This window comes from Dipodomys ordii, unplaced genomic scaffold, assembly GCF_000151885.1.
Source record: "Dipodomys ordii isolate 6190 unplaced genomic scaffold, Dord_2.0 Scaffold116, whole genome shotgun sequence".
NCBI lineage: Eukaryota > Metazoa > Chordata > Mammalia > Rodentia > Heteromyidae > Dipodomys > Dipodomys ordii.
In genome coordinates this window covers 3,087,522-3,159,610 of record NW_012267332.1, presented here as the reverse complement: position 1 = coordinate 3,159,610, position 72,089 = coordinate 3,087,522, and the positions used below count along the sequence as shown (strand labels likewise).

At 39.2% G+C, this 72,089-nt stretch overlaps 1 protein-coding gene across 1 annotated transcript; it reads left to right on the top strand.

Annotated features, from left to right (window-relative positions):
* Positions 1–36,210: 36,210 nt before the first annotated feature.
* Positions 36,211–62,348, top strand: Uprt (uracil phosphoribosyltransferase (FUR1) homolog (S. cerevisiae)). Its single transcript, XM_013028913.1, has 7 exons — positions 36,211–36,752; positions 49,700–49,742; positions 52,757–52,826; positions 53,925–53,987; positions 56,826–56,987; positions 57,636–57,734; positions 62,224–62,348. Exons 1-7 carry the CDS (start codon positions 36,361–36,363, stop codon positions 62,328–62,330), a joined length of 936 nt encoding a protein of 311 aa, XP_012884367.1. The 5' UTR covers positions 36,211–36,360; the 3' UTR covers positions 62,331–62,348.
* The last annotated feature ends 9,741 nt before the right edge of the window (positions 62,349–72,089 follow it).

The window sequence follows — 72,089 nt, the reverse complement described above, 5'->3', positions numbered from 1 at the left end:
ATCTAAATCCTTAACCTTCACAGACCAAGTAAAATGTCACTTATGATGGTTAATCTTGATGGTCAACTTGATTGGACTGAGAAGTGCTTAAATCAGTAAACGCAGCATAGAGTGTGTCTGTGATGGCATTTCCAGGGACAATTAGATGATGAGTGCTCTAATCTCATCAATGGATGAATCCATATATGGACCCATAATATCGTGGCATTATTGATAGGTGGCAAAAAGTAGAAGATAGGGCCTTTGAAGAAAGAAGGTCATTGGGGACATAGCTTGTGGACTATATGTTGCTTTAGTCTCTTCCTGTCTCTTCTTTCTGCTTCCTAGCCTCCATGATACAAACTGCTATGCTCTAACACATTCGCTGCACCATGATGGGCTAATTCCTTTGAAATTGGGAGCCCCCCCCCAAAAATAATTCCCCTCCTTTGTTTTGTTGTATACTTTGGTCACAACAATACCAAGGTTATAAATACAATCAGCTTTCCTTATCTTACCAGAAAGTAATTAGTAGTAGTAGAAACTACTACTACTAATAATAAAAATGACTGCTCCCACAGGGTGCTGGTGGCTCATATCTATAATCCTAGCCTCTTAGGAGGCTGAGATTTGGATCAAGGTTCAATATCAGCCTAGGCAGGAAAGTCTGTGAGACTTTTATCTCTAATTAACCACCAAAAAAGCCAGATGTGGAGCTGTGGCTCAAGTGGTAGGGCACTAGCCTTAAGCACAAAAAGCTCAGCACCTAGGCCCTGAGTTCAAGCCCTAGGACCAACACAAAACAAACCCTACTGCTCCCACTGAAGACTACTTCAGCTCCTTTCATAGCAACTGTTTTAGATTATATTGCATCAAAATGATTTGTGTTCATAGCAATGAATTTAGAAGATAGAGTGTTGTGTTGATTGTGATGTCCTTGAAAGTATCACAGTGCCTGCAATATTGAAGACACTCTTGGATAGGATGAAATTGAATTTAGTGACTGGCAATTGACTAGGCTTCATCCTTCCTTGCCTTCTCACAATTACAGGACCCGGAATACAGTTTGGTTATAAGCAAACTTGGATGTCAAAGAGCTCTTCATTAGCCAAATGTATTTTCTTGGTCACTGGCCTAGAGTCAAGTTAGGAAGCCAATTCCCAGACCCAAATATCTCCTTACTTTTAAGGATTCTAGCCTAAGTGTAAGCAAAAGGAAATATCACCAATCTTGTCAGAATAAGGACAAAGAAGTGATGAATTTATCAAATAGCTAAAGTATGGAGAGGGACTATCTGTTGAAATCTCACCACCCAGCAGTACATTACCCTGGGCAGCCAGCACCTACTGTTACCTACTTACTAATATTATGTTGTTTTGCTTTTCTTACAAAGGCTCTTGGGTTAACTTATGGACTGTATAAAAAGAATCAGAAGATCCACCACAAGTTGTAGGATTATTATTGAGTCAAGTGTTAGGAAACATGAGTTCAAATAATGATCCTGCTACTAACTTGCTATGGAATATTGGGTAAGTAACTTCCTCCTTTTGGGTTTAGTTTATTGAATCTGTAAAGAGATGAAAATTCCTTCCTGCTGTGGCATTGTGTAGGGTGTGAGTATGAACATGATCTGGGCATGATCAGTAAATTCTTATGTGAACGAGGAAAACTACGAAAACATGATTCAGTGCTTGAGCTTGTAGAATAGGATCTCTAAGTATTGTGTAAATGTAGACAGAAGAAGGCAAGGAGAAAGAGAGAGAAAGAGGAAGATATTCCCACCTAGAACATCATTTTTATGTTTGCCTTCAAGTGTTGGAATAAATTTTCAGATAGTCCCTATTTGGGACTCATATATGAGTAGTTACTACTTATTTCATGTGTGTGTGTGTGTGTGTGTGTGTGTGTGTGTGTGTGTGTGTGTGTATGTGTGTGTGTGTGTGTGTGTTGGTACTGGGGCTTGAGTTCAGTGCTTTGTGTTCTCACTCAGTTTTCTTGCTCACAGCTGGTACTCTATTACTTGAGCCACACTTCCAGTTTGGCATTTTTCTGGCTATTTGGAGACGTAATCTTGTTTATTTTTCTGCCAGGGCTGGCTTTAAACCTTGGTCTTCCAGGTATCAAGCTCAGGTGTGAGCTTTTCTCACCTAGCTTTTTATTACTTATTTTTGTGATTTTTCTAAATTCAATTTCCTCCTTGATCAGTGAGAAGGGCAAAATAAAAAGAAAGGAAGACAATCTAAGAATAAAACTCAACTATTGATTACAAAACACTTGCTCCTTCCAATGCCATGCCCCTCCCAACCAGAATGCCTCCCAAAACATTCTCATCATACCATCAGCCATGTGTGTTTTCAGGGTTTTGGAGTTAAGGAACCAAACAATTCATCAGACACAAACCTTTCATTCAGTGAGTTTATTCCAAATGCTTGGTACCTTAACTATTATTCCTAAACTTTATCTTAAGCTCTGAGAATCCTGAAGAATTGTATAGATTGGCTGGAATCTGTCCTCAGCCACTGGAGGCTTCTCATAATGATTTTATATGGGAACTTCTCCTTATGCCAGTCCCCATCATCAAAACTAGTAATATGAGGACCTCAATATGAAGAGTCTGCTAGCAAGATGAAAGTAATAATATTACACAAGATAATCGTGTGAGTGTCATCCCATTTACCTTTAATATTTTCCATGGGCTAGAGGCAATTCACAGGTCAGGATCATGGTCAATGGAAGGCAAATGAACTTTAGGAAGCAGAGATCATAGAGCAACTTTATAACTCATTTGTCACAAGCACTATGTAGCTGTGAAAGGGAATGAAGAAGATAGTAACTGACTTGGCGTGATTTAAGTGAAGAAAGCAATATATAAAAGGCATCTCTAGCTACAGTATATGATCCTTTATGAAAGAAAAGGAAATGTTAGAACATCAGTATATATGTATGTGTTTGTGAAAAAGAAATATAGGAATGATAGAAAAGAAGCTAAAGGGATTTGTTTTCTACATGAAAGGAATGATCAGAATGGGGAAACAGGCATAAATAGAAAATAATAAAGGAGAAGTGAGTCTTGTCTGAGGATGTCTTTTAGCATCATATTTGATTCTTTGTAACAGAGTGATATTCTACATACTTCCAAAAATAGATAATTAAAATCAGCTATAGTAGGAGTGAGGGTAGGGAACCCAAATGGAATAAACTGTAATAACGACTTTACAGTACTGTGTGAAAATGCACAACATACCTAAGCAGGTCTGCAACAAAGGGATTCATGTTAGTGTTACCAGTTGAGTGTGTCTCCCAGAAAAAAGAAAGAAACTTCGAAGCACTTACAGTCAGTATCTTTGAATGTAACTTTACTTGGAAATAAGAGTAATCAAATTACAATAAGGCATTAAGTTGGCCCAGATCCAATATGACTCATATTCTTATGAAAAAGGGAAAGTTGGATAAAGATGGACTGTATCACCAGGTAGATGAGGTGAAGAGCAAGAGACCACTGGAGAATGCTGTGTGAATTTGAAGGCAGATATTATACTGATATGTCTCTAAACTAAAGATTGCCAGTAAACTACCAGAAGCTAGGAGAGAAGCAGGACACAGATTCCAGTTCCCAGTCTCAGACAGGATCATCTTTGCCAAGTTGATTTTTTTGGTCCTTTGTTATAGAAGCTGTAGGAAATCAATGTCATACAAATCATTCAGTAAACAAGGTTTGGATGAGATAGTGCAAGGTTAAAATAAATAGGCTTATACAGAAACAAAGGGCTTCACTTTGTAAATTTGTTTCTCACAGAAATGAAGGCAATTGATTCTGGAAATTATGTCATGTGTAGGATTTAAAATATATACAAATAAATTGCAAATAATACTAGCCAGGTTTCCAAATCCAAAAAAAGATGTTACGAATATAGAAGGAAGGTTAGAGAGGCAAGTGTGAACTCATGTTTTGTGTGTGTGTGTGTGTGTGTGTGTGTGTGCGCGCGAGCACTTGTGTGCATGCACATGCACATGTGCTGGTATTGGGGCTTGAAGTCAGGAAGTAGGTGCTATCCCTTAGCATTTTCTGTTCAGACTGAGGCTCTGCCACTTGGGCCACAGTTCCACTTTGATTTTTGCTGGTTATTTGGGAATAAGAGTCTTGCCTGTAATCCTAGCTACTCAGGAGGCTGAGATCTGAGCATCACGGTTCAAAGCCAGCCCAGTCAGGCAGGAAAGTCCGTGAGACTCATCTCCAATAAACCACCAGAAAACTGGAAGTGGCGCTGTGGCTCAAGTGGTAGAGCACTAGCCTTGAGCTGAAGAGCTGAGGGACAGTGACCAGGCCGAGATTAAACCCCACAACTGACCCCCTCAAAAAAACAACAAAAAACCTCTCACCAATTTTCCTGACTGGCTTTGAATCATGATCCTCCAATCTCAGCTTTTTGAGTAGCTAGGATGACAGGGGTCAGCTACCAGTGAGTGCCTGGTTTGTTGTGAACACATTTTGAAGGTGGACTAAGGAAAAGAGAGGGAACAAGAAAGTGGGGGGGGGAGGGAAGAAGGACTAGAATAGATTTGTGTGTCAATATATTTCCTGAATGAAAGGGCCTAGGAAATTCTAGTAACAACAAGCATGACTAGAGCAGAAATCTTGGCTTCTAAATATGAACAACCAATGCAGTTTGGAGCCTTGAATTAGCTACTGGAACAGAAAAGGGACAGTCAGGGAACTCCTGGTAAAAGTAGAATAACAGTCAAAAAAGGAAGCAGGCTACTTAGTGTAGTAGTTGATCCTAGAATTGAAGAAGGAAAAGCCTGACACAATTTGTTCTGTTCTGCTTTTGTCAGAACTGGGGCTTGAACTCATGGCTTCATGCTCTCACACAGCTTTTTTGATAGTGCTTATCGCTCTACTCCTTGAGCCATGCCTCCATTTCTGGCTTTTTTACTGCTCAGTTGGAGATAAGAGTCTTGGGAATTTATCTACCCAAACCTTTTATCTTAATTTATTTAGCTTAGAACCTTAATCCTCAGGTCTCAGCCTCCTGAATAGCTAGGATTACAAGTGTGAGCCCCCAGCACCTAGCTTTCTGACCCACTCTGTGTGCCAGAAATAATGTCATATTTAAAACAGGATGAAGGCATATTGAAAGGACAATGGACCAACTTGAAGTTCTTATGAACTACATTAACATAATTTTTGCAACAAAATAAATAATTGTGTAGAATTATAACCAAAACTATAGTGAATATACATAAATCTATGGTGATATAGATAAATAATTGAATAATGAATAAACAAATGAATGGGAGGAAGAAAGAGCACTTCATTACTGAAGTATTCCAACTAATATAAGTAGAAGGAATGAAAGAAATAGAAAAAAACACAAGAAAACACCACAGTAAACACTGTTGTACACAATATTCATTCATGCCCGTTAAACTTTATGGGTGAAAGTTTGAGGGGAGGTAGGTTATTTGCATAATTTCAAGATCTCTGCTTCGGTATGCCTATTCATTCAAAGGGCACATTCACTTTTCAACAGAGAAATTCATTAGATACCACCATTACCAAGAAGGTTAATATCTCTAAAAATAAAAGATGTTAACTTCATGTGGCTAAGATATGACATGCTGCACATTATTCCTGTGGTCTCTTACCAAAAATCTAATCAAGAAAAATTACACATATACTCCAATTGAGAGACATTGTACAAAGTCCAAAATGTCAAGATAATAGACATAAAAGGCTGAAGAACTGTCACAGACTGAAGTAGATGGAGGACTTTTAATAACTATGCAACCAAGACCTTGAATTAAAAATAGTGCAATGGGAAATGGACATTCAAAGATAAACTGGTGGAATTGGAACAACATTAGTAATAAATTTAATACTATCAAATGAATTATTTATATCTATATATCTATATTTATATCTGTGTGTATGTATGTGTGTGTATGTGTGCGTTGGTAATGGGGCTTGACCTCAGGACCTGGGAATTGTCTTTTGGCTTTTATGCTCAAGGCTAAATCTCTACCACTTGAGACACAGCTCCACTTCTAGCTTTTTGCTGGTTAATTCGAAAGTACCACAAACTTTTCTGCCACCGCTATCTTCAGATCTCAGCCTCCTGAGTAGCTAGGATTATGGGTGTGAGTCACTGGCACCTGGCTTTATATCGATCATCATATAAATTATTAACATCAGAAGAACCCAGTGAAAGATGTATAGAAAGTCCTTGTAATTTTTAAAAGCTTCTTCAATTTTTGTAAGCTTTATAGAACTCTCAAATTATTTCCAAATAGCAAGTTTAAAAAAATCTTTTCAGGAAATTTTCCCATTACTTAGCAGTCGTACTGAGTGGGAACAGTGTCAGAAGGAGAATGGATTATGTATAATAATTCCTTCATATAAATTACTTCACTTTACCCTCCCAACATTGCTGTGAAACAGGATAAGGATATTACTCACAAGGTACAACAGGGGAAAGAAGTCAAGGAGAGGCTATTGACTTAAGAAATCATTAAAGTCTTCTTCATCTAGCATGGTAAGTTACAACCACTATTCCTTTGTGTTGGGATGAATGCAGAGACCAACTATCCAAAGATTGAAAACACAATAGAAGTAAAATAAAGTCACAGAGATATGTGGCAGAGCAGTGGTCTGAAGAGCTAAAATGCCAATTAAAAGTCTATATTTCTGGTCAGAGAAAATGGAGAAAGGAGCCAGGCAGAGTGGTGCACTCCTGTATTCCCAATTACTCAGGAGGCAGAGGTAGAAGGATCATGAGTTGGAAGCCAGTGAGAGAGACCCTATTTCAGAGACCCAGACCATAAGGGCTTGGGACATGGCTCAACTGGTAGAGCACTTGCCTAGCATGCAGGAGGTCCTGAGTTCAACCCCAGTACAAGAAAAAAGACAATGGAAATGGGAAAAGAGCCCTGTGGATCAGAAAGAGTTGTGTAGGGTATCATTAGGGGGGAAACGAAAACAAGAAAGAGGGGACCTTTAATCCTGTATAAACCCAAGCAGCCATTTTAAGCCAGGAACCTAGTATCAGACAAGCCCTTGAGTAACATAAAATTAAACACTAGGAAATACTTTGAAAACTGAGCTGAGATTAAGACCATGCTCAAAGAATGAGAGAGAAAGCTTTTGATACAATCCCAATTTGATTGTCTGTTAAAAAAAAACAAGAAGAAAATAACATTGTTCAGAAGATTATGGTAGATCAGAACACCTGCAACACACAATATTCAAAAAGTTGAAGATACAGCAGGCACAGAGTTTCATGACTGTAGTCTCAGGTACTTGGTACGTGAAGATAAGAGGACTGTAATTCAAGGCTAACCCAGGAAAAAAAGTTATTGAGACATTATTTCAAAGAACAAACCAAATGTGGTAGCTCATGCCTGTAATTTCAGCTGCGCAGGAAGCAAAGTTGAGAGGATTTGTAGTTCAAGGTTGGCCCTGGGAAAAAGCATGAGACCCTATCTGAAAAATAAAGCAAAAAAGGGATAAGGGTGAGGCTCAAGAAGCTCTGAGTTCAACCCCTATTACTGCAAAAGAAGTAAGATTGAGGATATAATCTGAGAGAATTCAACATAAAAAGAAACAGAAAAATATGACCAAGTTTCAACAGAGAAGATAACCTAATACATGCTATTCCTGAGATGATCAAAATGTTGGAATTATCAGACTTATAAAGCAAATGTTTTTAACTATGTTCCATGAACTAAAACTAAAGTACATTTTCTACAAATGGAAAATAGATGTTCTCAGTAGAGAAAGAGAAATGACAAAATGAGAACAAAACGTGAATTTTAGAGTGTAAAACACAATATCTGCAAAAAGCTTCTGGAGTATATGGGCTCATTAGCAGAATAGAGATGAGAAAAGAAAGAGCTGATGAACTTCAAGTTAGATCAAAAGAAATTACCCAAGTTGAATAAAAAAGAATAAGTTTGAAAAAATAGTTTTATGGAACTGAAGTCAATATAAGAAGGTTCTAAATTTCATGTCAATGTGTCTCTGAAATGAGGAGTAAGAGAGAAAAGAGTATGAGGAAATAATGGCTGAACAATTCCCACATTTAATGAATCAACTAACTTTACAGATTCAAGAAGCTCAGTGCATTCCAAAAAAGACCAACTCAGAAGAAACCCCCTCTAGACACATCATAATCAAACTAGTGAAAATCACATTTGGTGTTGTGTGACACAGCAGTGTGAATATAATTAACAATGGTGCATAATACACCTCTAACAGAAGAGAGGATTTTGACTACTTACCGTCAAGAAATGGTAAAAGTAAAGCTTGCCTGTCATTACAAATTACGTGGGAAGCTGAATTTGGGAGGATTGCAGTTTGACCTTGAGAGCCACATAATTCTCTCCTAGAGACACCCTATTGACTCCTGTTTAGCACACACCAGGCAGTACCTTCCTTTGGTGTCCCTCCTACTGGGCAGAAGCTCTGCTGATGTCTATTTTCTTTAAAAAAATAGTTTAATATATATATATATATATAATCATTGTAAAGATACTGTACAGAGGGGTTACAGTTACATGAGTAAGGTAATGAGTACATTTCCTTTGGAACATTGTTACCCCTCCTTTGTTTTTCCCTTACCATGCCTTCCTCCCCACCTCCCCAACTACTACTCACCCAAGTTATAAAATATATACATATATTTTTTCTTTATCCATTCATCTACTGAGGGGCATCTGGGTTGGTTCCATATCTTAGCTATGGTGAATAATGCTGCAATAAACATAGTTGTGCTGGTAGCTTTAGTATGGCCTTGTTTGTCATCATTTGGTTAAATGCCCAGAAGTGGGATTGCTGGGTCATAGGGGAGCTCTATGTGCAGTCTTTTGAGGAACCTCCATACTGCTTTCCAAAGTGGCTGAACAAGTTTACACTCCCTCCAACAATGCAGTAGGGTTCCCTTCTGGCCACATCCCCTCCAACATCTGTTGTTATCAGAGTTCTTGATTATAGCCATTCTAACTGGGGTGAGGTGGAATCTCAATGTTGTTTTGATTTACATTTCTTTTATGGCCAGAGAAGTTGAACATTTCTTCATGTGTCTATTGGCCATTCTTATTTCCTCTTCAGAAAAGTCTCTCTTTAAGTCTTTACCCACTTATTAATGGGGCAGTTGTTTCTTTGAGGATTTGCTTTTGGAGGATTTAATTTTTGAATTCTAAGTATATTTTAGATATGAGGCCCTTGTCTATTGTGTGGCCAGTGAAGATCTTCTCCTAATCCATGGGCTTTCTTTTTTTTTTTTTTTGTCGGTCGTGGGGCTTGAACTCTGGGCCTGGGCGCTGTCCCTCAGCTCTTCAGCTCAAGGAGAGCGCTCTACCACTTGAGCTACAATGCCACTTCCAGTTTTCTGGTGGTTTATTGGAGATAGGAGTCTCACGGTCTCTCCTGCCCGGGCTGGCTTTGAACCGCGATCCTCAGATCTCAGCCTCCTGAGTAGCTAGGATTACAGGCGTGAGCCACCAGCGCCCGGCTGTTTCTGGGTTTTTAATAAGAAAATTTTGTCCTGTGCCAAGGAGCCCTAGAGTTTTTCTCCTATTCCTTCCTGCAATGTTTTCAGATTGTCTGCTTTTACTTCGAGGTCTGTGATCCATTTGGAGTTGATTCTGGTGAGGGTGATATATAAGGATCTAGCTTTAGTTTTCTAAAGGTGTTTAACCTTTTTTTTTTTTTGTCGGTTGTGGTGCTTGAACTCTGGGCCTGGGCACTGTCCCTCAGCTCTTTAGCTAAAGGCAAGGACTCTACCACTTGAGCCACATTGCCACCTCTGGGTTTTCTGGTGGTTTATTAGATAAGAGTCTCACGGAGTTTCCTGCCTGGGTTGGCTTTGAACCGTGATCCTCAGATCTCAGCCTCTTGAGTAGCTAGGATTACAGGCATGAGCCACAAGTGCCCAGCACCATCTACTAAAGGGGCTGTTTTTCTTCCATTTTATTTTATTTTATTGTAGAGCCACACGTTCACTTCTGGCTTTTTGGTGCTTAATTGGAGATCAGAATCCCATGGACTTTCCTAGCTGGGCTAACTTCTAACCAAGAGCCTCAGATCTCAGCCTCCTGAGTAGCCAGGGTTAAAGATGTGAGCCACTGATGCCTTGCTTCATGCTATCCATCTTAATTGAGGAAGACAATGTTCTTTTGTTTAGCTACAGAAACAGGTAGATGATGATAAATGGGTTTCATTAACTTTCTAATAAATTTTAGCTTTATATTACAAAACTCACTCCAAATTTAGACTAATAAATAAATATGAAGAGCAAGATATATCCTTTGGCATTCAAGACATGATCTTTCTCATTTATACAATAAAATCTTTTAATGAGCATGACTTCACTACTATTAGAATATTTCAGTATCTTATTGGGTGAAAAATAATACTTTATTTTATTAGTTGTAGGGAACGAGTAATTGTTGATTTCTTTTTCATTTTAATTTCATTTTAATTAAAATTTTATTGTAAAGGTGATGTACAGAGGTGTTACAGTTACATAAGTCAGGTAATGAGTATATTTCCTTTCGAACAGTGTCACCCTCTCCCTCATTCTCTCCCATTTCTTTACCTTGTAGTTTTGGTAAATATTTACAAGATTTAGGTGAAAAAAAATCTGTATCAGACACATCTGAAAAAGTGTAAATGATTCTTTTTTTTGCATATATCTATGCCAGTATCAGGGCTGGTACTCTTGCTTGGCTCACTTGCCCTGCTTGTGTTCCACCACTTGAGCCATGTTTCCAGTCCAGCTCTTCGTTGGTTATTTTGAAGATAGAGTGTTGTGGAGTTTTCTCCCTGGGTTGGCTTTGACTTGTGATCCTCTCATCTCAGACTCCTGAGTAGCTAGGAATAGATATGAGCCACCACCATCAGGCCCACATTAAGTGATTCTATTCATGAGGAGACATTTTAGGAATGATACATCCACAGTAAGTCAAGATGATTAAGCAATTCTGACCCATGAAGGCATGAATATATTTACCCCTTTCTTTGTACATGTACATGTGCCACGTAGTACAATTAGCCTTGAAGATAACATGTCAACCAAATACATGGTCTTTGGCCCTGGAGGAGCACAAGTCTGTCTAAGCAATGTCTCAGAAATGTCTTATTGATAGTGCCCTGTCCAAAATGAATTTTAGGAAATTTGGCAAGTCATGTTGGCCAATTTCCTTTATGTTTTATGACATCATGGTGGTCCATGTAATTCTTTTGGCATGCCATCAGCATTAGGATGATTAGATACAATAGTGATCGGGGAGGAGAGGAGAACTAACATATATTTTCTATTCTCAATCAGTGAGGAATTGCACTCATTATTTTACATGTGAATTTTGTTTAATGCTTATAATAAACCTGTGAGATAGAGAAAATTAATGGTTTTCAACATTCATATGAAGTAAAGGAGCCTCACAGAAATTGTTTTGGTTACACAATTTGGAAGACTTAGAGAAATCAAATCCCACTCTACAGAGCTCATTTATTTCTGCTACCTTGGTAATGGAAATATGAATCATGACATTAGAAGCCAAGTGGCCTTGGAGCAAATTGGAATACATTGCAAATAGTTCAGCAATGAGACAAATGTTGGGAGGGGATAGACAGACTGAGAATACTCCCTTGGCAGCTAAGATGATCTGAACAGAATTCTAATCACGTATTTCAATTTTTCCCTTGAAAACCTGCAGGATTGATTTCCCCCCAAAGAACTTTTTCTTTTATTGTTTTTCTCTACTGTTTTTTCCTGCTTTCACTATTTTTTTCTCTTTCCATCTACTTATTGATTTATATTCTCTCTTTTTCTATTTCTTTTAAAATTAGTAACAGACAATTGATTGGAGTCTTTTCTTTATTCCTAAAATAATGATTTAGGGCTATCAATTTTCCTCTCAGCTCTGCTTTAGTTGTATCTGACAATTTTTAATATGTTCTAATTTTCATTTTCATTCTGCTCTTTGTATTTTTGTATATATTTTATTATAAAAATACTGTACAGAGGTGTTACAGTTACATGAGTAAGGTAATGAGCACATTTCCTATCGAGCATTGTTACCTCCTCCTTTGTTTTTCTCCTATCATCCCTTCCCTCCCCACCTCCCAATTTCTCCCTCCCCCCCTCTGAAGTTGTAAAGTTTGTTTTCAACATAGTGTCCTGTACTGCTCTTTGTATTTTTAAAATAGCTTTATCAACATCTAACTACCTACAACAAAATTCAGTCTTTTAACAAGAACAACTCAATTGTGCAACCATCATTATTAACTGCAAAATATTTTCATCATCGCCAAAGAAACCTCCTAACTACTATCATTTTTCATTTCCTCTCCTATCCCCATGCATAAAGTCTGTGATAATCTTTTTTTTGGGGGGTCCGGTTGTGGGGCCTGAACTCTGGGCCTGGGCGCTGTCCCTCAGCTCTTCAGATCAAGGCTAGCGCTCTACCACTTGAGCCACAGCGCCACTTCCAACTTTTTTTTCTTTTTGCTTATGTGGTGCTGAGGAATCGAACCCAGGGCCTCATGCATGCAAGGCAAGCACTCTACCACTGAGCCACCTTCCCAGCCCAGTCTGTGATAATCTTATATCCAAATAACCATCCAACGACAAAGTAGAGTTGTAGCTCTAGTGGTAGAGAGCCAACTCTGAGTCAAAAAGCTAAGGGATTAACACCCAGGACCTGAATGCAAGCCTCAGTACCAGCATGAAACAATAGCCAGGTACCAGTGGCTCATGCCTTATAATCCTAGCTCCTCAGGAGGCTGAGATATAAGGATCGTGGTTCAAAGCCAGTCCAGCTGGGGCAGGAAAGTCCATGAGACTCTTATCTCCAATGAGCCCCCAGAAAACTGGAAGTGTCACTGTGGCTCAAGTGTTAGAGCACTAACCTTGAGCTGAAGAGCTGAGGGACAGCGCCCAGGCCCAGAGTTCAAGTCTCACGATCAACAACGACAAACTATTAATGTACATTTTGTCTCTGTGGAGTTGCCTACTGTGCATACTTTATATAAATGGATTCATTAAGTATGTGGGCTTTTGCGAGAAGTTTCTTAATGCTTTTTTTTTTTTTTGGTCCAGTCATGGGGCCTGAACTCTGGGCCTGGGCACTGTCCCTCAGCTCTTCAGCTCAAGGCTAGCGCTCTACCACTTGAGCCACCGCGCCACTTCTGGCTTTTTTCTTTTATGCTTATGTGGTGCTGAGGAATCGAACCCAGGGCCTCAGGCATTCAAGGCAAGCGCTCTACCACTGAGCCACCTTCCCAGCCCAGCACATATATTTTGTAATATGTACTTCATTGCTTTTTGCTCCCAGTCCTGAGGCTTGAACTCAGGGACTGGGCACTGTCCTTTAGTTTTGTTGCTCAAGGCCTGCACTACCATTTGAGCCACAGATCCACTCTAACTTTTTGATGTATTAATTTATTCAGCTAACATTTACTGATATGATGGGCATAGCATGTAACACTGGTGGTGTGTTAAGCCATATGGCTTCTTTCTTTATTCAGTGCTTAAAGGAATGATTAGGATTCTTGAAAGTCTAGTCAACATTCGTAAGAAGAGGAAATCTATCAGGCAATAGCAGTTATTATGGCATCCTGCAAGCCACTTTGTGGTCACATATCCAGAATACATTTTCACAATATGGTGTTTTAAAATCTTCAATTATTATTGTTGAATTATTTCTTTCTCCATTCATTTCTGTTAGTTTTGGTTTCATGTATTTTGATGGTTGTTATTGGGTGCACAGGTTTATAATAGTCATATGTTCTAGAAGGATTTATAACTGCAAAATATTCCCTCTACTTTTAGTAGCTTTTGGTTTAAGACAGTCTTACTTTGTAGCCCTAGCTGATCTTGAGCTCACATTGTAGTTGCAACTAGCCACAGGTTTCCTCCTGCCACCACCTCCCAATTTCTGGAATTACAGATATATGCCAGCATGCCCAGCCTTCTAGAAAAAATTTTTTAAAAAATAATAAATTCATCTGAAGTATACAAAACAAAGGGTTTCCTTATGACATTTTCATATATGAACGTATTGTAAGTTGATCATATTGACTCCTCTATACTGTGTTATCCCCCCTAACAGTGCCTTTCTTTATCCCAAATAGTTTCTTTTACTTTCATGTCTTCTAAAAAAAATCTAGATTAAACATATGTGAGAGAATATTTGGAGGCTAGACCTAGTTTATAAACACACAAATAAATGTACAACCGTACTGGGTTGTATGCAGGTATTAACCAAAATATGGTATTTGCAGGGGAGAATTTGAATGGCGTGATTTCTTAGAAAAACAAACTCATATTTCAACAAAATAAATACCAGGAAACTGGTACTTGAATAGTATGTGTGGGAGGAGGTCAAAGGGAGGAAGGTAGATGAATGAAAAGAGAAAGTGAGGGAGAATGCAGTCATAATGGTCAATGCATATCCTACAACATTAAGAAAATTGAGAGTAGGGGAGGGTTAGGAGAGAAGCAGGAGAATGATGCATTCATAAAGTGATTTATTCAATGGTAACTCCTTTGTACAACTACTTAAAGGCAATTAAAATATAATTGAAAACACATGAGATAAGTACCATTTTCTTTCTGACTTATTGCATTTAACATAATGATTTCCTGTTCTATTCATGTTCTCACGTGCAGATTTTCATACTTCTTTATGGCTAAATAATACTCTATTTTCTACATACAGCTGATTGGGTAGCCTGGCTATCATGAATAATACCATGATATATATGGGTGTATGAGTATATTATATGCTGACTGATTCCTTCAGATATATACCCATCTAGCATATTGTTTTATCTTTTTTTTGGGGGGGGGGAGTCCGGTCGTACGGCCTGAACTCTGGGCCTGGGCTCTGTCCCTCAGCTCTTCAGATCAAGGCTAGCGCTCTACCACTTGAGCCACAGTGCCACTTCTGGCTTTTTTCTTATGTGGTGCTGAGGAATCGAATCCAGGGCCTCAAGCATGCAAGGCAAGTGCTCTACCACTGAGCCACCTTCCCAGCCCCTAGTATATTGTTTTAAAAGATATATGTATATATTATTTTTGTCGGTCGTGGGGCTTGAACTCTGGGCCTGGGCGCTGTCCCTCAGCTCTTCAGCTCAAGGCGAGCGCTCTACCACTTGAGCTACAATGCCACTTCCAGTTTTCTGGTGGTTTATTGGAGATAGGAGTCTCACGGTCTCTCCTGCCCGGGCTGGCTTTGAACCGCGGTCCTCAGATCTCAGCCTCCTGAGTAGCTGGGATTACAGGCGTGAGCCACAAGCGCCCAGCTCCATGGGCTTTCTGTTGATCTTGCTTGCTATGTCCTTTGCCATGCAGAAGCTCTGCAGTTTCTTACAATCCCATTTGTTGTACCTTTCTTTGATTTATTGTGTTTCTGGGTTGTTGTTTTTTTTTGTCGGTCCTGGGGCTTGAACTCTGGGCCTGGGCACTGTCCTTCAGCTCTTCAGCTCAAGGCGAGCGCTCTACCACTTGAGCTACAGCGCCACTTCCGGTTTTCTGGTGTTTTATTGGAGATAGGAGTCTCACGGTCTTTCCTGCCCGGGCTGGCTTTGAACCGCGATCCTCAGATCTCAGCCTCCTGAGTAGCTAGGATTACAGGCGGGAGCCACCAGCGCCCGGCTGTTTTAAAATATATTTTGTCTGATACAGACAACCAACTTTTCCTGTGGTTGCTCTTTTCACAATGGGTCTTTTAAAATTAGTATATATTAATTGTACAAAGGACTTTCACTGTGGTACTTCCTCAACCTCCTTTTGCAGTTTTTAGTGGAGTCCTTTTGGCTCTTTTCATATATATAATTTACTTTGATCATATTCACCCCCATATCATTCTCTTTTTTCACTCGTACCTCCCACTTTTACATGTTTTTTCCTTTTAGGTCTACATTCCACATAAAAAAGAAATCGTGATATTTTGTCTTTCTGACTGTGACTAATTTTGCCTAGCATGATAATCACCAGTTCCGTGAATTTACCTTTGCACAATATATCTTATTCCATTCTTTTACTTTGAAGCTATTTATATCTTTGAATCTAAAGCGTGTTTCCTTTAGATAACACACGATTGGATCATGTTGTTTATCTAGTTTGACATCCTTTGCCTTTGCTTTAGACTGTTGAATCTATTTACATTTTATGCTTTTTCAAATTATCGATAGGGTTAAATTTACGTTGCCATCTTATTCTATTTTTCCATATGTCTCATATCTCTTTGATTTCGGTAATCTTCTTGTACTTCTATCTTTTGCAGTAAATGAATATATACTGATAATGTGGTATTTTATGTTCAATAGTAAAGTTTTTACATAAGAAAGACTATACTGTATTTACTATTTTACTATAATTTTGTTATATTTCTAGCTGTTCTATAGCCTTATGTATATGTTCACAAACACATACATACATACATACATACATATGTACATACATACATACATATGTACATACATACATACAAGGCTCAACTTCAGATTTATAATAGCTTAAATCCAATAATAGAAATGTTAGTCCACATAACAAGATCCCAGCCATGGTATTATTGTGCCTCAGTGTACCTGAAATGTCCTCAAAAGTCTGATATGGTAAAGGCTTAGTCGCCAGCTTGGTGCTTTGGGGATTTTGTAGTATCATCAGAACGTCAGTAGATCATTTTGTCATTTTGTTATTGACCAGATGTTATTTTTAATTTATTTATTTTGTCAGTCATGGGGCTTGTACTCAGGGCCTGAGCACTGTCCCTGAGCTCTTTTACTCAAGGTTAGTGCTCTATCACTTTTTTTGTCAGTTGTATGGCCTCAACTCTAGGCCTGGACACTGTCCCTCAGCTCTTCAGCTCAAGGCTAGCGCTCTTACTACTTGAGCCACAGCTCCACTTCTGGCTTTTTCTGCTTATGTGGTGCTGAGGAATCGAACCCAGAGCCTCATACATGCAAGGCAAGCACTCTACCACTGAGCCACCTTCCCAGCCTGCTTTATCACTTTTGAGCCACAGTACCACTTCTGGTTTTTCAGAGGTTAATTGGAGATAAGAGTCTCAAGGGGACTCTTCTGCCAGGCTAGCTTTGAACTGCAGTCCTCAGATCTCAGGTTCTTGAGTAGCTAGGATTATGGGTGCGAGCCACTGGCACCTGGATCAGATGTTATTTTTTATTATCTTTGATTAATTGTTCAGAGGGGTTTCAATTCAACATGCAAATTTGTGAATACAAGGCATTTGATCTATGTCACCCCTTCCTATCGTTCTCATTAGATTTTTTTGTAGATGGGGCCTAGTGGGAGGTCTTCAGATCACTGGGACCTTGAAGGGAATTGTGGAATCCTGATCCTTTCCTCTTTCTTTCTTTCTTGCTTTTTAGTCATGAGAAGAGCAGCTATGTTCTGTCACATGCTTCTGTCATGGTGGATTGTCATAGGCCTAAAGGAACAGGGCCAACTGATCATGGACTGAAATATCTAAAAAGAAGGGTCCCTAGCTCTTATTTATTTAGTCAGTCGTGGGTTTGAACTCTGGGCCTGAGCGCTATCCCTCAGCTCTTCAGCTCAAGGCTAGAACTCTACCACTTGAGCCACAGTGCCACTGCCAATTTTCTGCTGCTTAATTGGAGATAAGAGTCTCATGGACTTTCCTGCCTGGGCTGGCTTCGAACCACGATCCTCAGATCTCAGCTTCCTGAGTAGCTAGGATTATAAGTGTGAACCACTGGCGCCTGGCCCTCTTTTTTATTTTTAGAAGTTGTTTATCTCATGCAGGGAACTGTCCTGCACAAGACCATTTAAGGCCTACAAAAATCATTTGGTACATAACAAAACAGACTCAATGTTTCTTATAAGCTCTCTGTAGTCATATTCTTGTGTTTATAATTTTGTATGGCCCACAAATGATGTTATAAAAATCTAAATGGTCCTTGGCAAGCTAATACATATTGTTATTCATATTGCATTTATCAATGTTACAACCACAACCACACACTGTTATAATGATTACCATTTGTCATTATTTTCTTGGCCTATTATACTTTTGCTCTCACCTATCTCCCTTTTACTAGTAGATTTATACTCTTGTATTGCATTTCTATGTATTATAAGTCCAACAGTACATAATGACCATATTTTTCATTCGTACCAGAGCTTAATGCTCAGCATTTTTTTGCTAACAGCTGGCACTCTACCCTCCTGAGCCATGCCTCCAGACCAAAATTCTGCTGGTTAATTAGAGATAGAGTCTCAGAGTTTTTTCCTGGGTTGGCTTTGAACAATGACCCTTAAAACTCAGGCTTCTGGGTTGCTAGAATTACAGGAGAGCCACAGGTGCCTGGCTCACATTTTTTTAAAATATAATTTTAAGTCTATTAAGAAAGGAGAAAATGCATTCATAGAGCACATTACAGTTATATAATTACCTTACTAGTAATTACCTTACCTTTTTAGTTTGTTCTTACAGATTTGACTTAATGGCCAGGGTCACTGACTTTCAGCTTTAAGAACTTCCATTGGTATTTATTGTATGATAATGGGTCTACTAGCAAGGAATTAATTTTTCTTTATCTGGGTAAGTATACTTGACTTCCTTCTTCTTTTGGGGGAATGATACCAGGACACTGGGGTTTGAACTTACTATCTTCTTGCTATCACTTCAACCATGTTCCCAGCACTGTTTCACTTTTTTTGTTTTAGTTATTATTAGGTAGGTTTTCAGGTGTTTTCCCATCTGAGACTAGCCTCAGACCCAGATCCTTCTGTCTACAGCATGTTCACAGTAGGGCGTTGTGCCCTACTATATCTAACCTTTTTCTTCATGTTTATGAGTATCTTAATAACATTTTGCCCAAGCTGATCTTGACTACAATCCTCTCACTGTTTCCTAAATAGTTGGGGTTACAGCTGTGAGTGTGGCCTGGCCCTCACTTTTATTCTAGAGTAATAGCCAAGATTGGGGAGTTAGCTCAGTGGAAGAGTACTTGCCTGGCAAGTGTAAGGCCCCGAGTTCAGCCTTCAGCTCTGGAAAAAAATTTTTTTTAATAAAGTAATAACTTTGCTGGATATAGGATTGGGGGTTGAGAATTTGAGAACTTTGAATATGTTATCCATCGTGTCTGCTGTGAAGTCCACTATTAATGTTATTGGGAATTCCTAATAAGTGACATGTGGGATTTCTCTTGCTATTTCAAGACTTTCTCCTTGCCTTTGACTTTCAGCATTTTTACTATGTGTTCTCTGTTCTTGCATTTATCGTACTTGGCATTCATTGAGCCTCCAGGTTATTGTCTCATCAGTATATTTAGGGAGTTTTCAACCTTCTTCTTCTTCTTCCTCCTCCACCTCCTCCTTTTTTTTTTTTTGCCCTTCCTGGGGCTTGAACTCAGGGCCTGGGCACTGTCCCGAGCCTCTTTGTGCTCAAGGCTACTGCTCTATTACTTGAGCCACAGTGCTACTTCCAGCTTTTTCTGAGTAGTTTACTGGAGATAAGAGTCTCATGGACTTTCTTGCCCGGGCTGGCTTCCAACTGCAATCCTCAGGTCTCAGCCTCCTGAGTAGCTAGGATTTCAGGTGTGAGCCACCAATGCCTGGATTTCTGTTTTCATTCTTTTTTTTGGAGGGGGGGGGTTGGTCGTGGGGCTGGAATTCTGGGCTTGGGCACTGTCCCTCAGCACTTCAGCTCAAGGCTAGCACTCTACCACTTGAGCCACAGCGCCACTTCCGGCTTTTTTCTTTTTGCTTATGTGGTGCTGAGGAATCTATCCCAGGGCCCCATGCATGCAAGGCAAGCACTCTACCACTGAGCCACCTTCCCAGCCCCCAATGAGTACATTTTTCTGTTTATATGGTACTGAGTAATCGAACCCAGGGCCTCTTGCATGCAAGGCAAGCTCTCTACCACTGAGCCACCTTCCCAGCCCCTCTGTTTTCATTCTTATACTCACCATTCTGTGTATATGAGATTAATGTTCCCTCCACGTTTTTCTGTGGTTCTATTTTTCCTCATTCTCTTTTTCTGTTGTTTAGAATACATACCCACTATCAATGTCTCTTCACAATCATTACTTTTTAGTCTGTTAATTCAAACCTTGTATTAAATGCCTGTAGAGTTTTATTTTGTTTTTACATTTCAGTTATCGTACTTTGTTTTCTGATACAGAGTCTTGCTGTGTAGCCCACGCTAGTCTCAAATTTGTGATCCTCTTGTTTGTTTCCTGAATGCTTGAAAGATGATTTTGTATTTTTCCAACCTTTATTTTCATTCACTTTTTTTCTAAAGACATCTCTTTAATTATGCTTTTACCTTAGTTACATGGATATATTAGAATTACTATTTTTGAATTCTTGTTAAATCCAATATCAAGACACTCTCAAGTAGTTTCTGTTTACTGCTTGTTGCTTTTTTCCCAATATATGGGTCAGACACTACTGGTTCTTTGAATGCCTTATAGCTTTTGTGGAAATTGGACATTAGAGAACACTCTGTAGTCACAGTGGGTTTTGTTCCATCCCCCCATCTATTAGTATTTTCTTGTTGTTTATAGAGACTGGCTGAATTATTTCAAGAATTATTTCATTGTCCCCCATTGCTATATGTTTCTGCTATTGTTCCTCAGGGGGTACAGTGTTGATGCTATCAGTTACTGGAGATGACCATGAGGCCAGTAGAGTTCTCTTCTACTCTTCCTGATCACATCCATCCATTAAAGTTCCTGTTTTTGCAGGAATTCTTTGGGGGGCATAAATTCCACTTATCTTCCACTGTACATTTTCTTTCACTGTGGCTTGAAAATATTAGGTGGAAAATCCTAGAAATAAAAATTCATGTTTTCAATTTCACACTTCTAGGTGGGCACTGGTGGCCCACACCTGTAATCCTAGCTATTTAGGAGGCTAAGATCTGAGGATCAAGGTTCAAATCCAGCCTGGGCATAAAAGTCCATGTGACTTTTATCTTCAATTAACCAGCAAAAAGCTTGAAATGGAAGTGAGAGTCAAGTGGTAAAGTAGCCAGCCTTGAGCAAAAAAGCCAAGTGAGAATGTGATGCCCTGAGCTCAGCCCCAGCGCCAACACACACACACACACACACACACACACACACATTGCACACTGCTGCATAGTATGGATGATGAAATCTCACTCTATTCTTCTCAGGATGTGAAACACCCTTTTGTCTAGTATGTCTGTGTTCTAAACACTCCCCACTTGTTAGGCACTTAGTCACTATCTTGCTCACAAGATCAACTACTGGGTATTACAGTGCTTGCATTGAAGTATCTCTTATATAATAGTTGTGTTACAATGCCTATGCAAGCTGCCTCACTTCATTTCACCTGTGGGCACTGAATCACTTCATATCATCACAAGAGGAAAGGTGAGAGCAGTATAATAAGATATTTTGAGAGCCAGACTAAACCCAAGTAACTTTTTTTTACAAACATGAAGTATTATTTTGCTAACATCCCTTTTTAAAATTTATAAATCAAACCTTATACTTTACCACATATACTTTGCCATATATATGTATATGTGTATGTATGCATGTATTATGTATACATACAGTTGATTTTTACTATCTGGGGTTTTAGGTATCCACACAATATTGGGAATGTATCCCCCATAGATAATGTATGGTAATCTAGTTGAATTGTGACTACTAAGCAATAGTTTCTGAGGTCAGTGATAGTGTTTTGAACTCAGATAGACTCCTGCCAGTTTTATTATTCCTTCATTCTCTCCTGCATAATTATTGCCTGTATTCTAGGCTATATTTTCATGAGATCTACCAGTCTCCTCACAATTCCCTTCATCATGATATTCTTTTTTAAAGAGGGCTCTTAGGTTTCAAGAGCTCTAATGCTGTTACAGATGAATTCAATTCATCTGGGAAAAGACCACAAGCTATTCATCACATAGCTTGCTTCTTTGTCTCATTGCCATCCCCACACCTAGGTAAAAATCTCTAAGCCAGGACTTAGAAGCTGGAGGTAGAAACAATGGCAAGCTTTCCTCTGAAACAACCACCCCATGAGCTGAACACTCATAGAAGAGGTAGCAGTAGTGTGGGGTCTTTTCAGCCTACCTCTCTTTTATATTGTTGTTGTTGCTGCTGCTGCTGCTGCTGTTATTGTTTTTGCAGGACTGAGATTTGAACTCAGTATCTCATGCTTGATAGGCTGGCACTGTACTGCTTGAGCCATCCCTCCAGTTCTGTTTTGCTGCTTATTTTTGAGATAGGATTTCACAGACCTTTTTTGCTGAGGCTGGCCTTGAACCACAATCCTTCCTCTCTCAGCCTCCCCAAGTAGCTAGAATTACTGACCTAAGCATCTGTTCTAGGCCCAGCTTACCTCTCTTGATGTGGAAGTCAAGGAAGAGCTATTTATTCTCCAGGATTCTTAGGAGACAATTTCAAGTTAGAGGTTTCATTTAATAAGTGGAAAATGGATAGAACAACTCTCTACCTATTGACCACATTACCCTAACAACAGGCAGTCAGGGGTTGGATGAGAGGAAGAATGTCCTCCAGTTGGGAGCTAGGGAAAGGGAGTCTTATATCCATGTCTGCATCAGCTTGGAGGTTGGAGTGAGTCTCCATCTTGCTGATCTGGGAGGCATAAGAGAGTGAACAGTACTGGTTCACATACTACAATCTCAAATTGGTTTTTTCCATTTGCTGTTTACCTTTAGAATCATTCCCAAAGTCTTTTTTTTTAATTTAATTTTATTTTATTTGTGAACATACTGTACAGAGGGGTTACAATTGCATGGGCAGGATAATGCGCACATTTCTTACCAAGCATTGCAGCCTCCTCCAAAGTCTTTTTTTTGCCAGTCCTAGAGCTTGAACTCAGGGCCTGGGCACTGTCCCTGAGCTTCTTTTGCTCAAGGCCAGCATTTTTACCACTTGAGCCACAGTGCCACTTCCAGCTTTTTCTGTTTATGTGGTACTGAGGAACTGAACACAGGGCTTCATGCATGCTAAGCCAGTATCCTACCACTAAGCCACATTCCCAGAGTCTTTAGAGCTCTAACCTTTCACTTTGAGAACAGCATCACTTCTGGTTTTCTGGTGGTTAATTGGAGATAAGAGTCCTGGGGCCGCTCTCTCTCTCTCTCTCTCTCTCTGTTCTTTTCCAGCTCTCTCTCCTCTTTTCTAGCTCTTTTCTCTCTCTTTTCTCTCTCTTTCCCAGCTCTCTCTCTTTTGCCAGCTGCGTGGAGTGCCAACCTTGCCTGGTCCCAGCAGGTCTACTGAATAAACCTACCCCTTACCTGAATAAAAAAAAAAAAAAAAAGAGTCCTGGGGAAGGGAAGGTGGCTCAGTGGTAGAATGTTTGCCTTGCATGCATGAGGCCCTGGGTTCGATTCCTCGGCACTACAGAAACAGAAAAGGCTGGAAGTGGTGCCATGGCTCAAGTGGTAGAGCGCTAGCCTTGAGCTGCAGAGCTGAGGGACAGCACCCAGGCCCAGAATTCAGGCCCCATGACCAACAAAAAAAAAAAAAAAGAGAAAAAAAAAGTGTCATAGACTTTCCTACCCAGGCTAGCTTTGAACCTGGATCCTCAGATATCAGCCTCTTAAGTAGCTCAGATTATAGATGTGAGCCACCAGCACCAGGCTGCTTCTACTTTTTAACATTCTAGTGTGATCCTATTAAAACTGAAAATGTATCAGGCTGGCCTTGGACTTTTATTTTTATTTATAATAATAATTATTATTATTGCCGGTCATCATTATTATTGCTGAACTCTGGGCCTGGCATTGTCCCTCAGCTCTTCAGCTCAGGGCTAAAGCTCTACCACTTGAGCCACAGAATCACTTCCAGCTTTTTCTGCTTCTGTGTTGCTGAGGAATCAAACCCAGGACCTCATGCATGCAAGGCAAGCACTCTACCACTGAGCCACTTTCCCAGCCCATGGACTTTTATTTATTTGTCTGTTTGTTTAAATTTATTGTAAAGGTGATGAACAGGGGAGTTACAGTTACATAAGTAAGGTAATGAGTAAATTTCTTTTTAAACACTGTTACTCCCTCCCTCATTTTCTCCCACTTACCCCTCCTCACTGTCTTCCCCCCATAGTTGTAAAGTTCATTTCTAACACTGTGTCTAGTGAGTATCATTGATGCATTAGTTCATCCTTTGTCCTGCTGTTTCTGTGGTTCCCTTTTCCTTCCATGTATCAGGTAAGTTTATATACAAGACAAAGGGTACAGAAAACTAAAACAGAAAGAAAAAATAGAAATAACTGCACACATGGCCTTGAACTTTCTATCTCTGTCTCAGTCTCCACAGCTGAAGAGGGATTGCTTATGTGTACTACCACAGCTGACTTTTACTCCTTTTCTTTAAACCATCTGATGCCTTCCCAACTCACAGGAAAACCTTATGCCCCTACAATGGCCTAAATGACTCCACAAGATCTGTTTGTTCCCTGTCTGGTTTCCCCCCTCTTGGCACTAACCCACTCACTATGCTTTTTTACACATTAACGTTGCTTTCTCATAGGACTTTGCATTTTGTAATCCATCTGCCAGGAAACTGTCTCTCTCCAGAGGTGGCATCCTGTGTACTTCAGGTCTTTGTTCTTATGCCATCTTTCAATGAGGCCTTTCTAATAGCCCCATTTTAGATGGATGTCCCCTCTCTGCAGCTACTCTCCATCCCTTCTTCCTGCTTGCCACCATCTAACATAATTTAGTTCCTATATTGTCTGTTTCTCTGGCAACTGACTGTAATCTCCATAAGGGTTAATGTATTTTTCTGCTTCACTCAATACTCAACATCTGAAATGAATGTCTATCACAAAGTTGACTCTCAGAAATATTTGTTGAGTGAACGAACGAACCAGTTTCAGTACAGGAAGGGAGCATAATGGGATGGAAGAATGGGGCATAAAAATAAAAGTAATGCGGGCTGGGAAGGTGGCTCAGTGGTAGAGCGCTTGCCTTGCATGAATGAGGCCCCGAGTTCAATTCCTCAGCACCACATAAGCAAAAAAGAAAAAAAGCCGGAAGTGGCGCTGTGGCTCAAGTGGTAGCGCACTAGCCTTGAGCTGAAGAGCTGAGGGACAGCATCCAGGCCCAGAGTTCAGGCCCCACGACCGGACCCTCCCCCCCAAAAAAAGAAATAAAAGTAATGGTCCTCATAACCAATTGGACAAAATCTGGCCTTGAGCAGGGGGGCTCAAGGATATGAGCTCCAGGATACCTGGGTGCACAGCATTGGTTTTCCTCCTTATTCTCCAAGCAAGTCACTGGGCATTTGATCTGAAAATCATTTGGGTATGAAAGCAAAATCAATTCCATGATAGAACCCTATTTTAAGGCAAGCACCAAAACCTGTAGTTGCACAGATTTTGGAGGTTCACAATCAACAGTGGGTATTTTCACTCTATCTCTCCTTTTGAGGGGGGAATGAGAGTATATGCAATTCCATACCAGAACACAATTTTCAGGCAGTGCCAACCCAGTACCTTGTAGTCTCACAAACTTTGTAGGTTCACAATCAGAGATAGGTATTTTTACTCTCTCTCTCTCCTTTTTTTGGAAATGGAAGTACCTCCAAATCCACACCAGAACAGAATTTTTTTTTTTTGGTCCGGTCATGGGGCCTGAACTCTGGGCCTGGGTGCTGTCCCTCAGCTCTTCAGCTCAAGGCTAGCGCTCTACCACTTGAGCCACAGCGCCACTTCTGGCTTTTTTCTTTTTTGCTTATGTGGTGCTAAGGAATCGAACCCAGGGCCTCAGGCATGCAAGGCAGCGCTCTACCACTGAGCCACCTTCCCAGCCCTACCAGAACAGAATTTTAAGACAAGCTACAGCCCAGAGCCCTGTAGTTGCACAGACTTTGGAGGTTCATTGTCAAAGATAGGTAACTTCACTGTATGTCTTCTTTTTTGGAAATGAAAGTATATCAACTTTCACACCAGAACACAATTTTAAGACAAGTACCAACCCAGAGTCCTGTAGTTGTGTAGGCTTTGGAGGTTCACAATTGAAGATGGGTACTCTTACTCTCTAAATAGTATACATCTAGAATGGATCAAGAAAATGCGGTATATATACACAATGGAATTCTATGCCTCCATCACAAAGAATGACATTGCCCCATTTGTTAGGAAATGGAAACACTTGGAAAAAATCATATTAAGTGAAGTAAACCAGGCCCAAAGAAACATAGGTCTCATGGTTTCCCTTATTTGCAATAACTAGTATATGTCTGAGACAAGCAGAAATGGTCAGATAAGTTGATGTTAAGTGAAATGAACCCCAAGTTAAGTACTCAAATGTTTTTTCTTTCTTGCTATTGTGTCTAACATATTTATAAGATATTTCTTTGTTGCTTTGTATGTCCCTCCCATACGGTATAACCTCTGTTTTCACTGTATCTGATGTTGGTATAATTTGTGGAGGGGAAGGGAAAAAACTAATTGTTTAGATAGGGATGCAGGTGGACCCATTGCACCAATGAGATGTACAAGATGTTATGCCGAAAATGAACTTTACAACTTTGGTGGGGGGGGGTGGGGGAAGGGGGGGCAAAATAGGAAGGGATTGTAAGGGGAAACAAAGGAGGAGGCTACAATGCTTGATAAGAAATGCACTCATTACCTTGCCCGTGTAATTGTAACCCCTCTGTATGGTGTTTTCACAATAAAAAAAGAAATATTTACTCAAAAAATAGTATACATCTAAGAAAATCTCAGCAGATGCACAGAATAGCTCAATAGCTATATACATATGACCATATAAGATGGTGCTAAGTGAAATAAACTCCAAGACATGAACATAGGAGGTTTTTCTTTGTTGTTGTTGTTTTTAATGTACTATCTGATATCTTGTTTCTTTTGTATGTTCTTCCCCCTATGGTATATGTCCTGTTGTCACTGTATTTGATTTTGGTACCCTGGTATTACACACACAGACACACAGACACACACACACACACACACACACACACACACACATACACACATATCTGAATTAGGGAAGGGAAGAGGAGCAACAGAATGGTGAGACAAAGGACAAGGAGGGAACCAATGCAACAGCGATATTCACAAGACAATATGTTGGAAATGGGGAGGATTGGGGGGAGGGAAAGTGGAAGAAAAATGGGGGAAGGGGTAATAAGTTTAACAAGAAGTATACTTATTACCTTAGTTATGTAACTGTAACCCTTCTGTATACCACCTTAACAATAAAAAAAAATCATTTGGGCCATGACAATGCTTCTCAATGTCCATGGGCACATGCCCTTCACTACACATCAGGTAGATAAATCAATGGGTTTACAAGGGCCTCTATATCCTGCTAACTGTTGTTACATGACTTTGCATGCACATATGCATAGGTTCAACAAGAGGATGAGAGCTGGGCACTGGTGGCTCACACCTATAATTCTTGCTACTCAAGCAGCTGAGATCTGAAGACAGCAGTGCATAGTCATCCCAGGTAGGAAACTCCATGAGACTCTCATCCCAGCAAAAAGCTGGGAGTGGAGCTGTGGCTCAAGTGGCAGAGTGCCAGCCTTGAGTAAAAAAAGCTAAGGGACAGAGCCCAGACCCCGAGTTCAAGCTCCAGGACTGGCATACTCACACAAAAAAAGAGAATGAGAGTGGTGTGGGTGGTATTTGGAATAGAATTGTTTGGGACTTGGAGCCAGAGTCAGAACTAGAGATTGGCTCCAATCATATGTTGGTAGGAAAATTCACAGACATGTGAATATATTAGTAATAGAACAAAGTTGGATATCTCTAAAGGACCCTGAGACCCTATTCCTACTTGTTATGAATGAACATGAGACCCAGAGAAGGGAAAAATCTTGCTCAAGTTCATATATATATGGGAGAAACTGAAACTGTTGGTTCTTCTCTCCTAGTCTGTCTGATGTTCTTTTGTATAGGAAACAATGAAGTCTTTCTCATGGGATACCCAACTGAACAGAACCCTTAAAATGAGTAAAATCATTGCAACAGAAATCAAATGCAATATAACAATTCTCCCCTTATCTACAGCAGATATGTTCTAAGACACCCCCCGCCCCCAAGTGGATACCTAAGATGACAAATAATACCAAACCCACATATACTATGTTTGTCCTATGCCTACATACTTATGAAACATTTAATTTATAATGGTCATAGTAAGAGTTTAACAACAGTTTAGTGTTGGTGGTTCACATCTGTAATCCTAGCTACTTAGCTAAGATCTGAGGATCATGATTCAAAGCCAGCCCAGGTAGGAAAGTCTGTGAGACTCCTAATGCTTGTTAACTAGAAAAAAATCCAAAAATAGTGCTGTGGCTCAAGTGGTAAAGCATCAGCGTTGAGCAGAAAAAAATAAAGGACAATACCAGTACCTGAGTTCAAGCCTCCAGCACTGGAACAAATAAGAGGTTAACAATAATAACTATCTTTCAGATCTTGTACTGAACTCATCCTTCTTATCTGAGGCTCATCACAAGTAACTGAAATTACAATAATTAAAACAAAAATAAGGGAACTACTATACAACATACGGTATCTATATTTACACACAGAATTTCATCTCAGCAAAAATGAAATGATATGTGTCAAGACTTAAGCAAGTGGGCACTTGTTGGTTCTTAGTCTTATAACTTCATTTTAACAAATCAAAGCCAGAACACTTTTAATTAATCTTGTCAATCCAGTTCTCTGATAAGTAGGTCTGATACTGCAATTTGCAATGTAGAAGTTTAATCAACTGCAGCATTATTTCTTTCCTTTTGATTTTTTTTCGACAGCTTGAAACATCAGGTTCATACAGCTACTTTGATAATGAGGTTATTTAGAGTTATATTTCTTTCTGTCAGAGAGTTGATGCCTTTGGAAACAGACTCTAAAGTAGAGATTTGCATGTAGGAAGTTTATTGGTGAGTGCTCTTGAGAACAGCATTTGAGAGGGAATAACAGCAGCAGGATTGAGGAGAGGAAGAAGCTATAACTGACACCTCTGTGAGCCTAATAAGTTTTGAGGTTGGATGGCCCTTCAGAGACATTTTGAATTGGGACAAAGATATGGGATATTATATCCTCATATCAACCTGTCAGTGGATATAGTCTGCAGTAGAAAATGGTATGGAATGTTGAATAGTGCAGCTCTCTCAGAGTAGGACAATTCCTAGAGCGGGAGTTAATATGAATCCTGACAGGCAGGGTAAGGTTGTTCAAGGTATCATCCTAGCCACTTGAGAGGTAGAGATTGGAGGGCCATGGTTCAAGTCCAGCCCAGGCCAAAAAAAAAGTTTGAGACATTCCGTTTCAACCAATGGCCAGACACAGTAGCACACACTTGTTATCCCAGCTATGAGGAAACACAAAGGCTAGGCACAGGGCTGTATGCCTTTCACCTTCAGCAATGCATGAAAGGACAGGTAGAATTGTAGCCTGTGCATACAGACCTCATACCTTGAAAATAACCAACACAAAAAGGTCTGACAGTTCAAGTGGTAGAGTTCCTGCTTAGCAAGTAGGAAGTCCAGAGTTCAAGCCCCACGACTAGCAAAAATAAATAAATAAATTAAGAAAAAAAATAAAAGGAGGGTAAGTAGTAAATAAGATATGATATATATTTGAAAAGATAGTCAAAAGGTATTCTGAAAGAGGATGCACATGTTCATTTGGGAAGAAAATTAAATCACAATATTTGTTTGTTGACTATCCTAATTATTCTTTTTTTTTTGGTGGGTCGTGGCGCTTGAACTCTGGACTTGGGTACTGTCCCTGTGCTCTTCAGCTCAAGGCGAGTGCTCTACTGCTTGAGCCACAGTGCCACTTCCAGTTTTCTAGTGGTTTATTGGAGATAAGAGTCTCATGGACTTTCCTGCCCGGGCTGGCTTTGAACTGAGATCCTCAGATCTCAGCCTCCTGAGTAGCTAGGATTACAGGCATGAGCCACCGGCGCCCGAGTATCTATTGATTCTTTTATGAAAATATTTATTGTTATTATAAAGGTGATGTATAGAGGGATTACAGTTGCATAAGTTAGAGTACATTTCTTTTTGGACAACATCACCCTTTCCATCTCTCTCCCAGTAATATATGTGATTTTGAAAATTAAAAATTACAGTTCAGTGGCTTAAATATTATCAAAGTCAACTTGAATCAAGGAATTCTGAGAGCTTAGCACACAAAAAAAATGGTTAGAATTCATCAGAGGAGTAAGAATTAGTAGAAAATTATAGCAGGATTTCCTAACTCAATTACATAGTATATGTATGTATATACTGGTGACAGTCCTAGTTCTTGAACTTAAGGCCTGAGTACTGTCCCTGAGCTTTTTCTGTTTAAGGCTAGCTCTAGCACTTGAGCCACAGCTCCACTTCTGGCTTTTTGGGTAATTGGAGATAGGAAGCTCACATATTATTCTGCCCAGCCTGGCTTCAAACTGTGATCCTCAGATCTCAGCTTCCGAAGAGCTAGGATTACAGGTCTGAGCCATCAATGACTAGGTCTATAGGATAATTTTAATTCATGGGTTAGATCTAGCATTACAGGTGAGAAACTATACTGTAGAAACAAAGTGTGGGGGCTGGGAAGGTGGCTCAGTAGTAGAGCGCTTGCCTTGCATGCATGAGGCCCTGGGTTCGATTCCTCAGCACCACATAAGCAAAAAGAAAAAAAGCTGGAAGTGGTGCTGTGGCTCAAGTGGTATTGCGCTAGCCTTGAGCTGAAGAGCTGAGGGACAGTGCCCAGGCCCAGAGTTCAGGTCCCATGACCAGACCCCCCCCCCAAAAAAAAGAAACATAAAGTGTGGTTTATATTAGAAGAATATAATTTGAAGCTGGGTGCCAGTGGATCATAACTGTAATGCTAGCTACTCAGGAAGTTGAGAACTGAGGATCCTGGTTCAAAGCCATCCCAGGCCTGGAAGTCCTTGCGACTATCTTCAATTAACCACCAAAAAGCCCACAGTGGCACTATGACTCAAGTTGTAGAATGCTAGCTCTGAGCTAAAAAGCTCAGGAAAGTGACTAGGCCCTGAGTTCAAGTCTCAGGATAGGCACACACTAATCTGACAACCAAGGATGTAGGGACAGTCAGATTGACCTGATCAATGTTAGCCTCAAATGCCTGCACCTGGCACTTTTTGCTATGTTTTAGTTTTCTTGCCTGTAAAATGGGGATAACAGTAAGGTCTACTTCATAAAATTTAAATGAGATTATATTGCATGGGAAAATAGAATTTAATATTTGTTTTCATTTGTCTTCTCCCAGTTTTAGTACTACTTTCATGTAACTTTAAATCAGGGTCCTGTCAGGCACTAGTGGCTCACACCTGTGAGCTACTCAGGAGCCTGAGATCTGAGGATCACAATTCAAAGTCAGCCTCTTCAGAAAAGTCCACAAGTCTCTTATCTTCAACTATTCACCAAAAAGTTGAAAGTGAAACAGTGGCTCAAGTGGTAGAGCACTGGCCTTGAGCAACAAACCTCAAGGACAATAATCAGGCCCTGAGTTTAAGCCCCAGGACCAGTGTGTGCACACACGCACAAAATCCAGAAGTGTAGCTATGGCTTGTAGTAGTGTTAGCCTTGAGCAAAAAGCCAAGCAAGAGCTTGAGGCCCTATGTTCAAGTCTGATTACAGGGCAAAATAAAATATAATAGGCTCCTAAATGAAGTTTCTCATCTGTAAAACAAGAATAATACTGAGCCTAATTACTTCAGAATGTCACATTTGAAACTAAATATATATATATATATATATAATTTGAAATAAATATAAAATTAAATATTTTATATTTATATATTTATATGAATCACTAGTATTTTGAAATGGCACGTGAAGAATTCCTATTAGTATAAGCAATTGGCTTGCAGTTTTGCATACTTTTTATGAATCCACTGAAATTAAGAGCTCAAATTCCAAAAGAGTTATTTCCATTATTACTGGATTATCTTCTAGCTTTTTGTTGTACCTGGCTTTTTTTCTAATTTTTTTTTTGGCAGTGATAGGGCTTGAACTCAGGGCCTGAGCACTCTCCCTGAGCTCTTTTGCTCAGAGCTAGTGCTCTACCACTTTGAGCCACAGCTCCACTTCCAGTTCTTTAGTGTTTAATTGGAGATAAAAGTGTCATGGAGACTTTTCTGCCTGAGCTGTCTTTGAACCATAATCCTTAGATCTCAGCCTTCTGAGTAGCTATGATTACAGGCATGAGCCACCAGTGCCCAACTTTGCCTGGCTTTCTATTAGGTACAAGTATGAGACAGGAGAGCTAAATTCAAAATGGTCAAGTCTGCTGTTTGTATCAGTGGTGAAGACATTATCTTTTGGCTTTCAAAGACCAGTGTAATGGAAACTTTCAAGACCTTCCTTCACTCATTTTCCTTTACGTCTATTCTAGTACCTAGCAAAATTCCTGGCCAAGAGAAATGTCTCCATCAGTATTTGGTTATCTGAATTATTTCAGGAATCTTTAGGTATGGAAAGTAGATTTGGAGTGAAAAGACTAGGCTTCCCATTTTGTTCTATTCCTTTCTGTATGTGTGGTCATAAACAAATTCTTTCATAATTTAGCCCTTTATAGGGCACTGGTACTGGGGCTTTAAATTGGTGCCTTGCACTTTGCTTGGCTTTTTTGCTCAAAGCTGGCAATCTACCACTTGAGCCACACCTTTACTTCTCGCTCTTTGCTGGTTAATTGGAAATAAGATTTATCTGTCTGGGCTGGCGTTGAACCATGATTTTCAGATCTCAACCTGTTGAGTAGCTAGGATTACAGGCGTGAGCCACTGATAGCTGACACAAATCCTTGTAAAAAAATAAATAAAGGAATTACACAACTTTTTTTGTAAATAGGATTGGCACTCAAGCTTATATTTTTTATTTTTCAAATTATTTAAACATTTTTCTTTAAGTAAGTAGACAAAGGAGTTGTCATTCAACATAGCGGTTGATGAATACAGTGCCTCTTGATCAATGTCACCCAGCCCTCCCAACCCACCCTTTTCCTCATTTAAACTTTAGTTTTTGTATTGATTTTTTTGCCATATAACAAAACAATTTGTGTCTAGCATGCAGGAAGAGTGTACTTTCCATGTAAGTGTATGATGTAGGAATTTGAATTACAATAGCAAAGTGTAAGCCTGTTTGAACTTGAAATCTGAATGTTGAGGCAATGCTGGCAAACCCAGACCTGACAAATGCAAGTCTTCCACCACAGAGCTGCAGCCCAAGCTGAAATTCATTTTTGCCTTTCCCTCCTTCAGATTGCTGTCACATATAGTATTGCTTGAATTTGGAAGACCTAAGGCCAGGGACTCCAGTGGAGAAAGAGAATTCAAACTAATTTGAATTAGGAAGAAACTTAGGGTCCAGAATTCCTGGGTAAGTTTGCTCTGGCTTGATACTTAAGTTCATTGTTGGAAAGCTTTCTAGTCTGTTAGGTAACACCTGAAGCCCTTTACTGGATGTTTAAATAAGAGAATATGCCAGGCATCGGTGATTCACACTTGTAATCCTAGCTACTCAGGAGGCTGAAATCTGAGGATCACAATTCAAATCCAGCCTGGGCAGGGAAGTCTGTGAGAGTCTTATCTCCAAATTAACCCCCAGAATACTGGAAGTGGTGTTGTGGCTCAAAGTGGTAGAGTGCTAGTCTTGAACAAATCAGCTCAGGGACAGTGCCTAGGCCCTGAGTTCAAGCTCCATGACTGACAAAAATAAACAAATGAGAAAATGTATATGAAAATATTTGTAAATTATAAAGCACCAAACATTAGGTGCTATATAAATAATCACTAGTGAGTTCTGTCCTTATACAGCTTTATATAAGCTACCTAAATAGAGCTACAAATGTTTATTGATTAATATAGGCAAGCATGTACATAAGAGCTTACTATGAGGATATAAACAGAGGACATACTGGCAATTGTACTATTCTAATTCATATTCTGTGACATTAAGAATAAGGTTATGTGTTTGATGCAACACCTGACACCTGAACCTAGGATGTCTTACAATACCATTTAAAATTCATTACCGCTTTTAAATTACTGCTAATGAAACTCCACATTTCAGTATTTTCCCTGAGAGTATTCACTGCCAAAGTAGCCATTCAGTTGTTCCTGCCCACTTCAAGCTAGCAGATGCAGCTTTTAAATCCAGGGACCCTTTGGTTTGTATTATGTGCTAGGTGAAAGGATATACAGGCTTTCAAAAGTAAATGGGAGTACAATTCTATGTGGCAATTTTGATCATCCAATCACATTTAAACTCTCCACAATTACAGCTAATAGTGTATAAACCAGGAGAGTGAAGAACAAAAGGAAAAATATCACTAAAGCCAATAGCAAAACAACAAATGAGCAAACCAACAATATAAAAAATACAAAAAAGAGTAAGACAAAGTTTCAGTTCTTGTCAAAGGCCTGAAATGTTCATATCATTGGTTATTCATATTTTCTAAATCTCTGCATGTGTTGGTCTTCTTATATAGAAGAAAAAAAATTAAGAAATAGTTTTTTGAAAGGCCAATTAGAATGTCAAAATTCATATAGTTAATCCATCTCACTTTATAGGTAGCAAGATCAAGTCTGGAGAAGGAAAAGGGCTTGTCAAATGTTGGACTATAATTTTTGGCAGAAATTAGCAAATCTCTAACTTTCTGGTTGTAACATTTTGAACAGGCAGCCAAGCATCATGGATCACAACTATGATTTCTACTAGTTGAGAGGCAGAAATCAAAGTATCAAAGTTCAAGTCCAGACTGGGCAAAAAATAAGGTTGTGGTGCTACAAGTATGTCATCACAGCTAGTGAGCCATACAAGGAGGAGCTTCATGGCTGAAAACAAGATTCTATCTCAAAAACATGCAAAGCTGCAATTGGAGGCATGGCTTAGGTGGCAGAGTGCCAACTGTGATAGGAAACAGCTGGGTGAGAGTGAGAGACTGAGTTTAAGCCTCAGTAATGGCACAAGTAAAATGATTTTTAAATTAAAAATAGTCCAAAGCAATATGGCCTGGGGTTATGGCTCAAGTGGTATAGTAGCAAGCACAGGCTCTGAATTCAAACCCCATTGGTGCCAACAAAACACTCCAAAACAACAGAAAAGCTGTAAGTTACTATTTCTCGCGAGTACCATTTGAAAAATCAGAATCGGAGTTACTAGTTAAAAAACAAAGACTTCCAAATATTCTTGGGATCTATGTCAGGTCTACTGAATCAGACTATCAAACTATCTTTTTTTGTATCCCATTATGTAGCACAGGCTGGACTCAGGACTCATGGCCCTCCTGCTTCAGCCTCTTTTTTTTTTTTTAACCAGTCCTGAGGCTTGAACTCAGGGCCTAGACACTGAGCTTCTTTTGCTCAAGGCTAGCACTCTACCACTTGAGCCAAAGCACCACTTCAGGCTCTTTCAGTGCATGTGGTACTGAGGAATCGAACTCAGCGCTTCATGCATGGTTAGGCAGGAACTCTACCACTAAGCCACACTCCCAGCCCTGCTTCAGCCTCTTAAATACTGGGATCATTGGCATGAACTTGCATGCTAGGCCAATAACATGGATTTTTTTTTTTATCTGCTTTGCAGTTTTGGTACAGGCCAGGGTCTGAAAAGTACAGTCCTAGATCTTTCCTCAGACGTTTGTGGTAAGTCCACAAATTAAATGAATCCATTAAAATGAATAATTATCGTGAATCTGAAAGCTGCCAGAATCCTCAAGGTAACCTGTACCCTATAGAGCCCAACTAATCCCAAAGGCAAGAAAGACTTGAGAGGCCAAGCACTTTTGTGAATCTGCCGCTTGTGGAGTCTAGTAGAGGGGGGACAGGCTCTTAGCCTGCCTGCTGGGCCTTTTCACTTCCTCCTCTGCTTACACAGACAAGCTGTTTTGAAAATGCTGTTAATAAAGTATCATTTCCCTTCCAAGGCACCCTCTTTCAAAACATAGGCCTTGGGCTTGTAATCCTCCCCCAGCTTTTCCAGGCTGAACCCAGAGTTCTGCATGCAAAATCCCAGGAGATCTCAGCAACCTAGCAACTCTAACTGAGCTGAATCCTGCCTGGCACCTCTGACTTAGCCTATAGTGCCAGGCCACGTGGAAGAATCCCTGCAGCCAAAGTAACTAAAGAGTTAAGGAGCAGCTTGCTGGTAAATGGCAGAGACACCAACCAATAGGGTTTCTAAGCAGGCTGAGCGTCTGCTGTGGGCGGGCGTGGGACAAAGCTTGCAAAAAGAAGCCCTTGGCGGCCTAAGGGTGAGAGGGCAGACAGGGTTAGGGATTTTGGGGAGGTCAGAGGCCAGCGGAAAAGCTCGTGAGCATCGGGGGGTACCCTTCTCCTCCTTCCCTCTTTTACCCTAAAGGTTTTGTAGCAGCGGGGACAGTCCCGGCCCGGTGTATGGCCACAGAGTTCCAGTGTCAGGATTCCATGCCTTGTCACAATCAGCAAGTAAACTCCGCTTCTACCCCAAGTCCCGAGCCATCGTTGAGATCTGGCGACCCAATTGGGGATCGTGCTGAGGGCACTAGTAGCGTTATGGCGAAGCTGACTCTACTGGCCCGGCACGCCCATCCTAATGTGCTGGCCGACGACTCTCAGGCCTGTGGCAGCAGCAGCGTCAACCTTCACGCGGAGAGCAACAGTGACAGTGGTGACAGTAACAACTATGACGCACCTGCGGGTGACTCCTTCCTAGGAGAATGTGAACTCTCGGGACAGATCGGGACTCAGCTTAAGCTGCTTCCCATGAATGATCAGATCCGAGAACTGCAGACCATCATCCGGGACAAGTAAGCGAGGGAGGGAGCAAGCGAGCGGAAGGGGAAAGGGAGGGGTGGGCTTGGGGAGGGGGAGTGTGCGAGGGGTGGGCGGGGACTGGAAGTAAAGGTGCCCAAGAGGACTCTTGGATCTTGATAACCCGGCCTTTCTTAGGGCCCTGTGCAAGAGGAGAGTGTAGGGACACACGCCTTCAGCCCTTCTCCTACCAAGTTCCGTATTCCATGTGGCTTTGTGAAGGGCTGAAACCTTTTGGTAGTCTGCACTCTCTTCCGGCCTCTTTGTCTCTCTGAGGGATGACGACTATCCAGCCTTTCCTGCCCAGGTGCACCCTGTCTGCCCAAAGCCTGACCACGTGATAAATGTGTAACCCAGCAATGCTTTTGCAAGGCTCCCAAATCCCCCAGTCCTAGGGGAATAAAGCAAGTTCAAGAAAATCCCATTGGGCTACACTGCCCGTCTGATCCTTTGCTATTTTTCTACAACTCATATGGCATATTGTTTTAGAATTCGTTGTTCAGGTTGAACAGGTCACCTGAAAGCTTATCACCCAACTCTTAGTAGAATTGTTATGGTAAATTTATTGTCGGTACTCCACAAAGCAAAAACAGCCCTATAGGAGCCTAGAGTTCCTGCTCATCTTACAAACAAGGATAGCCAGAACTTCATGTTAAAGTACTACTTGCTACTTTTGGATTTTTCAAGCTATGGTGTACATGTGTTTTCTCAAGGGAAATATATACTGCAACACATTATAGCCAATTCCTTTACTGTTGGCAGATTTGTTTCTCTCTTTTCTTGTCCTTCCTTTTTTCTCTTTTCTTCTGTTCTTTCTTTCAATGGTTGTCTTCCTATATTGCCCAGGCTGGCCTCAGATTTCTGAGTTCAAGCCATCTTAACTCAGTCCTCCAAAACTTGGGAGTATAGCTGCAGTGGACCACACGTGGCTCTTACTGGCAGCTTTAAATGAGTAGCTTCAGCATGTTACAATACACTTTTTCAGTGCTGGGACATGCCTTGATAGTTTCAACATGGCTACTGCACGATACCACTGTATGATACCACTCCCTAAGTCAGGCTCCAGTCATTTTTCCTTATACTATATCATAGGCTCCTAATTGGTTTCTTTGCCACAGTTTATCTCTCTTCCTCATTGTCAGCACATATTGCTATCTAATCCACTGTCTTACCATACAGCCTTTTGATTTGATTTCTGCCCTACTCAGCCTTCCTGACTTCTTAGAATCTACTGAGTAAAGTCCAGATTACTTGTGTTTGAATCTTATCTTACCGATTAGGTGTGTTTTTTTTTTAATGTGGGTGTGTCTTAGGGCTTGAACTGAAGGCCTTGCACATTTTAGGCAAGGATTCTACCACTTGAGCCATGCTCCACAGTTCTATTTGGTTTCTTGTAGTTATTTTTCAGGTAGAGTTTTGTGCTTTTGCCTGTGGCCACCCTTGGTACACTGTCCTCGTACTTCTGCTTCCTGTGCAGTTGGGATCACACATAAAGTAAAGTCCAGCTTCTTCTTCTTTTTAATAAAGATAGGGTCTTTTGGCCTAGGCTGGTCCAGTACCACAGTCCCTCTATCTCCTCCTCCCAAGTATCTGTGATTGCCTAAAAGTTTATAAGCTCCATTAGGGCAGAAATTATTTTACAATTTTGAGTTCCAAATATGCCTTTCCAGAAAAGATTCTCTCCCTCTCTCCTTCTCTCCCTCCCTCTCTCCCTCCATCTCTCTCTCTCTCTCCTTTCTCTCTGTTGGTACTGGGGTTTAAACTGAGGGTCTCAAGCTCACTTAGCTTACTTGCTTGACTGATGCTCTACCACTTGAGCCATGCCTCTAGCCTTGCTTTTTTTTCTGATTACTTGGAGATGGAATCTCACAGACTTTTCTGTATAGGCTGATCATCTTGAAACCATCGACCTCAGCCTTTTGAGTAGCTAGCATTATAGGTGTAAGCCCCTAGTACTTGTCTCTAGCTTTGTGTGTGTGTGTGTGTGAGAGAGAGAGACAGAGAGACAGAGACAGAGATAATTGGTCTTGATGTTTGTCTCAGATCCTGAGAGCTGGGATTACACAGGTGCACCTTTATACCTGGATTTAGTTCTTAAAATTTTGTTTATGACTTTACACCATTTGACTTGTTTGTAAGTAATCAAATATGGAAAGCTTCTGTGATCTAATGATCTAACTAGATCATGTGACCTAATGAAGTGGTAATCTTAAAAAACATGAGCCATAGGCTTGGTAATTATGCAGGCAGCTGAAATAAAACATTATGACAAATAGAAGATGATGAATCTTGTATCTGTAAAGCAGGAGTAACTACCTTTGGGTTTTAGACGTGCAGATGGGTTTCAAGGCCGAGAAATTATCTGGAAATTTCTATTTCTTCATTTTAAATTGTTTTCAAGACAACATCTTTATTGAAGAGCCAAGGCTCAGTGGTAGCTTGCCTGGTGTCCACAAGACTTTGGGTTTAATTCCTAGCACTGCAAATAGGACATCTTTATTGAGCTGTAATTCATAGATCATACAATGCAAGCATTTAAAGCTAATATTTTAGTGGTTTTGAGCATTTTCATGGATGTTTATCACCTGAACATTTGACACATGCTGTTACTTCCCATTTTCCTCTAGCATCCTCACCTAGTCCTAAATGATCACTAATTTATTTCCTCCTGAGTTACCTATTCCAGACATTTCATTTTAAATTTACTTTTAACTGATAGATAAAAGCAAAAATCATACATATTAATATGAGCACTGTGTAATGTTCAATACATATAAACGTTGCATAGCTTAAATCGGATTGCACATAATTATATCTTCAGACATTTATTGTTCTTTTGTTGTTGCTGTTGTTGTTACTGTTTTTGGCTAGTACTGGTACACTGAGCCTCATACTCTCAGTCTGGTTTTTCCACTTATAGTTACCACTTGAGCCATACCTCCAGTTCTAGCTCTCTGTGTGTGTGTGTGTGTGTGTGTGTGTTTTCACTCTCTATCACTTAGTGCCACAACTCCAGTTTTGGCTTTTTGCTGGTTAATTGGAGATAAGAGTCCCTAGATTTGTCTTCCCCTGGCTGGCTTTGAACCTTGATCCTCAGATCTCAGCTTCCTGAGGTTTTAAAGGTCCAGCAACAAAATCATTGATCATTCCTTTATAGTAAAAAACAAAAACTTTATATATCCTTTATTCTTTGGGGGGGGTGTTGGTTGTAGGGCTTGAACTCTGGGACTTGGTGCTGCCCCTAAGCTCTTCAGCTCAAGGGGAGCACTCTACCACTTGAGCCACAGCACCATTCCTGGTTTTCTGGTGGTTAATTGGAGCTAAGAGTCTCACAGACTTTCCTGCCCAGGCTGGCTTTGAACCACGATCCTCACATCTCAGACTACTGAGGAGCTAGGATTATAGGTGTGAGCCACCAGCACCTGGTTTATTCTAACTTTTGGAAATAGACAATATATTATTGTTATCTATGCAATAGCATACCAGAGCTTTGATCAACCTTTCCTCATCCTTCTCTCAATATTACTGTCCCCAGCTGCTGATAATGTCCATTTTACTGTCAACTTTTGTGGGATTTAAAAAAATTATACATTAAGTGTGAAATCATATGGTACTCTCTATTCTGGATATTTCAAATAAAAAGGAACATGCAATATGTGACCTTGTATAAGTAGATTTTTTTAGCATAATGTTTTCTGAGTTCAATCATGTTATATTAGTGCACTATTCATTTTTATGGTTTATACTTTACTGCATGGATATCCTGTAATTTGTTGATGGACAATGTTGATGAACATTTTGGTGGTATCCACCCACTCTGGCCATTGTGGATAATGCTGTTAATAAACATTTGTTTCTGGACCTTTTTTGGAAATAAGGATCCTTCTATCAGATTTCACAAAGGTCCATAATAAAGATAAGAACCATTACTATAGTGCTTAGAGAAAATACGACAGTTAGCATTTACATATGACAATATTTGTACATACATGGTTATACTTTATTACTCAGAAAAATCTGAGTTATATAGCAGACCCGAGTATGAGTGGAATCTCTTTATTCTGAGTTGGGAGCACATACTAGGAGCCAGAGGAATGATCTTGTGCAAGATGTTTAACATCTGCTTCAACTTCTATCATTTGTAAAATAAAGATGCTGGTACTACCTCACGGAGCTCCTGGAAGGCTAAAAAACACTATTATACATATTAATACTTTCTATTAGTTGGCATTAGTGACTCATGCCTGTAATTCTAGCTACTCAGGAGGTTGAGATCTGAGGATCAAGGTTCAAAGCCAGCCCAGCCAAGAAAGTCTGTGAGATTCTCATCTCATCAAAAAGCCAGAAGTGGAGCTGTGGATTAAGTGGTAGTGCTAACTTGAGCACAAAAGTTCAGGGACAGTAGGGATAGTGCCCAGGTTCTGAGTTCAAGCCCCAGGACCAGCACGCATACTTCTCTCTGTTTCTCTCTCTGTTTCTCTCTCTCTCTTTGTCTCTCTCTCTCTCTCTCTCTCTCTCTTTCTCACACACACACACACACATACACACACACACACATACACACACACACACACACTACTATTAGCTTTTGTTGTAAACTATGAAGAGCTGTTTCTATTTAAGGCATTTCAGGTCTTCCGGTTTGTCTTTGGACATGTTTCTTATTAAACATAATAAAGTGAATTTACCTTCAAATTCACATTCTTATTGTGAAAATAAATACTGAGAACCTAATTTTCATCCTGCTTTGCCACAGTATAGAAAGACCTGTTGATAATGAGTTGATGTGTATTTAGGTTGAGGACAATGGTTTTAGTTTTTTATTTTGTTATTGCTAGCCAAATCTGTCCACAAAGGCTTTCTCTTTTCTTTTTCTTGACAAACGAGTTGTCATGCCTTTACACAAAAAAAGACCTGTTTCTGCCTCTGTAGGAGGACAATAGGGGCACCTGTGGAACAAGGAGCTGTGTTTCTGTAGGTCTACTTATCACACCCTGTCCTCTGCAGGGCATAAGCTTTTCTCTGTTTTGTCATGCCAGCATATATGTGCACTATGGAGCTGTCTGATAACAGAAGCCATTGCTGCCTGTGCTGGTTTTATTATTGTTGTTGTTGTTCTGGGTACTTAGCATCTATCTAGTGACAGAACTATTATATGAATTGTCTTTGCATGGAGAACAGGGGTTGATCTAGCCAGACTGAATGTTGTTGTATTTATATATAAAGCAGGAGAGATGGTGAATACTGTACTGATTTTAAATGGCTTTTTAAAAAATGTGCAGTGCTCAAAACATAATATGCTGGCTGTATTATTGAATTTGAGGAAATGATTTTCTGTCTTTGAGTAGATCATTTACTCAGGCATACAGTGGGTCACTGGTGAACCAGGGAAAAGAAATGATGCCTTCATTTCCTTGTGGTTCCTTTTTGTTGGTGTTGAACTTTATTAAACCACACCTCCTTGCTGTCCTGCCTCCTGCATGTATAAAACCCAGCAAAACCTGAGTGTTAGGCACATTTTCCCTTAAACATAACTGAGGCAGTGCAGTGTATGCAAATGATCATCCTCCCTACCCAATTTTTGTTTTGTTTTATCTCCTGAAGCCTGAGTAAAACTGTTTGGTAAGCTGTTGGATACATTCTGTCTGTATGCTTGTCCTAGGAAGGGGCTGCAGTATAGCCCGTGCAGGCTGTTTAGATGAAAGTTAAGCAATCTGAAGAGTATTTGAGTCCATGAGATGGCACTGAAGAAGGGCATTTAGTCTTATAACGTTGTTTAATCATCTGGAGAGGAAACAACCTCAGGGTAAATGAACTTCTTGCCCAACCCTAATGTGAATGCAACCTAATGTGAGTTGAATCATGTAAGTAACGTAATGTTCTCCACCAAAGCTGTGCATCACAATTGCCTGTGGAGTCCTTTTCTTTAATAAGAACTTCCTGGCCTTAATCCTTCAAGGTTGTTTGCGTAGTGTTGGGTGGAACTTGACTATTTGTAGCTTTCCAAATACCACAGATGATTATTGTGTGCTCCGGCTGGGCCATTGCCTCCGGGAAAATAGCCAGTGTCCCTGTGTGGGGATTTGCCTGGCTTCAGATTTGGAGTATAAGGGTGAGCCAAGGATTTCACATGCTAAACAAAATCAGCCTAGAGAGCTTGGTCCGGCATCACCCTGAGATTGGAAGAAGCTCAGAACTTTTCCTGTTGATTTATATAAAACCAAAATGCCCAGCAGAGAGGAAACTGTGATTTACCAATTATAAAACAGGGCTTTGGTTTTCTCATTCCCCCTCCCCATCTCCCCCACCCCGGATGAATTTTCTATCTGGCTTTAGGGAAATAGGGAGGAAGTCACAGTTTTAAGTGGTACAGATCTCTAGCATCATATTTATTGCAAACAGCCTAGTGATGGCTTCTCACCAACTAGACTAGTCTCTGAGAGGGTAGGAAAGAGCATCTGGCCTGACACATATGGGCATTAATTTAAGGAAGCAATCATCATCATGATATTTTCTCATGTGTTTTTTTCCTGATTTTGAATGTTTACATTGAACTGTGCTTTAGGTGCAAGCAAATAATTAATGGTACTGTTTTATGAGTTCATTAAGAAGGTGCTAAGGAGCTGTGGCTTTGATAATTTGCACCTGGCAGATAGTAAAGCTATTTTCAGGTTTTTGTTCTGTTTTGTTTTGATGGTACTATTGAATGAACCCAGAGGTTCCTGGGTATGCTCTACCTTTTAATCTATGTCCTCAATCCCTTTTGTTTTAAGTTGTTTTTGAGACAGAAGCTTGCTACCTTTGCCCAGATTGGCCTTGAATTTTCAGTTCTCCTGTCTCCACCACTTGGATAGCTTGGGATTACAGGCATACTCCATCATATCCCAGCTTTTAAACAAACAAATTTCTCAGGACTAGGTGCAGTCTCTGAACTATTTTGCTCAAGGCTGGTGCTTTACCAAAGGAGACACAACTCCATTTCTGGTACTTTCTAGGTACTAAATTAGAGCTAAGAGTCTCACAGATTATTCTGCCTGGGCTGGCTTCAAACTTCAGTTCTTAGATCTCAGCCTCCTGAGTAGCTAGGATTACATATGTAAGCCATTGGCACCTTGCTTGAGTTAGGTTTGCTTTAGTTCTTTATTGCATGTTTTTTTATGGTAAAGGAAGGAAGAGTGAAGTAATTTATAAATAATTTTCATCTTATGACAAACCTTGGAACTATTATTTTACTGATCACATAATAACAGAGAAGTGGAGCTTATGTTTTCAGAATTTTCACTGAACATTCACTGTAAATGAAGCATACCTTTGGTTTCAACCTACTAGAAAAGCTTTTATATTTTACTTGTCTTTAACCAGTTGTTTAAAAACAAAACACATCAGAAATCCATGTGGACCATTAGAATATGCTAAAAATGGAGGGGATGTGGAGAAAGAGGAACCCTCCTGCATTGCTGGTGGGAATGTACACTAATACAACCACTTTGGAAAGCAGTCTGGAAGTACCTCAGAGAGCTAAATATAGACCTCCCATATGACCCAGCCATACCAGTCCTAGGCATCTACCCTGAACAACAGGAACCAGTATACAAAGACATATGCACCTCCATGTTCATAGCAGCACTGTTCACAATAGCCAAGATTTGGAAACAACCAGATGCCCCACTACAGATGGGTGGATCCAAAAATTGTGGTATCTATATACAATGGAATATTATGCAGCCATTAGAAAGGACAAAATAATGGCATTCCCAGGGAAATAGATGGAACCAGAGCAAATCATTTTGAGGGAGGTAAGCCAAGAGAAAAGAGACAAATGGCACATGTTCTCCCTAATACGTGAATGCTAAAACCAAAATGCAAGGAGATATGACAAAGTAAACCGGACTCAAGAAACAAAGGACTTCCACTCATTTTGTTGTATCATTGCTAAATGACTCCATGTTCTTGACCACATATACAGTATTTGTATGTGCACATATGAGGGAAACTAGGAGGAGGACACAGAATCAGAGGGAAATGGGAAAACATACAGCAGAGGGTCCTATCAGCTGCACTGGACATAGATGAAAATGAACTAAGCAACTCAAAGGCAATGATGGAAGGGAGGTAGGGAGAGGGAAGGAGGGAACAGCTGACACTAAGCGAAAGGAAAGAAATGTACATATCACCTGATGTGGAAGGAATAGTATCATCAAAGCTCATAGAATTCACAAACTTTATAGACCATGATAATGACAGTTTGCCTTGTGACAGTTAAAATGTTTGTGACTTAAGTATCACTATTCCACAATACTGTGAAATATGTGAAATTTATGTAATAACCTACTCTCAATAAAGTTTTTTTAGAGGTATGATAAAAAAATGAAGACAGGAATGTGAAACAGGTCCTGTCCAGGGCATAAGAGAGGGGAGGGTAAAGAGAAAGAGTAAAGGGAATACAGTATGTGAAAATGGAACAATGAAGCTTGTTGAGATTGGTATGGGGCAGGGGAGAGGGAGGATTGGAGATGGGAGAGAGATAGAAGGACTGGGTCTGATCTAGGTGCTTTGTGTACATATATGGACATGTCAAAATGAAACTTTCTTGTACAACTAATGGATGCTAATAAAAATGTGGGAAGAAACAATTTGAGATGAGAAATCACATTCCTTTTATAAAATATATTTTTAAAGTCCATCAAATTTTTCCCCCTCAAAAAAGGTTGCCAGATAAAACAAAGGATGCCTCATTAAATTTAAACTCAACAAATGTATGATTCTTCATATAATTCTTCCTATAAGTATTACTTAAAAAATTGCATGGGATTGCTGAAGCACAAGTTTAATTGGTCACCCTGTATTTTTGTTATATGTGAACTCCAACTTACTCTGTCCCAAGTGCTACAAATAATTTTTTTGTTTTTGTTTTTGTTTTGGTCATGGGGCTTGAACTCTGGGCCTGGGTGCTGTCCCTCAGCACTTCAGCTCAAGGCTAGTACTCTACCACTTGAGCCACAGCACCACTTCTGGCTTTTTCTGCTTATGTGATACTGAGGAATCGAACCCAGGGCCTCTACCACTGAGCCACCTTCCCAGCCCCCAAATAATCTTTTTTTAAAATGATACTTCATTTGGTTCTCCCAGGATTTGATTTCAATTAAATTGTTTAAAGTTACTAACCAGGAGAGTTGGCTTTAATCTATTATCATGATCACTATCACTACTACTATTATTACACAAGATCTCACTATATAACCCAGGCTAGTTCCAGATCTTTGTACTCCAGATCCTTCTGTGTCTACCTCCTAAGTACTAAGATACAGGTGTGTACCACCACGCCTGGCAAAGCATTTCTACATGTAATAACCTTAGTATATACTTTTTACAATTCATGTCATCATAAAAGCTTCTTCTACTTCTGAAGAAATTATTTTTCTTCCATTCATTCTTCCTTCCTTCCTCTTTCTTTCTCTTTCTTCATTTCCTTCTTTCCTTCTTCCTTTCTTTAATTTTGAGACAATGTCTCATTATGTGGATCAAACTGGCCTTAGAGTTTTGATCCTCTTGCTTCAGTCTCCTGAACACGAGGGATCTAGGCACACATACCTGATTTTCTGGAAATTTTTAAATGCTTGATACATAGCTTAATATGTAGGGAAAACCAAGTTTGCTCAATCAGATTTGGCTTCTACTATGAATCTTGCTATCTTGTATCCAGCTGAAGATCACATCATAAATTGGCGTGCTTTTGGCTTTCATCTACAGGGGAATGGCAAATGTGTGTGTGTGTGTGTGTGTGTGTGTGTGTGTGTGTGTGTGTGTGTGTTAGTGATATGTCAAGAGAAGTGTATCCTTAGATGATAGATAGGTCTCCATTATTAAACTTGTTTGAGGTTGGTACAATTTAAAATACTTTCAGTTTAAGCTTGATGCTGATGACTCATGTTGTAATCCTAGCTACTCAGCAGCGGGAGACCTACAGAGTCATTATTTAAAGCCAGACTAGGCAGAAAGACAACAAGACACCATCTCCAAAATAATCAGCAAAATGCCAAACTGGAGGTGGTACTCAAGTGGTAGAGCATCATCTGTGAGCTAAAAAGCCAAGCAAGAGTGTAAGGCCCTACTTTCCAGACTCAGTACCTCCAATCAATCAACTAGCAAATAGATAAATGTTTCATTTAATATTGTACTTCTATGCTTTGGATTCTGAATTCCTGAATATCATTGTCTATTTAAATATGTGGTATTTGATTATTTACATATATTTTATAATATTTCAGGGATGTGATTTTATTTGACACTGTTATTAGAAGATGACTGATGGATCTTTCAAAGCTGTTTTCAGTAATAGGGATATTTTGTTGTTGTGTTGGGCCTGAGCCTTTAACTCAGGTCCTGCACACTGTCACTGAGCTTTTTTGGTGAAAGCTAGTACTTTATCACTTGAGCCGCATCTCCACTTCCCGCTTTTTGGTGGTTAATTGGAGATAAGAGGGTCACAAACTTTCCTGTCTGGTCTGGCTTTGAACCACAGTCCTCAGATCTCAGCCTCCTGCATAGCTAGATTATAGGCATGAGCCACTGGTACCCAGCTTCTGGTAAGAGGGATTTCTAAAATGAATTAGGGACAAAATTGAGTGTGTAGCATAAACAACACCTGGGATCTGGTTTTCATTCAAAAGTATTAACAATTACTCAATTGAAATGAATAGAAATTTTAATAATTAAATTATTAACAATTGATTAGCCCAGTTCAATGCCTAAAGGAGAGTTGAAATGAATATGTTCATCTTGGTTTATCTAACAAGGCAATATCTGCCTCTTTTAAACTAATCTCCATAATGTTTAGTATTTAAATGTGATGTTAAAGGCCAATATAAGTTTTTAAAATGCAGTCATCTTATTATATTACAACCATACTTTAATTTTTAAATTGATTTAAAATAGTGTGGGTCTGAAGTCTGTCTAAAATAAAAGTCAGTAATTAGTGTTTATAGCGGTGTAACTTGAAACAGTGAATTATTTAATTTGTAGATCAGCAATTGTCAAGAGATGACCATTCACATTAAGTTCTCTTACTGTGCACAGTTTCTGGTAGATAAAAGAGGTTCTTATTATGTAAAAAGTTATGGGCTAGCCAGGCACTGGTGGCCCATGTCTATAATCCTAACTGCTCAGGAGGCTGAGATTTGAAGATCACCTTTTGAAACCAGCCTGGGAAGGAAAGTCTGTGAGACTCATCTCCAATTGACCACCAAAAAGCCAGAAGTGGAGATGTAGCTCAAGTGGTAGAGTGCTGATCTTGAGCAAAAAAAAAAAAAAAGCCCAAGGATAGTGTGCAAGCCCTGATTTTCAACCCCAGGACCAGTACAAAAAAAAATTCATGAGCTAAGCTGTATTTTGGGGGAGGGAGGTTGTGAAAGGTGTTAACCTATCTGACTTCAAAATAAAACAATAGATCTGGGCAACTCTGATTATTTAACTGGTATAAGTTTTTCATGTAATAAGTGTGTATGGATGGTCCATATTTTTTTAAAAGTTTCAGATGGACTTCCAAGATATGTCACAGGATATTTCTTTAAGAGAAACTCAGACTTTTTCTTCCTTATTGAAAAAACTTATGTTCCAGCTGCCTAGACAAGTTTGTGTAAGTCTAGCAGAAGCAATAAGCTTCAGTATTTTTTTTTATAGTTCCCTGCTATTTACTTCCTTGACAAGCATGTTGTGAAGATTAATTATAGAAATGAAAGGTGCTGGTCTCATTTGGAAACCACAGTACATGAAATAAAATCTATTTTAAATGGTTTCTCTGTGCCTTTATAGGTGTGTGTGTGGGAATAGTGTTCTGAACTGAGGGAATATTTATACATTAAAATATAAGCCTATATTCTTGCTGTTGCTCAATTATAGTCTATAGTTAAGGTAGTTAATAGCTATAATATGATATAACTCTAGGAAACAGAATACTGTTTATGCCAGAGATATTTCATTGCTTGCCCATGTCAGAGAAAGTAAATACAACTTACCAAACAATGCATGGTGATTAATGATGTACTGGGCTAGCAGGTGCTTGCATATGTTATTTGATGTTGTGTTGGGGAATATTTTAGGTGTGCTTTGGATAGGCAGGTGGGGATTTTGAAGTACAAAAGCTGTAAATCAGTTCACTCAGACTTTTTCAATTATATGGAAGAAGGAGGAAGAGGAACACAACTAACTTTTACATCCAGATGGAGCATCAGTCTTTTCCCATGCACCTTTGGGCTGGTTAACACGTTGTTGATAAATACAGCCCTGGATTCTTGTCACCTGAGTACCTCAATATGTAAAGGTATTTGTCAGACAGAAACGGATAGGAAGACTGCAGAAAGATGTAGGGAATGGAGAATTCATTTGAAAAAAAATCAGGAAAAGGAACCAATTATAGTTTATAAAAGTAGTTTGGGAAATAAAAGCAGTGGCCAAAGTAGAGGATTTGTTTACACTGTAAAAATTGCCATAAGGGTTAGAGATGAAGTAAATGGGCTTCTTATCTCTATCATATAACCTTTAGGTCAAGAAAAATTGAGAGGGAAGGTGGGGAGAATATAGTTTTCTTGCTGCAAAAATTTCTCTCAATTTGAGATGTAGATTTGTTGTCATGTTCCATAGGGAACTATGTTCATCTCCTGGTTTAATAATATGTACATGGACAGTTCGGTGGGGGACTGTACGATCTTTTCAATTCTTATCTCTAATGTTAAGATCAAGTAAGCATTTCCAAGTGTATTAAATCATCCCATTTTGTTGCCTGGAAGGTAGTAAAAATGCATCGACTCAATAATAATAGTCATACACAAAATGATTGAAGTTTTACATATGTAATAGGTCTTAATGTCAGAGTTACTATCTGTATTATGTAATAGTTTACCTTTCATCTCTAATTTAGACTAATACTTGTACTTTTTTTTTTTAGGACAGCCAGTAGAGGGGACTTCATGTTTTCTGCAGATCGTTTGGTAGGTGGAGGTTTTCCATTTTTATTTCATTGTGGTATTAGTGATATAATCATGGTAGGCCAAGGAGCTGTTTTGTTCTAGAACATTCTGGGGGTAAGAGAGATTGTACCATGTAACCATCATCTTGCTAGGCTTCTGTAGTATTCTTTTTACCATTGCATTAAAGCTCTGCCTCTAATCCCTTCCACCCCCAAAGCTTTGCCTAGGAACTCTTGTTCCCAGCAACTTTGCTTCAGCTTTGGGCAATGAAGTGGTGTACATTAGAAGAAAGTTAATCACGTACTATCCAGCTAATGGACAAAAAAATGAGTACACATTTTATAGTTTACAGGGAGGTGATGTTTATTTGGACTCTGTTTTATACTATCCTTAAGTGTGACATACTAAGTTGGACTATCTAAATGCTCCTCAGGAATTTCCTAGTAAGGTTTAGGCAAGCCTACTTCTGTTCTGCTCCTGTCATCTAAGAGAACCTCAGGCCAAATCGACTTGTCTACAAAGTAACTATTTGTATCTAAGTGTGCTCAAGTGCTGGGAGTAAGCTGACATGTTATCTGCTGTGGTTGCTAACTTTCATCCATTTATAAAACACAGCAGTAGATTCCTTCTGCTCTAGGATGTATAGAGAAGAAGAATACAAAAATGAGGTTGCTGATCTTGGAGTTTGGATTAACTACTGTTGTTGGTACTTTGGAAAAGAAAGAAATGTGGCTTTCTAACCCTACAGTTAGAATAAGGTAGTAGAAAGCAGATGATAAAAAAAAATATGAGAAAAGGGCATGCCATGTTTCATTCAGGTTTTCCCTGGAGAATTTATTCCAAAATAATTTTAGACTGCTTTTGGCTTTAAATATTACTGGTTCAAAACCTGATTCTATTTCAGATTATTTTAGCTTTCGGGGGCAGTAATAAGCATTTTGGATGGCATCGAAAGAGATGGGGTTGACATTTCTGGGACAATAGGTCATTTTGTGCTTTATTCTTTTACCACCCCCCCCCCACGAAACACATTTGAAGGAAAGGAATCTATGTCCTTTCATTGTTGATATTCTTTTTGTTGGTTGTGGGGCTTGAACTCAGGGCCTTGACACTATCCCTGGACTTTTTTACTCAATGGTAGCGCTCTACCACTTTTAGCCACAGTGCCACTTCTGGTTTTCTGGTGGTTAATTGGAGATAATTCTCATGGACTTTCCTGCCAGAGCTGGCTTTAAACCAAAATCCTCAGACCTCAGCTTCCTGAGTAGCTAGGATTATAGACATGAGCCACTGGTGCCCAGCTGGAATCTATGTCTTAATGGCTATTGTGGAGAGAATAGGGGTCTTTCTGTTCACTGGCAGAAAGTTGTTCCTCTTTCTTTCGATTTTCATATGCTCTTTTCCCTTTCCTTTCCTTTAATTTTTTTATAAGATAAGATCTCCTTATATTGTCCAGGCTGGCTTCACTCTAGGGCACAAGCAATCCTGCCTTACCTTCTTCCCAAGTGGCTGTGATTAAGGTACAAGCCACTGTGCCGGGCTCATGTGCTCATGTGCTCTTTTACTGTATGAAGTAGGATTTAAATTCCTGGTAATCCAAAAATTCTTCCCTGAAATGGCAAATTTTGTATCTAAGGCAAATGAAATAATGAGGAAGCATGGCATAATTTACCTGAGGAGATGCTACTTTGAACCTCTCTGTTCTCTGTGGTTGGCTTTGAAGGGCCTTACATTGGGTAGGAGAAGGTCTGTGGTGGTTGTGGTAGGGACTTTAGCTCTTTAGCTATTGGCTGAGGATTTCTAGGTACCATCTCCTCTAACATAATGTCGCATTATACTGGACATTAATTCATTCTTTTCTGAATTTGTCAGGTTTGGCTTCCTGGGCCTCTGATCCTTGAGTTCATTATGTTTTATTCATTCATTCATTCATTCATTCATGTATTTGTCATTCATCCACTTACTTGTTCATCTGGGTGCTGGGGATTACACCCAGGGCTTTGTGCATGCTTCACATGTGCTCCACCACTGAGGCACAGTCCCATCATTCTTATATTTTGGTCACTGTTTCCATAATTTTGTGTTACTGTGAGGTGGACTGGACTCTTCAAAGAAAAGAATCCTAGGTTGTTATTTGCTTCTAACAAACAATAGCTCACTATAGAGGGCGACAGCTAAGGGCGAGTATGCCCTTGCAAACAGTTTTCATGAGGTTTCTGGCGGTCTTTTTCTGATTCCTCAGGCTGCCAAAGTGCTGGCCCATTTCAAATTGATCCTTTTAATGGCAGCAGGGTGTTATGTTGTGATAACAGAGCATGAAGCATGGTGCTTTTCCCTGCTGTTCCTGATTCTCAATCAGTAATGTAGTATCGATTGGAGAAAATGTGCTTTGCAGCCTCAGCCTGTCTTTGTTATATAGTAGGCTCTGGTTACCCATGGGAATACAACATCTGGTTTGGGGAAGCTGTTCCTAGAGGTTTCGAGTGATTCTTTTTCATGGTACACCATATGTTATGATTGTTATGGACCATTTCTTTAGTTGAGAAGTCTCAGTATATTCTACTGGATCCTTCTTTGGGCCAGTAAATTGGTTCAGCCCATCCACTCATTCATTTCCTCACAAGAGTTTTCTTTGTATTGTGGTGGGGCTTTGTTTTGGAAAAAAAAAATCCAACTCAGCATTTTCAGAGGTTCTGAACAAGGTAGAGAAAGTGCCACTTTCCATAATAGCCAGTTTATTACTACCAAAGGTGTTTTCCATGATTCTTGTCACTTGAAATTTCCTTTCATAGCCTGGGAATCAAGCAACATAGTGATCGTGTGCCTGATGAAGGCAAGATACTTAGTAGCCAGCAGCTTGACATTTGGATCTATCCCTGCATCTCTCACATGATAGAGTCCTCCCTCCTAATTTCAGAACATAAAACCTTACCCAGTGTGCTACTGACCCTGCCCACTATTCAGCTCCTGAGGCTTAACAGCTAGCAGGAGATTCACAGCAGCCTTCTCACCTTCTTCTTCCTTTGACTCTCTAGATCAGACTTGTTGTGGAAGAGGGATTGAATCAGCTGCCATATAAAGAATGCATGGTGACTACTCCAACAGGTAACCAGGGTCGTTATTCTCAAATTTTCCTCATAAAAATCCTGAGCGCCAGTGGGCGTTGGCGTAGGTGGTGGTGGGGAGGAGGTGGAACTGGAGTAAAAATCAGTATGCAAAGTGAGAAATCTAGATGGAGCTGTTCTTTTAAACTTCTGAGACATTTAGTAAAGAAATCTGTGTAGGTGACTTTTTGTTAATGGCTTGCTTGTCAATTCCAGTTAAAGGTTAATAAATATTCTTCGGCATGCAGGTGTTAGCTCTTATGACAGCCCATTGGGACCAGAGTTAAGAATTGCTGGCAGCTTATCTTTACCTCTGTGGGGAAACCGCTGATGTTAACAAATGGGGGAGGCTGGGTTTGGCATTAAAACTCCAGGTAAAAACAGGATGAGAAGGGAAAAGGGGGGGGGGAACTAAGAGGGATGAGAATTGAAGAAGGTACTTTGTTCCAAGAAAAATAGCCCAAGCATCCTGCCTCCTCGCCTCCCCCAAACCCACATCCCCTTTTTCAGGAATTTGAAATTCAGATTTGGTTCCTTAGTAAATGATGGAAAAGTCTCCTATTCAAAGGTTGAATTTTAAGGAAAATTGAAGGCTGAGCTTGTTGCATCATAATTGACACAAATTCAGGAAGAGACCAAGGGTTGGTCAGCTTGATAATTACTTCTGCCTTTTTCTTCAGCTTTTAAGGCAGAATGGAGGCTCATAAAAAGGGATGGAATAAGGAGGCTTTCTGACGTGGCTCTCAGTGGGGTCTCAGTTTGAATTGATGGGGTCGATAGCATTCTCAGAGTGCAGCGATTCTCCTCTGAATTCAATTTGAAGAACGTGTATGTGAATATCGTGCTATAATAAGTCTATTGCCTTCAATGAAGTCTGCCTCTCCCAATTATCCCCACAGGTTTCTTAGGAGGAATTAAGAAATCACTATGAAAAATCATAACGCATCTCATTACTTTCACAGGGAACCAAAGGTGTTACACAGTGTATCTGGACAAGGGGTTGCTTTGTACTCATCCACTGGAAGCTATAGGCACTTTATAGAATAAATTAGTTGCTCCAATGATGAAAGATAAATTCTTTCGTTTTCTTTCCCAACAGGGTACAAATATGAAGGAGTGAAGTTTGAGAAGGGAAATTGTGGGGTCAGCATAATGAGAAGTGGTAGGTCTGTATGTATGTGGTTTTAGTCTGTGTGCATAGATCTGGTCACTGTTTCCCGGGTTAAAGGTGGCCATGTCTCATAATTGTACAGCCTGCCTTTGCTTCACATCTTACCCCCATGTGCTGCCTGTCCTTGTGTCACCTTGGAATCCTGGCCTGTGTGTTGCTAAGTTTGCTTAGTTTTCATTGCATTGCACTGCAGAGCCATTTAGCTGCCTGCCTCCATGGGCAAGCCAGTTTTCCAAAAGGTTCAGGGGAGGTTGGGATCAGAGGAGTATGCCATTCTGTCTTGGGGAGAACAAGATAGTTTGAAGACTGTGGCATAAATTCAGGCCTGAAGAACTTTTGGATTCCTGGCTGGGGGGGGATATATATGTATATACATATATTGTATATAATATATATTATATATACATATATAATACGTACACATTATATACAATATGTGTGTATATTGTATATAACATGTATTATATACAATATATTTATATACAGATGTATATATATCCACACACATATATATAAGCAAGTGTGAAGATCTGAGTTCAAACTCTAGTACTCCCAAAAATACAAAGATTCACAAAAATCTAACACCAGTGAGTCACATCCTAGCTATTTAGGAGGAGATCACAGTCCAAGGACAACCTGGGCAGAAAAGCTTGAGACCCTTTCTCATTCTATAACTAGGTGTGGTAGCACACTCCTGCCATCCCTGCTACATGGGATACTGACTTGGGAAGATAACAGGTTCAGACCAATGAAAGCAGAAGCAGCAAGATTCTAGCTCAAGGGAAAGAAACTGGACATCATTCATATATACATATATATGTTGTATACACACAAACACACACACACACATATGTTCTGTTTTATCTATTTTGTAGGGAACTCTGCCAAGAAGTAGACTGGATGATATATTTTTTTTGTCAGTCATGGAGCTTGAACTCTGGGCCTGGGCACTGTCCTTGATCTCTTCAGGTCAAGGCTAGCACTCTACCACTTGAACCACAGCACCACTTCTGGGTTTTTCTGTTATGTGGTGCTGAGGAATCGAACCCAGAACCTCATGCATGTGAGGCAAGCGCTCTACCACTGAGCCACCTTCCCAGCACCCCCTCCTCAATGTAATATTTTTATTTTATGCATGATGAATGTGTGACATATAAGGAAAAGCACCTGTCATTAGCTTTAGAGGTTTGCATTTGTTGGTCTTACCTAAATGTTGTATTTGTGTTTGAGTCCAGCTACTTGCCCTTCTAAACTGACCTGTGTGCCCTGAAATTGTATGCCTATAATTAGAGTGTATATCTGTTACTCCACAATTATTATTTTTCTTCAGCAACCTTAATTTTTTATTTCTTTTTATGCAAGTGATAGAAGTTCTACTCAATTGCACTAGAACTGATTTTTTTTTAATTTTTTTTTTCTTTTTCCGGTAGTGGGGCCTGAACTCTGGGCCTGGGCGCTGTCCCTCAGCTCTTCAGCTCAAGGCGAGCGCTCTACCACTTGAGCCACAGCGCCACCTCCGGCTTTTATTCTTTTTGCTTACGTGGTGCTGAGGAATCGAACCCAGGGCCTCAGGCATGCAAGGCAAGCACTCTACCACTGAGCCATCTTCCCAGCCCTAGAACTGATTTTTTTTTTAAATATGAACATTCACTCCTTTCCTTTGGCTCTGAAGTTGTGTTAGTGAACAATTAAATACCTCAACTGAAATGGGAGCATTAAGCTCCCTTTTTAAACCAATTTCCTTTTAGGCAGTGATGGCATTCTCAGGACAATATTATTAAATTAATGCGCACTCTAGTCAGTTCTTCTGTTTCCTTCTAGATTCTTCTCTAGAGGGACCAGCATGATCCTTGTACCCCTAATGTGTATCAGATGACTTAGGATGATGCAGAGTTGGGGTTTTTTTTGGTTTTGTTTTGTGTAAGGAGTTGTGGTGCTGGGGATTGAATCCAGTGCCTTGTGCATGCAAGGAAGCACCATCTATTGAGTTACACCCCAGCCTTGACACACTTGTTTTTAATCTTAATAGCCACCTGTTGAGTTTCATATATATTAAGACAAAACTGGTGTCATTTTTACAGTAGTCCTATAAAGTTTCCTCTTACATTGAAATGAAAACATTTAACTTAAGAGGTGACACTGTTGAAAAAGAAATCTACTCATTACCTACGCATGTAACTGTAACACTTCTGTACATCCCCTTTATAATAACAATAAAAAAGAAGGAAAAAAACGTTAAGTGCCACTGGTAGAATTATACAGCCTAAAATTGTGACTGTATGAGAAAGACTGACTTTTGACAAACACGTCTTTATAGGAATTCAGACTCCAAATTAGCACTATGTTTAGAAACCAGTGAGGTGGTGGTGGTAGTGGTGATGGTGGTAATGATGAGTGAGAACACTATTCCACTTTTTTTTTTTTACCACTTATAACAAAACCTGTCAGTGGAGATGTTCCTGAGCTAATTGATGTCTCCTGGTCCCACCTTGATCTTTGACCAAAGCCCCCATTCTTCCAAAAGTATCCCTGATATTGAAAAAGCTCAGCCAAACACTTTCTTCCTGTAATCATGGAAGCATGAGGACTCTAAAACTTTTAATCCAGCAATCAAACTAGTTTATCTTAGTTTCATTTGTCAGCTTTAATCTTACACTAAGAACAAAAATATATCAGAAAGGAAATAAAGCTATTAGCTCCATCAGAATGTTCCTTCTTGTCACTATTCTTTCTGGGTTGATAACAGTCACATCCATATCGACCTATACTTAGCCTTCACTCTGTCTTTTCCAGCTTTTTCTCCTTATGTTTTCTATTTGCATCATCCAGGTGAGGCAATGGAACAAGGTTTACGAGACTGCTGTCGATCCATAAGAATTGGAAAGATCCTGATTCAGAGTGACGAGGAGACACAAAGAGCCAAAGTATATTATGCCAAGTTTCCCCCAGACATTTACCGGAGAAAAGTCCTTCTGATGTATCCAATTCTCAGTGAGTGGCTCAAGTTTATACTTTGTAATTTTTCATTAATGTTTCAATTCAGCTTAGTGCCTATCTACTACATACCCTAATCTGCAAGGCCAAAACAGTTTGTAAATGTGTTATTCTCTGTTGGAGTTGGAATTGCCCTGGGCAGTTGACTAAAAGTATTTTTTTTAATTCATTGTGTAATAAGAGAATACACATTAGTCAAACTTTATTAGTTCCAAAGAGCTTCTATGTTGAAGTGAACAAACACATCAAAGCAGAGGACCTAATGAGGCAAAAATATATAGAACAGAGAAAATATATTGAAACATATTCGCTCTCTAAGCTTAATGAGTATGGCAATGATTATCTCAAGACTTTATCCTCTCTGGACGTAATACAGTTTTTTCCTGTTATTCTATTCTCCTTCCTAAGCTTTTCCAGGTCATACATAGTCTCCCAAGGAGGTGAGGGGGAATATGCAAAATTTTATGTCTCAAATAATATGTGAATTTAGGGCTTATTGTATATTGATCACTGTATCTCTCATGTCTATTATTTTTACATTACATTGATAAAAAACGAGCACCTCTAAATAGAGCATTGTTCTTCAAAAACATTTCAAAATAAATGTTAATGCTACTAATATATTTGGTTGTCTTTTGATTTCAGGCACTGGAAATACTGTAATTGAAGCTGTAAAGGTTCTTATAGAACATGGAGTTCAACCAAGTGTTATTATCCTGCTCAGTCTCTTCTCTACTCCTCATGGTGAGTTGAGCACCAGGCAATGACTGCAGTGCTAGATGTTCAACAGATGGGTATGAGTGTATCTGCCTAGCTTCTTATCCAGAGGAAAACTTTAGTTCTGATCATAATCAATTTGAATCCAATTTTGGTATCTATAGCTTAGGTTTATCATCTCTAGGCTTAGGGATAATATTTTGTATCATTTTTGAGAGTGTATTTCACAATGTTGCCCAGGTTGGTATTGAACTCCTGGATTCAAATGATCAAATGATCAAGTGATAGCTAGACTTATCATGACGGCTAGTTCTAATATTCAAATTCAAATGGAGAAGTATGAACCATCCTCACTGAAAATAATTACAATTGTTTCTACTCTGAGGATGGTTTGAAGCTAGCCTGAGTAGTCTGTGAGACTCTTACTTCCAATTAATCAGTGAAAAGCCAGAAGCAGAGGTATGGCTCAAGTGGTAGAGCAACAGCTTTGAGTAACAAAGCCTCAGGGCCCTGAGTTCAAACCCAGTCCTGACGAGTGTGCCGTGTGCATGCACACACCCACACCCTCCCACACACACCCCACACACACCTCAGAATTAGAATTGTTTGTCTCCAATGGCCCTATTTGAAAAGTGTCCTTGAATGTTGGAAAAGTCCCTGTTTTCTCTGATTGCCCATCTGAGTCTGATAACAACACAAAAACAGCAAGAAATTCCAAGTTCTATCTAACCACATGGTCTCACTTCTGAAGTAAATGGTGGAATGTTTTAAAGTTAGATTTCCACTCAAAAGGCATGATGAGAAAACTGTTCCCCATTTCCTGGGAGAAATGTGCCTAAAATAAGACTCAACATTCTAAGAATACATTCTAAGAAAATAAACCATCGAATTTACTTTCTACAACCTCCTGATAAATAAGTGGGCTAAAGACGTAAAGAGAGACTTCTCTGAAGAGGAAGTAAGAATGGCCAATAGACACATGAAGAAATGCTCAACTTCTCTGGCCATAAAAGAAATGCAAATCAAAACAACATTGAGATTCCACCCCATCCAAGTTAGAATGGCTATAATCAAGAAATCTAATAGCAACAGATGCTAGAGGGGATGTGGAAAAAAGGTACCCTACTGCATTGTTGGAGGGAGTGTAAACTTGTTCAACTACTCTAGAAAGCAGTATGGAGGTTCCTCAAAAGACTCCACATAGAGCTCCCCTATGACCCAGCAATCCCACTTTTGGGCATTTATCCAAATGATCACAAACAAGACCATACTAAGCTACCAGCACAACTATGTTTATTGCAGCATTATTTACCATAGCTAAGATATGGAACCAACCCAGATGCCCCTTAGTAGACGAATGGATCAAGAAAATGTGGTATATTTATACAATGGAATAACAAAATTCTGAATAAGGATACAGTTTCACCCATTGTAACAAGGAGATGTACAAGATACTATGTTGAAAACGAATGTTACAACTTGCGAAGGGAGGAGGTGGGGAGTTGGGGAGGTGGGGAGGGAAAGGATGGTAGGGGAAAAAACAAAGGAGGAGATAACAAGGCTGGATAGGAAATGTACTCATTACTTTATTCATGTAACTGTAACCCCTCTGTACAGTATTTTTACAATAAAAAACATTAAAAAAGAACTCTAATAACAGCAGATGTTTGAGGGGATGTGGCAAAAAGGGAACCCTTCTGCATTGTTGGCGGGAGTATAAATGTTCAACCATTTTGGAATGCAGTATGGAGGCTCTTCAAAAGACTCCACATAGAGCTTTCCTATGACCCAGCAATCCCACTACTGGACATTTACCCAAATGATCACAAACAGAGCCATACTAATGCTACTAGCACAACTATGTTTATCACAGCATTATTCACCATAGCTAAGATATGGAACCAACCCAGATGTTCCTCAGTAGATGAATGGATCAAGAAAATGTGGTATATATATGATATATATATATATGATATATATATATATATATATTTCTATGCCTCCATCAGAAAGAATGACCCCGCCCCATTTGTTAGGAAATGGAAAGACTTGGAAAAAATTATATTGAGTTAAGTAAGCCAGGCCCAAAGAAACATAGGTCCCATGGTTTCCCTTATCTGCAATAACTAGTATATGTCTAGGACAAGCAGAAAAGGTCAAAAGCTATGTACATATGACCATATAAGATGCTGCTAAGTGAAGTGAACCCCAAGATAGGGACACAAGAGGTTTTATCTTTCTTGCTGTTCTTTTTAATATGCTTATAATGTACTATGAGATTTTTTTTGTTTCTTTTGTATGTTCTTCCCCCATGGTATAACCCCTATTTTCACTGTATTTGATTCTGGTGCCCTGTATCTTGTATATACAGTTTTCTAATTTGGGGAGGGGAAGGAAATAACAAAATGCTGAAATAAGGATACAGGTTGACCCATTGTAACAATGAGATGTACAAGACACTATGTTGAAAACAAACTTTACAACTTTGGGAGGGGAGGGAGGAGTTGGGGAGGTGGGGAGGGAAAGGATGGTAGGGGAAAAACAAAGGAGGGGTAACAAGGCTGGATAAGAAATGCACTCATTATCTTACTCATGTAACTGTAACCCCCTCCACCCTATCTTTACAATAAAAAAATATATATTAAAAAAGAATTTAGTTTCTAGGATGTTCATTGTAAAGTTATTTGTGTAAAGAAAAAAAGAGAAAGATATAAATGACTTACAAAGAAATGGGTAAATTAACATAGTCAAGGGATATGTAAACACATCACTGTCAGATCTTATTTTGGAAAAGTATTTAATGACCTCACTAGGTGGATGGTAAATTTGAAAACACAGCATAAGCCATAGCAGCATTAGACTGCTGAGAAATGCTTTCACCAGGTCTAGCAATGACAATACCAGTTATGACTATTTTAACTTCTCAAACTAATTTGGATTTGACATGTCTCCTAGTAAGTCTCCTCAGTGCAAGAGACTACTGTAAGGTAAAGAGGTGGGTTAATTAGGTGGCGGATGAAGAGAACACCATGTGGTATTCAGGTAGGAAGAGAAGTTTATTTATTCCAAACTGCCTGCCCCCCACTTCTCCCCACTCCTTCTCACTCCCCTCCCCCATGCATGGTGGAGACCACACGGCCGAAAGGGGTGTGCTAATGTCCCGCCAGGGTTTAAGTAGGACTAAGGGGCAGGGAGTAGGTGTGGGGGAGTGGGTGCGGCCAGGTGAGGGAAGGTGTGGCCATACTGGATTCAATGTGACCTCAGGACCTGGGACCCTTCCCAGTCAGATGAGAGGTATGGGAGGGAAGGGGGGGGCCAGGATGTGATCTCAGAGGAGGGGGAGGTGACTGCCCAATGGTGTGCCAGTTACCTAGGTGATGCAGGTACTGGTGGAGACTTACACAGGAGGTGGGAAGGCCAGGGCCTGCATGGACCAGGGCAGACCTTACAGCTACATAAATAACACTATTTCAGTTTTTTCAGAGATTATTTTAGGCTAGTGAAATTCTAAGTGATTTTTAATTATCTTTAAGCTTTAGGGGGTAAGATTTTGCTAAGTTGTTCTACAATGAATTCCTATTTTGCTTCATAACTGAGAAGAAAGAGAAAGAAGTGACTTTTCTCCCCAGGCGATTTCCTCATTTCCAAGTGTTCTAAGTCTCTGCCAGCCCTGAAGAAGCTAAAGTAGGTTATGGGTGCACTTTCCAGTATTACTGTTGGGTAGGAATTCTGGCCTGTTTGACTACTTTGTTCCTTTGTAACCAGAAATTATCTGTAAGTCAAACATGGGTGGTGACAAAGTGTGACTTCCTTGATTGTCCATTATGTATAACATTAAACACATTAACCTAATCCTTTAATTATCCACTTTGGGGAATACAAAACTAATCCATTTAGTTCTAGTAGTTTTCATTAGAATAGCATACTATTCTTGACATTATAGCTGAAAAAAATCTTATTTTTTGGCAGCTTTGTTATGGCTTTTTAGTTTAACTGTGATTTTAGCCAGTCTTTATTTTTCAAACTTAGTCTGTTTAATAGGTACAGATGTCCAGCCAGCCTTAATTCCCTGTGTAGCCCCTCCTCCAAAGCTAGAGTCCTGATTTCTCAGTTGTTTCACAGTGTGGCAGTGGGAAAGCTTGATTTATGTGTGTGATCCTCCTTTGAGAAAGAAATCTATTCATTCTTACCCAGCCTCTAAACTACAATAAAAAAAGACTTTTGGAAAAAGTTGCTATAACTGAAAATCTATTTTTCACAACTTAGCTAAAAAACAATTTGATTATAAGCATGTATTAATGAGGCTTCAAGGGCATAGTCAAACAACTACCAAAGCTTTCAGATCACATAAATAGAGATGTACTATGTCTGAATAAATATCCAAAGGCTATTGCGCTCTCTCTTTCCCTCTCTCAATATTAGGTCTAGTAACAATGACTATAAAATTCATCACTTGCAACTAGCATTATGAAAAATCCCATAGTAACTATTTTTTCTTTTCTTTTTTTCTTTGAAGGTGCCAAGTCAATCATTCAAGAATTTCCAGAAATCACAATTTTAACTACTGAAGTGCATCCTGTTGCACCTACACATTTTGGACAGAAATATTTTGGAACAGATTAAATTACTGAAGGAAAATGAGTATCTTGTGTCACATTACAATTATGTCTTGACTTTGTATTTGTTTTACTAATTCAAGGAATAATAAAGATACCTTAAAGATGATACTTTTTAATTTTGGAAGTGTGGATAATAAAAAGTCAGTAAGCAAGGATTTTTAATTTAGTTGGTTATTTCTTGACAGTTGGTACCAAACTTAACAAAGAAGTCTACACAGAAATCTTAATAATATGCCTATGGAGATTGCTGAAGTCTCATTTAGAACATTGAAATCATTTCCTAAATGATGATTCTCTTACTTTGGAATTTACTTGTAGCCACGAATAAAACTCAAATGAGAGTCCTTCTTTGGCCCACTACAGTTTATATTTTGTTTAGTGAGCATTTACTTTTCTTTATTTTTGTTCCAGTACAGAGGCTTGAACTCAGAGCCTCTTGCTATCACTCGACTTTTTCATTCAAGGCTGAAGCTCTACAACCTGAGCCACACCTGTATTTCCACCATTTTGCTTGTTAATTGGAGATAAGAATCTCCTGGATTTATCTGCCAGGACTAGCTTTAAATTTTGATCCTAAGTAGCTAATAGGCTTTTGGCTCTAGGGAGATTCATGTATGTGGTTGTTGTCACCTTCCTTTACTCTTGGTTTCCTAGTACTATACATGCTGGTAACATGAGAAACAGGAAAAAAAATGTCTCCTGGAATTTTATATTCTCCTTTACTTGGGAGACTCTGAAGTCTTCAGTGGGTGCCATTGCTCATTACCCAAATTTTGTACTATTGGTTGGCGCCTTGGTAAATTGAGGTACAACTGAAAAAGGTGGAGGGTTTTTTTTTTCAGTAACTAGAACTGTAACATTAATTTACATAGACTGAACCATGGATGTCTGAATGCTGACACAGGAGAGCTAGCTGCCATCAGTCCTCTAGAAAGAAGTTGGTTTTTCTGAAGTATGGGAAAAAAGTGAGTTTCATGGTAGATTTCATAGTCAATAAGTAAATTAAAATACTTCATTTTTCATTTGAATGTTTCTATTAGAAATCTTTGGTTTGGAAATTAGCTATCTTGCCTGATTGTGACATGTAGATATATGAAAATGGGGAAATATACACTATTCTTTAATAATTACTAAGAATTATAAGTATCTATTTAAGCTTCTGGAAGAGAAACCATTTTGGAAATTAATCTTTGTGTTGTTAAATCTGTTGTAAAACTGATCTCATTTTTCACTAATAGGAAAACATTTTAACAGTGGTGGCCATGTTGTAATTGCTAGATTTATGGTATTCTCCTAGTCCTATAGTCAGCTGCTGCCAGCATCTATCCAAATACTCAGGAAAGCTGAGGGGGTGAGCAAAGCGTAAAGGGAAGAATTAAAGCAGAATAGAGTGCATTATATTTTTACTTTTGGAGCCCAGAATACTCAAAGAATGTGTGTGTATGTATGTGTATATCTATCTATCTATCTATCTATATATATATATACATATAAATGTATGTATACACACACACACACACACACCACAATTTTTTTTTGCTTGAAATCAGGGCCTGAATGCTGTGCCTGTGTCTTTTTCTGCTCAAGGCTAGTGCTCTACCACTTGAGCCACAGGGCCCCTTTTAGCTTTTCTGAGTAGTTCATTGGAGATAGGAATCTCATGGGGACTTTTCTGCCCAGGCTGGCTTCGAACTATGATCCTCAGATCTCAGCCTCCTGAGTATCTAGAATTACAGGCCTGAGCCACTGGCACCAGCTTATTATATTTTATTTAGTGTATTTCCTTTTATTTTTGAAGACTGCCACGAAGTAAACTCAGATTGAGGTTACTCTTACAATTCTTCCATAGAACTGTTAACTGTTTTCATAAACGTGGGATTTGTCTACTCTGGTTAGCAAAAGCTGTAGCAAGCTTAATAAAGCCAAATTGTATTCAAGTGTAAGTATAAAGTATAAGTATATTTCAAGATTTTTTTTCCTTTCACAACACAGGGATTTGAATCAGAGTTTGTTGCTTGTCAGGCTGGCACTCTGCCACTTAAACCAGAGATTATTTATCTGTAAAATGAGAGGAGTTTTTTTTTTTGTATAGGAGTTTGAATGCAGGGCTTGTGATCTCACTCTGCTTACTTGCTTCACTGTGTTCTACTAGTTAAGCTATGCCTCTAGCCCTATTTTTTGCTGGTTATTTTATAACGATTTTATTTTATTTTTGGAACTGGATTTTTATTTTGGAACTGGTTATTTTGGAACTAGATTCTTAGTTCAGGCTGGCTTTGAACCACAGTCATCCAAATCTTAGCTTTCTGAGTAATTAGGATTACTGGTGTGAGGCATTGGTGCCTAGCTCAAGAAAATTCTTTAATATTGCTTTATATAAATCATATAATAATCATGTTTCTTTCTTTTTATCAGTGAACATGAATTTCATTCCCACATGGTAAGCCTAGTATAAACAGTAGAAATTATTTGATAGGATCATTGTCCCACAGATGTTTGTTGTCTGTATGTCTATAGATATCAGGAAAAATGAAAATTCAATTCAGTATCTCAAACAAACAAAAATAACATAAAGAAATAGTTTAACTATAGCTTCTGAAGGTTGGGATATTTTAGCAAGTGAAACATTACCTGTAGGGTTAATCACTTTTAAGACCCAAGATTAAGAGACAAGATTAAAAGATGATTCCAAATAATGTTGTTTATAGTAACCAAGAATGGGAGAGCAGTATAAACTGTATAGATCCCCTATGGAAGAAAAACCCTAGCACAATAAAAGTGATATTCAAGTGCTATATAGCTGTGGCTTTCAAAACCTGAAAATGGCTTGGTTATTTTTAAGGTAAGGCTTTAATTTTATGCTCAAGCTGGCCTGGCCTGTTATCCACTTGTGAGCCCTATGTCACTAGAGACAACAGGTTTGTCCCAGTGTGCCCAGCCATGTGCTTCTCCTGTAACTAGGTTAACAGTACCTGCCACCACACCACCCCATTGATTGAGATGGAGTCTCTAGAACTTTTGTGCCTGAGCTGGCCTTGAACTACAGTCCCCTGATCTTTGCTTCCCAAGTAGTTAAAATTACAGACTTGAGCCTCAGCACCAGCTTTGCACCTCACAAATGTTGGTATGTGGTACTTTCATATTAAAGCAAGTAAAATATATTTACATTTGATTTTGAAACTTCTTTAACAAAGGGTTACTTAGACATGTATCATCTAATTTCTGAACATTTGTAGAATTTTTTTGAATGATGAGAAAATAAAGCAGGCTCTTTGGGGGGGGTGTTGACTATCAGCAGGAGAGGGGCAGACAAACAGAGACTGAAGAATTTGGTGGAAGTATTTTATTGGCATAGGGGAGAACAGAGCCATGAAACCAGTTGAAACAGAAAGAAGGTATGGGATAAGGGAGAGTGATAGAAGGGGTGAATTTGACTGGGATACATTGTATATGTGTATGGAAATGTCACAATGAACCTCCCTTATTATACAACTAATGTATGCTCATATGATTTTCCAGGTTTCTTTCTTTATATTTTTTACTAATTTAATTCTGTTCTAGTCAGAAAATATAATTTGCATGATTTGAATTCTTTTAAACACATGGCAATTTGTTTTCTGGCCTACAATATATTTTCTCTTGGTAAATCTTCCATGTGTGCTTAGAATTTACACATATCTTATATACTATATTGTTGGGTGGAACACTCTACAAATGTCAATTAAACTGGACACTAGTAACTCACACCTGGAAGCTCAGGAAGTGGAGATTGGGCAAAAAGTTTACATGATCCCAAACCAACAGAAAAGGCTGGATGTGGTAGTATGAACTTATCTCTGCTGCAGCACAAAGTAGAAATAAGAGGATCACAGTCCGAGCTTGCCTAGGCAAAAAGTGAGACTCTTATCTGAAAAATAACCAGAGCAAAAACAAAAACAAAAAAACAGTGTGCCTTGAAAGCACAAGCCCTAATTTCATACTTCAGTACTGCTACTAAATACTGGTTGGATTAAGTTGGTTAATAACATTATACACATTTTCTATTTCTTTACTGATTTTCTGTCTACTTGATCTACAGATTATTTGCAGAAGTATGTTGAAATCTCATCTATTTGTATTCATCTGTTTCTCATTTAGTTCTATCAAAATTTTGGTGGTGGTTGTTTTATTTCTAGTAGTACTAAGGATTTGAATTTAGGGCTTCATACTTACTGGGTAGGCATTCTAGCACTTCAGCCACACCCCCTATCCTGAGTTATACTAAGATTTTGTTTCATGTATTTTGAAGCTTTGTTGTTAGGTACATAAACTTTTAGGATTGTCATATTCTCTTGATGATTTGACCCTTTTGTCATGAGAAAGTATTCCATTTTATCCATATTATTGTTCTTTTTTCCTGAAATCTACTTTAGATGGCATTAATGTAACTATCCTAGCTTTCTTTTGACTAGTTTTAATTTTTTTGTGCTAGTACTGGGGCTTGAACTCAGGGCCTTGCACTCTTGCTTTGTTTTTATTTTTGTTTTTTACTCAAGAACTTGAGCCATGCCTACAGTTCTGGTTTTTGCTGGTTAAATGTAGACAAGAGTCTCATTGACTTGTCTGCCTGGACTGGTTTTGATCTGTGATTCTCAGATCTCAGCCTCCGGAATACCAGTTTTACTTTTAGTCTATTTGTGTTTTTTTTAATTTAATCTGTTTTTTAAAAAGGTAACCCAATTGAGTGTTGCTTTTTCATCCAATTTGATAGTGTCTTCCTTTTAATTGGGGTGTTCAGATCATTTTCATTTAATGTGATAATGAATATGATTCATTTTATATTTACTGTCTTTCTATTAGTTGTTCTTTATTTACTTCTCTTTCTACCTTTTCTGGGATATTTATGAATCCATTTTATTTCTTCATGGAATGTTTAAAGTTTAAGCAACTCAAACCTATTGAGTCAACTCTTTCTTATATATTCTCCTGGACCTTGGCCCAAGCCCTCTTAAAGGAAACCTACTGTATTTTCTGAGCTTCTGTTTAATATAGCATTTATATAACAGGTATACTATAGTAATAATAACCTATGTCTAATCCTCCAAATGCAGAATTCTATGCAAAATAGACTTGAAGAAGCTATTAACCCATGCTATAAAGTCAGTATATAAATATCCATATTTTGTACTAATTATTTCTTCCCCTTTGTCTACCATTATTTGTATTTTGCAATAAACTGACATGAAGTGCTTATCATATTAATTAGTTTATGGTTAATTACGTCTAGTTCTTCCTTAAGTCAGTCATTTTCCATTGATATCACATCTTGAAAAAGCTTTAATTAAATTTACAAAATACACACATACATATAGTTACCAATGTCTGTATGTCTGCATTCTGTGTCTTATCTGAGATAATTAAATTGTACCAACAATGCTAACTTTACACTGTACCACAAATCAGAATTGTGTAGCTCGCTCCTTCCTTCCTTCCTTCCTTCCTTCCTTCCTTCCTTCCTTCCTTCCTCTCTCTTTCTCTCTCTCTTTCTTTCTTTCTCTCTCTCTCTTTCTTTCTTTCCTTTTTTTATTGTGCAAAATACCATACAGAAGAGTTACAATTACATGGGCAAGATAATGAGTACATTTCTTATCAAGCATTGTTGCCTCCTCCTTTGTTTCCCCTTCCTATCCCTTCCCATCCCCCACCCTGCCAAAGTTGTAAAGTATGTTTTTCAACATAACAACTTGTACATCTCATTGTTGCAATGGGTCCACCTGTGTATCCCTATATGATTTCTTTGTTGCTTTGTCTTTTTTTTTTTTGACTGGGCACTGTCTCTGAGCTTTTACACTCAAGTCTAGCACTCTACCACTTTGAGCCACAGCTCCATTTTCTGCTTTCACGTTGTTAATTGGAGATGAGAATCTCATGGACTTTCCTGCCTAGGCTGGCTTTGAATGGAGATCCTCAGATCTCAAACTCCTAAGTAGTAAGGATTACAGGTGTGAACCACCAGCACACAACATTAGCTACTTCTTGTACCTCCTAAAGTAATTGGTCTTTGGCAACATTTTTTTAGTGTTATTGGGATTTGAACTCAAGGCCTTGTACTTGGGAGGTGGGTGCTCTACCACTTGAGCCATGCCTCCAGCTCCAGGTGTTTTTATGGAACGATATTGCAATTGACCAGGTTTTGTTTATTTCCAAGTACCAAGTCAGAGAGTATTGGTTTCTGCTGTTATAACAAAATAGCAAACTGCGTGGTTTTAGCAAGAGAAATCATTGTTCTAGAAACTGGAAGTTCAAGATCTAAGTGTTGCAGGTTTGTTTTTTCTGAGGCCTTTGATTCTCACTTCTGTGTCTTCCCATGGACTTTCTCCTGCACATATGTCCTTGATGTCTCTTTGTATGTCCAAATTTTCTATTCTTAGGACCCACTTAATAGCCTCATTTAAACTAAAACATCTTTATATTTATCTCTGGATAAAGACACATTCTGACATACTGGAGATTAGGACTGCAATATTAATTAGGGAGTGGGGGGGACACAATTCAGCCCATAACATATGAGACAAAACCAATCATCTTACCTCAATTCACAAGGTTTTACTCAGTCTGTTTCCATTGTGTACTGTTGCATAGTTGGGCTTTTTTCTTTCTTTCTTTTTGTGCTATTCCTGGGGCTTGAACTCAGGCCCTAGGTGCTGTCTCTGTGCTTCTTTTGCTCAAGGCTAGTGATCTACCACTTGAGCCACAGTGCCACTTCTGACTTTTAAATTATATATAGTTTTATTGTTAGTATTAAGGTGTTGTACAGAAGAGTTACCACTTATTAAGTCAGGTAATGAACACATTTCTTTTTTGGACATGTCACCTCTTCCTTAACTTTCCCCCAATTACAGCTTTTTTTGAGTAGTTCATTGGAAATAAGAGTCTTATGGATTTTCCTTCTGGTACTTGCTTTGAACAATGATCCTCAGATCTCAGCCTCCTGAGTAGCTAGGATTATAGACATGACCTACTGACACCCATCTCTGGGCTCCTTTCTTTTTTTTTCTTTTTGGGTCCAGTTGTGGGGCCTAAACTCTGGGCCTGGGCACTGTCCCTCAGTTCTTCAGCTCAAGGCTAGCACTCTACCAATTGAGCCACAGTGCCATTTCCACTTCTTTTCTTTTTGCTTATGTGGTGCTGAGGAATCGAACCCAGGGCCTCATGCATGCAAGGCAAGCACTCTATCACTGAGCCACCTTCCCAGTCCCTCCTTTCTTAAGTATAAGAGTGTAATTCAGATGTTTTTTTTTCTGTTTCTACTAATTGTATTAGAGGGTGCAACTTCCTGTGATCCATTTTGGGGGCTGAGGGCAGACAATTCACATTAATGTAAACCCTTCTTATCTCTAGAGAACTTCTCAGTTTGTAGCTTTATAAAGTTTCCAGAAATGTTGCTGAAAGGTCACTACCTTATTTCTAGATCAGGCTCCTTTTGCTTAAAATAGTCTAAGACACCCTAGTAAGACAAGGTACAAACACTCAGCACCAAGTCCTATTAGTATTCACTGTTATTCAGTGAATCTTTGTTTGGCCATGTTTGCTAACACCTCACTACCTTTCTAGACTGAATTCCATCCTTTTTCTTCTAGAAGAGTGTCCCTTTAATTGGTCTACTCAACTCATCATTTTCTTGGGAATGCTGTTTATTGAATGAAAATTCTGTTGGATCCAGCAATTCCCAATACTTCATATACAAAAGAAATGAGTCTTTTTTTTTTTTTAGGTCCGGTCGTGGGGCCTGAACTCTGGGCCTGGGCACTGTCCCTCAGCTCTTCAGCTCAAGGCTAGGGCTCTACCACTTGAGCCACAGTGCCACTTCCAGCTTTTTTTCTTTTTGCTTATGTGGTGCTGAGGAATCAAACCCAGGGCCTCAGGCATGCAAGGCAAGCGCTCTACCACTGAGCCACCTTCCCAGCATACAAAAGAAATGAAATCACCATGTTAGAAAGACATCTGATCTCCTATGCTCCAGCCAGGAAATGGAAACAACTGAAGTGTCCATCAACTGAGAAATGATTAAAGGGAACAGGCTACATTTATACAATGAGAATACAGCCAAAAAAGGAAAAATCCTGTCATTTGTAATAACATGGATGGAACCAGAGATATTTAGATTAAGTAAAATAAGCCAGGCACAGAGAAACAAGTATCTTCATGCTTTCACTTAGGTAAAATATAAAAATGTATGATTTTTTGCCATTCTTGGTTAGAGAAAGTGTAATTTTTGAGACAGGGTCTCATTCATAGAAATTAACAGTAGAGCAATAGAGTGATGGTTACCAGATGACAAGGAACATGGGGGAGGGGGAGGGATACTAAGTTAGAGTTAGATAGGACAAAGAAGTTCTGGTGTAGTATTACACAGTATGATAACTATAATATCATAATAATGTATATCAAAAAGCTAGAAGAGGGCTGGGATGTAGCTCAGTGGCAAAGTGCTTGCCTATCAAGTGCAATATCCTGGGTGAGATACCCAGTACCAAAAAGAAAAAGACAAAAAAGAAAACCCTAGAGGAAGTATTTTAAAAGTTTTCACCATAAAAAGTAGATATATTTAACCTAATTTAAACATTGTATAATGTATGCATATACTGAAAAAAATCACAGGGTATCCCACTAATGTATACAAATGTTATGCTTTTATGTATCAGCTAAAAATATAAATGTAAGTAAGGGTTGGCTTTGTTAGTAGAGTGCTAGCCAATAAGTGAAAGTGGCAGGTATTGAGTTTGAGTCCCAATCTGGGACAAAAAAATACATCAATGTAAGTAAATAAAAATATATAATTCAGTTTGCTCTTTGATACTTAAATCTGCACTTAGTTTTATATGTTTCTTTTCCACCTGTGTTATTTATTGAATTTTTGTGGCACTAGAGCTGGAATCCAGAACCTATTACATGCTAGGTGATTGCTGTACAGCTGAGATATAGCTCCAGTTCTGTCATTTATGTTAGCCCAAATATTTTGACATTTAAAGGAATGCGGTACAGTGACATTGCTGGCCCAGATTAAGACAGCAGTATTCTGAGTCTAGCAAGTGCTTTCCTTTCAGTCCATACCCACCAGTGTGGAATTGCACAGATACAGAACTAGTGGGCTATCTTATCCATTGGGCAAAACAGCTTTACTCACTGTTAAACTCAACTTCCAGGATGGGATGAAAGTATAATCCATCTAATAAAGCCCCTGTAAATTCTGGAACAAAACTGTAATGGTATATTGACATTGTTCCTCCCTTATACACACAGAATGAGTTCCAAGACCCCAAATGGGTACCTGAAATCTTAGATAATATCAAACCACCCATTTAGTTCCTTTTTCACCCTTAGCTAAACTCACGTCATCCTGTGCCATAATTCTTCAGTTTATGATGTGACAGTAAAACTAGCATGGATTTCTTGTTCCTCCACAATTTTCACAGATAGAAGATTCATTCTTAGAATAGATTTTAGCAGCCACAGCATACCAATTTTCTTCCTTAAGTGCAGAACTATCCCCTTTACACATAAAGAATGCACCTATTTCCTTCTTTTTGACATATCCAAATTGCCAGCATCACTACTCTTGAACTGTGATTTCATCACAAAACAGTAATTATGTTTTGAATACTTTTGTATGTGATGCTGGAGATCAAACTAAGAGCTTTGCATGTGCTAGGCAAGTAATGTACCACTGAACTACACTCAAGTACAAGTATAAAGGTTATTTGTATTTCTTGGGTTTCAATTT

Excerpts from the sequence above, each read along its gene's own strand:
- Uprt (XM_013028913.1), top strand. The coding sequence starts at position 36,361 with ATGGCCACAGAGTTCCAGTGTCAGGATTCCATGCCTTGTCACAATCAG. Across the intron at positions 52,827-53,924 it reads CATGGTGACTACTCCAACAG|GGTACAAATATGAAGGAGTG; the intron begins GTAACCAGGGTC and ends CTTTCCCAACAG. Across the intron at positions 56,988-57,635 it reads TCTGATGTATCCAATTCTCA|GCACTGGAAATACTGTAATT; the intron begins GTGAGTGGCTCA and ends TTTTGATTTCAG.